General features: G+C 33.4%; 5 protein-coding genes across 5 annotated transcripts; 2 read left to right on the top strand and 3 right to left on the bottom strand.

Annotated features, from left to right (window-relative positions):
• The first annotated feature begins 15,852 nt into the window (after positions 1–15,852).
• Positions 15,853–16,393, top strand: LOC114378764 (senescence-specific cysteine protease SAG39-like). Its single transcript, XM_028337391.1, has 2 exons — positions 15,853–16,147; positions 16,215–16,393. The coding sequence occupies exons 1-2, from the start codon at positions 15,853–15,855 to the stop codon at positions 16,391–16,393; spliced, it is 474 nt and encodes a 157-aa protein (XP_028193192.1).
• An 821-nt stretch (positions 16,394–17,214) lies between these two features.
• On the bottom strand, positions 17,215–17,754 carry LOC114378763 (uncharacterized mitochondrial protein AtMg00810-like). The gene has a single exon (XM_028337390.1). The coding sequence runs from the start codon at positions 17,752–17,754 to the stop codon at positions 17,215–17,217; it is 540 nt and encodes a 179-aa protein (XP_028193191.1).
• A 3,894-nt stretch (positions 17,755–21,648) lies between these two features.
• LOC114379261 (ketol-acid reductoisomerase, chloroplastic-like) lies at positions 21,649–25,673 on the bottom strand. Its single transcript, XM_028337890.1, has 10 exons — positions 25,359–25,673; positions 24,964–25,056; positions 24,250–24,315; positions 24,007–24,147; positions 23,585–23,812; positions 23,349–23,466; positions 23,128–23,267; positions 22,848–23,015; positions 22,618–22,773; positions 21,649–22,206 (listed from the first exon to the last, which is right to left on the bottom strand). Exons 1-10 carry the CDS (start codon positions 25,608–25,610, stop codon positions 21,838–21,840), a joined length of 1,731 nt encoding a protein of 576 aa, XP_028193691.1. The 5' UTR covers positions 25,611–25,673; the 3' UTR covers positions 21,649–21,837.
• Positions 25,674–44,238: 18,565 nt separating this feature from the next.
• Positions 44,239–45,038, bottom strand: LOC114378478. The gene is made up of 2 exons (XM_028337074.1): positions 44,488–45,038; positions 44,239–44,430 (listed from the first exon to the last, which is right to left on the bottom strand). The coding sequence occupies exons 1-2, from the start codon at positions 44,968–44,970 to the stop codon at positions 44,272–44,274; spliced, it is 642 nt and encodes a 213-aa protein (XP_028192875.1). The 5' UTR covers positions 44,971–45,038; the 3' UTR covers positions 44,239–44,271.
• Positions 45,039–61,683: 16,645 nt separating this feature from the next.
• On the top strand, positions 61,684–63,618 carry LOC114379548 (transcription factor bHLH30-like). The gene is made up of 2 exons (XM_028338225.1): positions 61,684–62,293; positions 62,885–63,618. Exons 1-2 carry the CDS (start codon positions 61,991–61,993, stop codon positions 63,356–63,358), a joined length of 777 nt encoding a protein of 258 aa, XP_028194026.1. The 5' UTR covers positions 61,684–61,990; the 3' UTR covers positions 63,359–63,618.
• The last annotated feature ends 8,471 nt before the right edge of the window (positions 63,619–72,089 follow it).

Here is a 72,089-nt window from a genome sequence, read left to right as displayed (position 1 = left end):
GTTTCTGCAATTTTTATTTTGTCCTTATAATTATAACTATGAATTATATATGAATTATATATGTTTGATGAACCATTTGATGTCCCAATGAGAAATTGTTGTGAAATTAATGTATTCTTGTGTTAAGTGTGAACCCTTAAAAAAAATTGAGCTATTTTTATTAACGTGAATTATATTCTAAATAGTATTATTTTTAATGATTTATTTTATATGAATTATTATCTTTTTCTATATTTTTCCACGATGATGATCAACATGTGTGTATATATTTATTGTAATACTAAAATAATAAATTAAATAAAGTTGTAAGGTTAATACCTAGTGATAATTTCTTTTGATGTAACATTAAATTAATTATTATGAAAACTTTTTATTAAAAATAATATAGTTTGATTTACTATATATATATATGTGTGTGTGTTTTGTGTCATGCAAATATGATTATTGTGTGATGTGCATATGAGTTATGAGATGTTAAATTGTGGGAATAATATTTGGTTGCAAATAAGTGTGTGTGTTTAACACTTATGTGACAATGATTACGTTGTGAGCTATGAATTGTATAATAACCCGACCAGTGTTGATATTGAAAAAAGTGTTGATGCGCAGTGTTAAGGAGAAATTGTAGGTTTCCTATTTAGGAACCAGTGTTAAATTGTAGCGCAATGTGTTAAATGTGTTTGAAAACACGAGTGTGAGGTTGTGGGTATTGTATAATTCATGAGCAGTGTCTATGAATGAAATATGTGATTAATTGTGGAATAGCATGTTGCTTTGATATTATAGTATTGTAATTGAGATTATACCATTGTGATTGAGATCAAGTGTATGTGATAAACTGAGTATGCACGTGATTGAGATATTGTGTGCATTGAGTTATGAACTATGAATTATACAATCGCACGACTATAAGTCTCTTTAAGGGCGACGAGTTAATGCTAAGTTCCTTTTAGGACGACGAGTTAATGTTAAGTCCCTTTTAGGGCGACGAGTTAAAACTATTTTGAGAACAATTAAGGAGTCGTGTGTTTTGTACAGTTCATAGATAGAGTTTGTGTGCTAAAATGATTTTATGGGGTTGGACCTGAATCAGGAGGAAGAGGCCCTGACGGACTCTTCGGAGTGTAGGCCTTGGGGGTCACCGGGTTTGAATGCTCCTTTAAGTCGCTGATCCCATATGGTTAGAGCATTCTCGCAAAACATCGTGACCCTGATTGGTCTTCCTATGATCTTACTTGGTGAGAGAGACCTGACAAACCCATTGTGTGATGTGTCTTGTTATGTACTCCTAAGCACCCCGGGGTGGTTTTTCACTGACATGGTACCACATTGCATATAGGATTGAGTCTTAGCATAACTATTACATACGCTTGCTAATTGTTTATTATGAAATTGATGTGTTATTATGTCTTGATCAGAGTGTGTGATTCTTGTGTAATGTGATTGATGATTGAAGATTGAAAGGTGAATTTTGAATGACAAAGTGGTGGAATTATGTGAGTTATATTTAAGCAAGTTTTATTTTGTTTATATGATATGTGTATCTAGTTGTTTTGCTTCTCTATTAGTTAGGAATGTGATAACTCACTCCTTGTGTTATTTGTATTTGGATCCTGTGATGATCTTGAACTTTGTGTTCGGGGGAGCAGATGACTAGGTGAATCGCTTTAAGGAACCTTATGCTGAAGGACGTTGGGATACAATGCTCCGATAGGATGTGACAGTGGGACATAAGTTTTTATATTAATTGCATGATGACAGTGGGACATAAGTTAAAACTATTTTGAGAACAATTAAGGAGTCGTGTGTTTTGTACAGTTCATAGATAGAGTTTGTGTGCTAAAATGATTTTATGGGGTTGGACCTGAATCAGGAGGAAGAGGCCCTGACGGACTCTTCGGAGTGTAGGCCTTGGGGGTCACCGGGTTTGAATGCTCCTTTAAGTCGTTGATCCCATATGGTTAGAGCATTCTCGCAAAACATCGTGACCCTGATTGGTCTTCCTATGATCTTACTTGGTGAGAGAGACCTGACAAACCCATTGTGTGATGTGTCTTGTTATGTACTCCTAAGCACCCCGGGGTGGTTTTTCACTAACATGGTACCACATTGCATATAGGATTGAGTCTTAGCATAACTATTACATACGCTTGCTAATTGTTTATTATGAAATTGATGTGTTATTATGTCTTGATCAGAGTGTGTGATTCTTGTGTAATGTGATTGATGATTGAAGATTGAAAGGTGAATTTTGAATGACAAAGTGGTGGAATTATGTGAGTTATATTTAAGCAAGTTTTATTTTGTTTATATGATATGTGTATCTAGTTGTTTTGCTTCTCTATTAGTTAGGAATGTGATAACTCACTCCTTGTGTTATTTGTATTTGGATCCTGTGATGATCTTGAACTTTGTGTTCGGGGGAGCAGATGACTAGGTGAATCGCTTTAAGGAACCTTATGCTGAAGGACGTTGGGATACAATGCTCCGATAGGATGTGACAGTGGGACATAAGTTTTTATATTAATTGCATGATGACAGTGGGACATAAGTTAAAACTATTTTGAGAACAATTAAGGAGTCGTGTGTTTTGTACAGTTCATAGATAGAGTTTGTGTGCTAAAATGATTTTATGGGGTTGGACCTGAATCAGGAGGAAGAGGCCCTGACGGACTCTTCGGAGTGTAGGCCTTGGGGGTCACCGGGTTTGAATGCTCCTTTAAGTCGTTGATCCCATATGGTTAGAGCATTCTCGCAAAACATCGTGACCCTGATTGGTCTTCCTATGATCTTACTTGGTGAGAGAGACCTGACAAACCCATTGTGTGATGTGTCTTGTTATGTACTCCTAAGCACCCCGGGGTGGTTTTTCACTGACATGGTACCACATTGCATATAGGATTGAGTCTTAGCATAACTATTACATACGCTTGCTAATTGTTTATTATGAAATTGATGTGTTATTATGTCTTGATCAGAGTGTGTGATTCTTGTGTAATGTGATTGATGATTGAAGATTGAAAGGTGAATTTTGAATGACAAAGTGGTGGAATTATGTGAGTTATATTTAAGCAAGTTTTATTTTGTTTATATGATATGTGTATCTAGTTGTTTTGCTTCTCTATTAGTTAGGAATGTGATAACTCACTCCTTGTGTTATTTGTATTTGGATCCTGTGATGATCTTGAACTTTGTGTTCGGGGGAGCAGATGACTAGGTGAATCGCTTTAAGGAACCTTATGCTGAAGGACGTTGGGATACAATGCTCCGATAGGATGTGACAGTGGGACATAAGTTTTTATATTAATTGCATGATGACAGTGGGACATAAGTTAAAACTATTTTGAGAACAATTAAGGAGTCGTGTGTTTTGTACAGTTCATAGATAGAGTTTGTGTGCTAAAATGATTTTATGGGGTTGGACCTGAATCAGGAGGAAGAGGCCCTGACGGACTCTTCGGAGTGTAGGCCTTGGGGGTCACCGGGTTTGAATGCTCCTTTAAGTCGTTGATCCCATATGGTTAGAGCATTCTCGCAAAACATCGTGACCCTGATTGGTCTTCCTATGATCTTACTTGGTGAGAGAGACCTGACAAACCCATTGTGTGATGTGTCTTGTTATGTACTCCTAAGCACCCCGGGGTGGTTTTTCACTGACATGGTACCACATTGCATATAGGATTGAGTCTTAGCATAACTATTACATACGCTTGCTAATTGTTTATTATGAAATTGATGTGTTATTATGTCTTGATCAGAGTGTGTGATTCTTGTGTAATGTGATTGATGATTGAAGATTGAAAGGTGAATTTTGAATGACAAAGTGGTGGAATTATGTGAGTTATATTTAAGCAAGTTTTATTTTGTTTATATGATATGTGTATCTAGTTGTTTTGCTTCTCTATTAGTTAGGAATGTGATAACTCACTCCTTGTGTTATTTGTATTTGGATCCTGTGATGATCTTGAACTTTGTGTTCGGGGGAGCAGATGACTAGGTGAATCGCTTTAAGGAACCTTATGCTGAAGGACGTTGGGATACAATGCTCCGATAGGATGTGACAGTGGGACATAAGTTTTTATATTAATTGCATGATGACAGTGGGACATAAGTTAAAACTATTTTGAGAACAATTAAGGAGTCGTGTGTTTTGTACAGTTCATAGATAGAGTTTGTGTGCTAAAATGATTTTATGGGGTTGGACCTGAATCAGGAGGAAGAGGCCCTGACGGACTCTTCGGAGTGTAGGCCTTGGGGGTCACCGGGTTTGAATGCTCCTTTAAGTCGCTGATCCCATATGGTTAGAGCATTCTCGCAAAACATCGTGACCCTGATTGGTCTTCCTATGATCTTACTTGGTGAGAGAGACCTGACAAACCCATTGTGTGATGTGTCTTGTTATGTACTCCTAAGCACCCCGGGGTGGTTTTTCACTGACATGGTACCACATTGCATATAGGATTGAGTCTTAGCATAACTATTACATACGCTTGCTAATTGTTTATTATGAAATTGATGTGTTATTATGTCTTGATCAGAGTGTGTGATTCTTGTGTAATGTGATTGATGATTGAAGATTGAAAGGTGAATTTTGAATGACAAAGTGGTGGAATTATGTGAGTTATATTTAAGCAAGTTTTATTTTGTTTATATGATATGTGTATCTAGTTGTTTTGCTTCTCTATTAGTTAGGAATGTGATAACTCACTCCTTGTGTTATTTGTATTTGGATCCTGTGATGATCTTGAACTTTGTGTTCGGGGGAGCAGATGACTAGGTGAATCGCTTTAAGGAACCTTATGCTGAAGGACGTTGGGATACAATGCTCCGATAGGATGTGACAGTGGGACATAAGTTTTTATATTAATTGCATGATGTTAGTCTATTTTATTTTATCTCACTGATTTAACAAAATATTTTTATAAATTTTGACGGCCTTATTTTGAGCCGAATATGTTTTAATAAGTTTTAATTGATAATAGTGAAATAAACGTGAACCTTTTATCCGTGTAAATTTGGTTACCGATATTTTTATATATTTTATTTATTTATATATATGTTGAGGTAGAGAGCGTCACATTATACATGTCGGAAAACAATTTGACTAAAGACCTTCCATCAATTCTTCATAATTTGTCTAGTGGTTGTGTTAGACACTCATTACAAGAATTGGATTTGACATATAATCAAATCACTGGCTCTTTACCTGACCTTTTAGTATTCTCATCTCTAAAATCATTGGTTCTTGATAGTAATCAATTAAGTGGAAAGATACCTGAAGGCAGTAGATTGTCGTTCAAGTTGGAATTTTTGTCCATTAGATCAAACTCTTATGAAGGTGTTGTTCCAAAATCATTTGGGAGTACATGTACTTTGGAGTCATTGGATCTTTCTCATAACAAGTTGAGTGAAGAACTGAGGGTGATATTCAATAACTTGTCTGGGTGTTCTAGATACTCATTGCGAGAACTAAATCTAGGTTGGAATAAAATCCCTGGCATTCTGCCTGACTTCTCAATGTTTTTGAAGTTGGAAATATTATATCTATCAGGGAATTAATTAAAGGGTGGAGTTCCAAAATCACTTCAAAATGCAAGTATTTTGCGCTCACTGTACCTATCCAATAACAGTTTGAGTGGAAATCTTCCACCGATAATCCATTACCCATTGGAAAAATTAGATCTGGGCATGAATCAAATCAGTGACACTCTGCCCAACACCCTCTCAATGTTCCCATCTTTAAGAATAATATTCCTTTATCATATCTTAACAAGCTCAATGGAGCAATTTCTGAAGATATTCGGTTTCCAACTCACCTAAAACAACTAGATTTGAGTTCAAACTCATCGAAGAAAGGTGTCATCACTGACTCGCATTTTGCTAATATGTCTACATTATGGTAATTGGATTTATCTGATAACTCATTGGTTCTGGAATTTAGCCAAAAATGGGTCCCATCTTTTCAATTGAGGTACATAGGATTGAGATCTTGCAAGCTAGGTCCGACATTTCCCAAATGGTTGCAAACACAAAATGACTTTGGCTATATTGACATTTCAAACACTGGAATATCAGATTTTGTTCGAAAGTGGTTATGGGCTAAATTAGTTGTGCACAAGGGGATGGAAATAGATCTTTCATACAATTATCTATAGGGTATGATTCCAAATTTTCCACTAAAGTATAGTCAACGTTCCCTAATTCTTGAATCAAACCAATTTGAGGGTCCTATTCCACCATTTTTACGAGGTTTCGTATTTCTTGATTTATCCAATAATAAATTCTCAGATTCTCATTCGTTTTTATGCGCCGGCCAATGGTACCATTGAAACTTTATACCGATTAGACCTTTCAAGTAATCAATTATCCGCACAAATTCTGGATTGTTGGAGCCATTTCAAGTCATTGACTTGTTTAAATTTGAGTTACAACAACTTTTCGGGAAAGATTCCGACATCATTGGGATCACTTCTTGAACTTCAAACATTTCTATTGAGAAGCAATGACTTAACAGACGAAATCTCTTTCTCCTTGAGGAATTGCAAAAAGTTAGTGATGTTAGATATTGCAGAAAACATATTATCAGGACTTAAACCTACTTGGATTGGGAGCGAATTACAAGAGTTACAGTTTTTAAGTTTGGGAAGAAATAATTTCCATGGAAGTTTACCATTACAGATTTGTCATCTAAAAATCATTCATCCGTTGGATTTGTCCCTAAACAATTTATCTGGGCAAATTCTTAAATGCATAAAAAATTTCACTTCAATGGCTCAAAAGACTTGTTCAAGAGATTATCAAGGTCATTGGTATTTTGTTAACACCACTGGTTTTAAAGGCAATTGGTCATACGATTTGAATGCATTGTTGATGTGGAAAGGTTCAGAACAAATGTTCGGGGATAATGGATTATCACTTTTAAAAAGCATTGATCTCTCAAGCAATCACTTTTCAGAAGAAATTCCCATGGAAATAGAGAATTTATTTGGATTGGTTTCCTTGAATTTGTCAAGAAACCATTTGACTAGGAAAATTCCTTCAAATATTGGAAAGTTAACATCACTTGACTTTCTCGATTTGTCAAGAAACCAACTAGTTGATTCAATTCCTTCGAGTCTTACTAAAATTGATCGACTCTCTGTGCTAGATTTATCACATAACAAGGTATCAGGAGAAATTCCAATCGGCACACAATTACAGAGTTTCGATGCCTCAAGTTATGAAGATAATATTGATCTCTGTGGACCGCCACTTCAAAAATTGTGTATTAATGGGGATCCAGAACAAGATCCCATAGTTAAACTTTATGAGGATAAATTGCTTTTCACTAGTGAATTTTACATCAGTATTTCATCAATTGGATTTGTCATGAGCTTTTGGGGCGTGTTTGGCAAAATCCTAATAAAGCATTCTTGGAGACATGCTTATTTCATGTTCTTAAGCAATTTATCAAATGCTATTTATGTCATGACAGCAGTGAAAGTTTTCAAGTATGCCATAGAGGATAGCAGGTAGTAATGTTTTAGCCTTCACAGTTCCAATACTTAGTTGATTTTTCTCCTGTGTTTATGGTCACCACACTGTAAAGATATATCTTTGACTAAACTAGTTTTAACAAAAGATGAACATGCAGGTCTAAAAAAATGAACAAGTATAATTTTATTGCATTTCTGAAATATAGATTAAATTGTTTATAAAATACTAATTTCTAATTAAATATTCAATAACGATAGGATGCTTGGAAAATATATATTGAATGAGTTGTACATATATATTCGAGGAAAGATCTCCAATCTAAATCTTGATATTTTCTTATCTCAAAATGACATCATTAAAACTAAAAATCATTTATGATTCTCTTAATAGTTAGATTATGATTTTTTGATAAATTATTTGTTTAAAAAGTATATAATGCACTGAAAGAGTTTTACTATTATTAACTTTAATTACTGGAATTTTAAAATGACATCATTAATATTAATATATTTAATTTTATATAATTTCGTATTAGTTAAATAAATGTAATAAACGGTGATTGTAATAAAAGTTAAGTGGCTGAGTAGTCTATAAAACTTTTACTTATTTTCTGATAGCAAAACTACATACGAATAATGTTTATTTTTCTTCCTTTTTTATATATCATTTTTCTCCTTGGAAATTATTAAGTGTCAAATTGAGCATAAGTTTGAGGGTAGTTTTTCTATCTCATTTTCAAATTCTTAAGCTTTTTAGCTTTATAATTTTCATGGGATTTCATATTTTTCTTTATTCTCTTATTATTTCTATTTGAGGAACACTTTTGAAGGATATCTTAATTTTTGGCAGAGAAAATCTGGATTATAGTTGCCAGCTTGTTGATGGGGAAAGATGCAAAGAGCCACTTTTGAAGGTGACAAGGCATCTCTCACAGTTGGATTTGGAGAGAGAATAAAGGAAGGCTTCTAGATTTATTTTCTTTAAAAGTAGATGACTAAGGGATCTTATGTGTCTTATATATTTTGAGTTAATAATGGGTTGCTAATTTTCTTTGGGCTAGGGCTTGAGGGAGCCAATTGGGATTGATCTAGTTATTTTTCTTTTTCTAGGCATTTTTGTTTATAGATTGTCCTTTAAATCTTAACTTATTGTTTTGTATGAAGTTGATGAATCTTCATAATATTGGGAAATGAGTTGTTTGCTTATTGCTTCTTGATTTTTGACTATGCTCTTTGATTATGTAGAAATAGGAAACAATTGGTGTTTGAGCTATGAATTTCGTTGTGTTTTTTTACCTTAGTATCATATGATTTCATTTTAAGGAATTAAGTTGTATGATATTAAAAAGGTTTATTGTCAAAGAATTGAACTACTTTAGCCAAAAATGATCTTAGACTTGAGCACAGGTGTTTGAATTAGGCGAAAGTTAGGTCGTTACTTAAACAATCCCAAAAATCAAAACATAATCCTCTTTCATCATTCACGAAAGAATTTAAATCAGTTGACTAAGTTTCTTGGTAATTCATTTTAATTTCTTTTTAATATCTAACTTCATTACAAATTTAAATTCATAGAGTTTCTTTCAATTCCAATAGCATTCAACTAGTTCGATTTAAAGAAAATTAATTTCAGTTGCACAACTGTATAAGCAGTACAGTTTAAAGACAATTCGATTTATAAAATTCTACTACTGTCATATATAATAAAGCATACCAAAGTTTTGGCCTTCTGCATCTATTTGCTTCTTTTCCTAAAATATGATGCAACTTATTCAGCTCATACCAAAGTTTGCATGGATAGAAATGTCAAACTTAAAACAGTAGAAGTTGTTCAATAACTATCATGTCAAACTTAAAACAGAACAAACTTAAATTCATAGAAATGTCAAATCCGGTTCTAATCTAAGCCCAATAAAAAGAGCCGAAAAAAGAAAAAAAAAGTTGAATAGTCATACACCACTTTTTTTACACATCCACCCTGTTCCATTTGGGCTTAACCCATTTGATTAAAGCCTGAAATAAAATAAATACCACTAATTACACCAGCTGACTTTACACATACACCCCTTGCTTTTTGGGCCTAGCCTGAAATAAAATAAATATTGCTAGTTACACCCCTTTCTCCATGTATGCAATTTGACTTTGACCCTAAAATAATAAATGAACAAATATAATAATAATAATAATAATAAATAAATAAATTGGTAGACAACTCTTTATTTTTATTTAATTTTTATGGTTGTCTCTATTATTTATCTTATTGCCAATTTGATTGTGTTTTCATTACCTAATTAGTTAGTTTACGTTATAATGTGTTGCAAATATCCTTATATTTTTTCCCCACATTCCAACCCCAGACCCTTAATTACTTAGTATATCTTCCATTTCTATTCTCATTTGATTTATTTGATTACGTAATGTTATTATTCATTTATCTTTGTAATCTTGTATTGGTATTCTATAGTACGCGCTTATGTTTCGTGCACTCCCTGTTGGGTCTTCGACTTGTTTGGTGGTATTTCAATAACATGTGGATAAATTTTGTGAATGTCATGACTTTATACAAAGTTTACAGCAAACCCAAATTCTTTTCTAAAGAGGTAAAAATACTCAAATAAATAATCACTCATTTTATCTTTTTTATGTTTCATCCGCCTTATCTTAGGTTTTCGACTTACTTGATGATGTTTTAATAACGTCTAAGTAAATTTTGCAAATGTCATGCTAGGTCTCCAACTTTCTTAACTTCATAAAGTTTATCACAAAACCTAAATATTTACTAAAAAAAGCAATAAAAATACTCAAATAAATGAACACTCAATTCATTTTTTTTTCTCAATGAATATTACACATTACTTGAGATCGTTTCAAAGTCTAATGCCTTAAGCGATTATCTCTATTATTTTTTTAAAATTTAATATCGTTTCAAGGTCAAACACATGACTCTTATTCACGCAATTAAATATAAATCATTCAAAAAAAAGATAAAATCAAGCAACACACTAGTTATTTTTTACCCAAAGAATTACATAAGTCTGATTTTCTCCTTATACTTGGGGATACGTATGAGTGAGGGAAAATTCTTTGTCGACCTAAAAATCTAGAAAAAAAAAACATAAAATTTCATCTTCTCTAAAAATAAAAATTTGCTTTCTTTTTTAAATTAAATAAAATATAACAATCATAATACATGTTCTCAAGGGAAGATACATAATTAAGAAGTCACTTTATTTTTCTCACACTAGATTAAAGGTTGTCATCTTCATGACAAATATCTAGAATGTTAATACCTTCTTTATACGTAAATAACTTCTGAATTTTCTTCTTCTCAAATTGTAGATCATTCTTTTTTGACGTTTTTCTTAAATAAATATTGACGAGGACTTTCCAATTTTCCTTTGGAAAACTCACTCAAACTGCCATTGTGACAATCTCAATATTATTCACAAAAGAAATTATAATAATAATATGCAGTGGAAAACACAAATCATATTTCTTTTTTTAAAAAAAAATAAATTCATATTTTTTGTTTTCAGTGTTACTTACAAAAATTGTTACTTTTGAGTCCTATTCTCAAAATTTTAAATAAGAGGGAAAACAATGTTGTAAACAAATATACCAAAAAAAGTTATAATTTTTTATTCAAAAAAGATAAGATGTTACTTCCATGTTTGGTTTGATTTAAAATAAAAATTATGAAACTTAAAACTGATTATCAATATCAAGAAATAACAATTGGTTTGGGCAGTGGGCTCATGCATCAGTAATAAAGAAAAAACCAACAACTACCAAATTCTAATTCAGAATGTAAACAAAACTCAACTGGGATTGGATTAGAATCAAAATACCCAAACTAAAGTAAAATCCTCGGTTCAAGTATACAGTATACACATATAGAAAAACAACACCAAAGTTTCAAGATACAACCAATAAGTTAGTTCCGGTTCAAGTTGTCATTTCAGCAAATACTTATAATTTTCAAAAGCAAAAACAATTCTCCCTTATTACCACCAAGTTTGGTTGGCACAATCCATATAAGTTTGAAGAGCTTAAGACTTAGGATTTTCGCAAGATATGAAGATCAATAAATATTGTATCAATTATGAATTATATACTATCGCAAATTTAATAATAAAATAGTCTTATCATTCTTATAATTAAATAAAAAAATAGGTTATTTTTTATTTTTTTTATATAAGACCGTAGGTAGTATTATTATACATTTATAATTTGCATTAAAATCATACAATACTTAAACCTTTATTGTTTTATATCTTACGAATTTTCTAAGTCTTTTTGTTTTGTTCCTGCGTATAAAGTCTATTTATGGGCCATGTCACTTCACAGTATATATATATTGTCTTCTTCCTTAACAACATGATCACTTTAATAAAAAAATATTATTTATGGGTCTATTGGGATCTAAGACAAATAGATTAATTAACTTTAAATTTAAATGTCCTTTTCATAGTATATGTTTTTAAACCCAATTTCCTCTTCTTCATTAAGAACATGGTCACTTTTTTCAACTAAATCCAATTTGAATGCCACTTCAAGCACGGTATGATTTTAATGTCAATTACATATAATTTGAAGTCCTCTACTAGGATCATTTGGAAGGAAATAAATTGGGAAGAAGTGAAAGAAAATGAAATGGGAACTTTTGGTTTAGATGGGATGAAAATAAAATGAATTAAAACAAATTTAGTGGGGTCCAAAAAAAAATGGGAACTTTTGGTTTAGATGGGATGGAAATGAAAATGAAGTAAAATAAATTTAGTGGGGTAAAAAAAAAAATTGATTCCTCGGATGAAATGGGAGGATTTTGTGTGAAGCAATATTGATTATATGGGAGGATTCCTAAAAAAACACTCATTTTTTATTATTTCTATATATCCAAACAATATAAATTCTCCACCTGGTTTCTCTTTTATTTCTATCTTTTTTCTCTTTCATTTTTCTCTATTTCATCACTTTAAAAATTACGGATGAGTAATCTTTTTTTAAAAAAAAATCATAATGCAGTTTTTTTTCATAAATGGCAAATTTTGTACTTATTATTTTAAATATGAATGTCATTACCTTATAATATATGATCAACTTTTTTATAACTTGTTGACGGGAGACTTTTCCAAGTCTCTCCTAAAATGTCACTAGTCTCCCCTTGATATATATGGTTTAGAATGCTACATTATTTTTATTTAATTGGTTAGATATTAAATTGGAAAACAAAAGAAAAATGGAAACCTAAGTAGCAATTGTGTCATTGTTGTGTAGTTATCGTCACTTTTACTCATAAGAATATATATATATATATATATATATATATATATATATATATATATATATATATATTCTATATTAAGTACATTTTAGCATCTTTAAAGTACCGAGTCAAAATGTATAATAAAATATAGGTCAAGTAATTAGTGCACAAAATCTTGCTTATAGTGTTTGTCATCATAAATTTAGGTTGTGGTTCGGACGATTACTTAAAATATATATTATTAATTGATAGTTAAAATTATAGATGAAATTAAAAAATTTGAAAATTGAAAAGTTAAAAACTGAAAAATGAAAATACATAAGCCAATGAATTCAATTATATTTAAAGTATTTCATAAGATTTGAAGCAAACAGAACCACAGAAGTCATAATTATTAATTATTTAGACGTGTTGTAGTACCAATACGAGGTCTGATTGGAAGTTAGTTGTATGCCGAACCCATCTCATATCGGCCATGTTTATAGGCTTCAAATCTTCTCAGCAAATTAAATACCAAGCTAAGTTTTTCTTTTATCCAATTCTCCCCTTCTTCTCCTTTATTTTTATTTTATTTATTGAAATCAAAGATAATATAAAAAATTTATATTAATTCACACATCTTGTCCAGTTAATTAAGTTAAACCCTTAGACTATCCAAATTGCTTTAACTTTTAAATAACAAAATAAAAGTTATACACACATTTATATTCCAACATTTTTACCAATATTCATAGTTTTAGTTACTTGTTTAAATTTTAAAAACGTCACAATAATTACTTCTTTTGCTTTTATATTTATAACATAAATGTATACAATATAACATGTTTAATATAAATAATAAAAAGGAGCTGATAAAAAATTAAAAAAAGCGGGAAAGAAATAATTATAAAATCAACACAACTAATCAAATTATTTGGGTCAAAAGAAATTATTTGAATATATTTTACATACTTGCATAAAATTTATATTAGTAAATTTAGAGGAAATACAAAATTATTTTAACTAATTTCCATAAATTTTATTGAAGAGTTTTTTTTTATATTTTATCCGTGTATTACAAAAATTTTAAAATTAAATATCCTAAAAGGATTTTTTATTAAAAGTATGAATATCTAAAACTTTTTTTACTTTTATTTATTAAAAGTAAAAAATAAATATGTTTTTATGTAACTAGTTTAAATATAAAAATGAATGAATAAAAAATAATACAAAATAATAAAACAAATAAATATAAATGCAATTAACACAAAGAAATTTGATCAAAAGTAAATTAATATAAATATAAATTTTAAATGATGAATAATCAGTAGAAATGATAAAAAAAAAAAAGTTAGATATAGAAAAGATAAATTGATTTAGGGTCATGAAAAAAACTTGCTAGCTTCTACTTTAGAAATGGTAAAATATTTCATATGAAAAGCTATGAAAATGATTAAAAAAATAACTAATTTTGTGCTTATTATTTTTCTAATTATTTTAAATATAAATGTCATTGCCTTACGATATATGATCAAGTTTTTTTAAATTGTTGACTGGAGACTTTTCCAGTCTCCCCACTGATGAGGTAGCGTAGAAGACCCTTTGGATACTTGCAACAAATTATGAGTGGCCCAACTGTTGACAAATCTCTCTTCCATTAACCATTTCATGTAGAATATGGTGGCTTTTTCCAATTTTTAAATGTCATTACCATTTAAGTATGATTTTCTATTAACTATATTTGTCAATCATATATTATTTCCATGATAGATTGACTATATATTTTTCCAAGTCATCCCTTGAGGTGTCATTGTATTAATTTTTTATTATTTGTTAATATATATGACAAATATAAAATTGATATTAAACATTTATTATATTATTATTGAATTAATTAATAATTTATAAAATTAATTTTTATATTATTTTGAGTTTTTAATATATTATTAATTATTTAGTTTAAATTTTAATCGATATATGTTAGTAGATATGTCAATAAATATTTAAATAATTTTATATACACACATGTTCCAAGACTGATATTACTAAAGGTGTTATTTTAGGTAGGATTCCCTTTAGTAAGGTGATATCTTTCATGCTTCTTTTTTACTTTCTTTTATAAAAAGTAGATTTAGTTCATTTTTTTTATTTGTTTATTATTGGTACGAAATATATAGTGATTTTATCAATAATTAATTTTCATAAAAAAATAGCATATGTCCATGTACCAAAACCTTCTTTTATAATAGATTTTAAATTTAATTAATTAATTAAATATGTTGATTTTGTTTCAATTTCTCCATTTAATTAGTTGGTTGCTCCCACCCGAGTTGTTAAGATGGCAAAGGAGAACTAGAGTGAGGAACAACACCCTTTGTCACGCCACTAAAATTGAAAAAAGAAGGTAACATTAGAAATGTTTTATATAACGTTATGCAAAAATAAAGGAAAATGAACAAAGAAAAAGAGGGGAAAAAACCAAATATCGAACAAAGGGAGGAGAGGAAGCATATAAAAAGGAAGGAGGCCTAAATTTGAAATAGGAAATAAAACTCATTAAAAAGAGTTTTCAAAATTATCATAATTTTCAAATATTTTTATTATTACATATTATGTTTCCCAATTCAAATTTTTTGAGTCATAATAAAAATTTATACGAGCATTAAAAAATTGCTACTCGTTCGTTACACATTAGGTTCCTCAGTGCATTCCGAAATTTATCTTATTTAAATACGTCAAAAAATAGTTTCATTTTTTATTATGTTTCTGAAAATAAATGCTGTAATAAATTATTTCCATCAGTAATTATTTTCATTTAAATTTAACATATGTCCAAAAAATTGTTGAAAACTAAGACTAATTTAGAATTGAACGTTAACATGACTATATAAAGGCCACAAATAATCCTGAATACCACGACACAACACATCGTTCACACATTTAACTAACAAGCCTGAAGTAGTTGTTCCAGTTATTGTCACACTACACTGTATACCATGGTTGCAAAAAACCAATTCTGTCACATTTCATTGGCATTGTTTTTCTGTTTGGAATTCTGGGCTTTTCAAGTCACATGCCGCACTCTCCAAGATGCCTCCATGTATGAGAGGCACGAACAATGGATGGCTCGCTATGGCAGAGGGTATAAGTATCCCCCAGGAAAGGGAAAAGCGTTTCAGGATATTCAAGGAAAATGTGAATTACATTGAAGCCTTCAACAATGCTGCCAATAAACCTTACAAGCTAGGCATTAATCAATTTGCAGACCTCACCAAGGAGGAGTTCATAGCACCAAGAAATAGATTCAAGGGGCACATGTGTTCCTCCATATTTAGGACAACCACTTTCAAGTATGAAAATGTGAGGGCAGTACCATCCATAGTGGATTGGAGGCAAAAGGGTGCAGTGACACCCATCAAGGACCAAGGCTAGTGGCTCTGACTTTCAATTTTACAAGAGTGGTGTTTTCACTGGTTCATGTGGAACTGAGTTAGATCATGGTGTCACTGCTGTGGGATATGGTGTTAGTGATGATGGGACTAAGTATTGGTTGGTTAAGAACTCTTGGGGAACTGAGTGGGGTGAAGAAGGGTATATTAGGATGCAAAGGGGTGTGGATGCTAAGGAAGGACTTTGTAGCATAGCTATGCAAGCATCTTACCGTATAGCTTGAATGCCAAACTTGATATACTACTGCTCAGTAAACTATGTACGCTAGGTGAATCTGCAAACAAGTATTAGCTACATGCATTGTAGTTTCTATGGCCAGTTGTGCATATTCTCTACCTAAGCCGACACTAATTATCAATACAACAAAGACACTTAAGAGTAAAACTAATACTTCATTCTTGTTGGTTTTTAGAGAATAAATGCAGTAGAAAAACAGAGAAATAAACTACTGAAGAACATATAATTTGAAGGGAAACGAATTGGAGGAATATTTTTATTCAGCTGCAAACGTATACATTTATAAATGCTGCAGAAAACAGAAAAGAAACTAACTTAGATAAATGAGAATTGCTTTCTCCTAAAATTTAGGAACAACTCTCTAACAAATTGCAATAACTACTTTGATTAGGAGGACTTATTCAAAAACAGAAAAAACTGAAAAATAATGATCATGTTGCCGTCCAAAGCAGTTTCTTAACACTCCTCCTTGCTTTAAGATCTACAAAGTCCTAACTTCTGTCTGAGAAACTCGAACTTGCTAACTGGCTTGGTAAACAAATCTGCAACCTGGTTCTCTGTTTTGCAGTAGACAAGACTAACAGCTCCACTTTTATGTACTTCTCTTACAAAGAACAACTTGATATTGAAATGCTTGGTTTTTCCATGAAAGATAGGATTCTGGGAAATAGCTATGGCAGTTTTGTTGTAAAAAAAAATCAATGTGCTCTCATTTTGCTCCATGTTAAGATCAATCAAAAAAATTTTCAGCCACAAAGCTTGATTGACAGCAGCTACAGCAGCAACAAATTCAGCTTCTGATGTAGATTAAGCAACATTCTCTTGTTTTTTCGAGCTCCATGAGAAGACACCTGATCCAAAGCTGAAACTGTACCCTGAAGTACTTCTCATATCATCAATTGAACCACCCCAGTCACTGTCAGAGAAGCCTATAAGCTTGAACTTTTCAGTTTTCTTGTACTTGATGCCAAAATTGCAAGTTCCTTTAACATATCTAATCACTCTTTTTGCAACCTTGAGATGCATTTCACTTGCACAATGCATAAATCGAGACAAAATGCTTACACCATTTAGGATGTCAGGCTGAGTTGCTGAAAGGTACAACAAACATCCAATCATGCTTTTGAAGTGTGCTTGATCTATCTTCTCGGTTCCATCTTCCTTGCAAAGCCTTTCCTTTTGATTCATCGGAGTGTTCATTTCTTTGCATTCTTCAAGTTTAAACTTCTTTAAAATCTCCTTGGCATACTTCTTTTGGCAGACAAAGACTTCATGTTCTCCTTGTTTAATTTCCATTCCAAGAAAGAACGTCATTAACCCAAGATCTGTCATCTCAAACACCACCATCATCTCATCATCTCTTTCTTGAACTTCTCTACAAGACTTGAATTGCTACCTATCACAAAAAGATCATCCACATATAGTGAAATGATAAGAATATCAGCTCCATCTATTTTGACATATAATGTTGACTCTGACAGACTTTTAGAAAACCCCAAGTTCAGCAAATGCTCATCTATTCTGTTGTTCCATGCTCTTGGAGCTTGTTTAAGCCCATAAAGAGCTTTCTTGAGAAGATAAACTTTATTTTCTTCTCCATCCTTTATAAAACCTTGAGGTTGCTCAACATAAATTTCTTCTTGTAGGAAGCCATTTAAAAATGCATACTTAATGTCAAGTTGATAAATTCTCCAATTCTTCTGAGTAGCCACAGCAAGCAACAACCTGATGGTGTCTAACCAAGCAACTGGAGCAAATGTTTCTGAGTAATCTACTCCAAACACTTGAGTGTAGCCCTTCATAAGAAGTCTTGCCTTATGTTTATTGATAGAACCATCAACATTAAGCTTTGTTCTGTATACCCATTTGACTCCAATCACATTCTTGTCTTGAGGTCTTTCTACAAGATGCCAAGTTTGGTTTTTCTCTATCATTGATAGCTCCCACTTCATTGTAGCAACCCAAACTTGATTTTTCTTGGCTTCTTCATAATTTTTAGGCTCACATACAGCAATGTTACATTTGTCATAGATATCAAAGAGCAGTCTAGTACCTCTAACAGGAACATCATCAACTAACTCATTCTACCAGCCTTCAATTTCGGAACTTGGTGCAGGAAATTTCAAGTTTAGATTTTCAGAGGCATGATTTATCATCTTTGGATCATCCCAACTCCACTCTTCATCTTCTGCAAAGCGCACATCCCTGCTAACAACAATTTTTCTAGTTTGTGGTTGGAAGATTTTATAGGCTTTGCTTGTTGTATTGTAGCCTATAAAGATGCCTGGTGATGCTCTTTTATTCAGCTTATCTCTCTTGCTGGATGGAACATGAGTAAAACACAAACAACCAAATATTTTAAGAAATTTCAATGATGGTTTGTAACCATACTAGGCCTCAAATGGTGTTTGATTCATCAATGCCTTTGTTGGAAGTCTATTTTGAAGAAAAACAGATGTGCTTGCTGCCTCCGCCCAGAACTTCTTTGGCAAATTCTTCTTATACAGCATGTATCTTGTCATCTCTAGTATATATCGATTTCTTCTCTCACTAACTCCATTTTGTTGTGGAGTATAGGGAGTGGTGAGTTGATGTTCAATGCCTGAATCTTCACAAAATAGGTTGAATTTTTCAGACATGTACTCTTTTCCATTGTCTAACCTCAGAATTTGAATTTTTAGACCACTTTCATTCTCAACCTTCACTTTGAACTTCCAAAAAATTTCAGCCACCTCTGATTTGTACTTGAAGAAAAAAATCCAACACATTTCGGTGAAGTCATCAACAAATATAATGTAGTAAAGATTACCTTTTAATGAAGGAGTTCTTTGTAGCCTTGCAACATCTGTGTGGATCAATTGCAACTTTCTTGACGCTCTCCATGTAGCCTTTGGAAAAGGTTTTCTGTTTTGCTTTCCAAATTGACAAGCCTTGTAGATTGAAATTCGATCATTAAGCTTAGGAACATCAAGTGCCAACCCTTTTTCAGTTAGCTGTTGCAATCCTTGTTGATGATGATGCTCGAGCCTCTTGTGCCAGATTTTTGTGAGATCTTCCTTGAGCGAGAAAACAGCTTGCTCCTCCTCCAATGGATTTAGAGTAAAGCTTTTCCCTTTCATTTTCACCTTGAAAATATCTTGACCAGCTGCATCTTTTATCAAGCAATATTTGTCTTCAAAAATAACTTTAAATCCTCTATCAATCAATTGACCAACACTTAGCAAACTTTGGTCAATTTCAGGAACGAAGAGGACGTCAGGAATAAGCTTTGTGCCAGCATAGCTTGTGATTGCAACTGTCCCCTTTCCTCTAACTGAGATAGAATCACTATTTCCAATTCTGACTTTGGTGATATTGGTTGGCCTCAAATCTCTAAAAACTGCTTTGTCAAAAGTCATATGGTTGGTACAACCACTATCAATCAACCAACTTTCACTTGATTCACTACTCAAGTAACAAGTGGCCACAAACAATTGATCTTCCTCTTCCTGATTAGTAGTCTGAGCTCCTTCGCCTTGATGATTTTTATTATGGCAAATCACAGCTTCATGCCCCATTTGGTTGCACTTACTGTATTTTGCATCTGGTCTCTTCCAACATCTGAATGGAGGGTGACCCTTTTTGCCGCAATGCTGACAAGGAGGGTAACTTTTCTTTTTACCATTTCCTTTGTTGTGATTATTTGCACTGCTATCATTGCTGGTTGGATGATTCTTCTTGTAGTTTTTCCTTTTCCAAGTTCTAGCTTGTTGGCTCTTAGCTGGTAGAGCACCTTCAACAACATGTTCTTGCCTTATCAATCTTCGTTGTTCCTGGGCTTGCAAGGCATGTATCACTTCTACCAAAGTGATCTTGGAGAGATCCTTTGTGTTCTCCAATAAAGCAATAGATGCTTCGTACTTTTCCGACACCGTTACCAGAATTTTCTCGACAATTCTGGAATCAGAAAAATCACTTCCCAACAACTTTATCTTGTTGGCAATACTCAACAAATTGTTTGAGTATTCTTTGATTGTCTCAGATTCTTTCATCCTTTGCTGTTCAAATTCCCTCCTTAAATTAAGTACCTGCATACCTCGTATTTTGTCGTCCCCTGCATATTCTTCGTTCAAAAATTCCCAAATTTCTTTGGATGATTTAAGAGTCATGATTCTGGTCTGGATCATTTTTGAAACACCAGCAAACAAGCATGACTTTGCCTTTGCCTTCCTTGTTTTTCCTTCTTTGTGATTTTTTATTTGGGTCATGGTGGGATTTTCGAGCAGCGATTGAACAACGTAATTCTCTTCCACAGCATCCCATAAATCTAGTCCCTCTAGATAAGATTGCATTCTCACTGACCATAGGTCATAACCTTCGCCATCAAAGAGTGGAAGAGCAACTTGAGAGAAATTTCCTTCACCTTCCATTTACTGGTCTCGTAAGAAGATAGCTTTAGATACCAGTTGTTAGTTTTTAGAGAATAAATGCAGTAGAAAAACAGAGAAATAAACCACTAAAGAATATATAATTTGAAGGGAAACGAATTGGAGGAATATTTTTATTCAGCTGCAAACGTATACATTTATAAATGCTGCAGAAAACAGAAAAGAAACTAAGATAAATCAGAATTGCTTTCTCCTAAAGTTTAGGAACAACTCTAACAAATTGCAATAACTACTTTGATTAAGAGGAATTATTCAAAAGCAGAAAAACTAAAAAATAATGATCACGTTGCAGTCCAACCAAAGCAGTTTCTTAACAATTCTGGCCTCTGTACCTTTTTTTTTTTTTTCTATTTTCAAAATCCACACAAATCTTCTTTGGAACGTTCAACATGCTCCCTACAATCCTGCATTTTTCTCCCTTGGTCGTCATTTCACAAAATACAACTCATTCAAATGACATTGGTGTTGGTCTTGAAAATTAAGAGAAAAACAAATTTGTAAGAGGCAATGTAAAACTTACTCAAACTAACTCAAACCATTCTAGCTTTAGAGCAGAGTGACTATTAAACATGATTCCAATCTAAGCAGTAAAAGTTGTAGTAAAATTAATTTTAAACGGTCAAACACTATTAAAATTGTTCAAATTAATCTCAATCTTAGATATCTTTTCAACTCTTTTGAAGATCGTTTGTTGCTCAGTTATTCCTAAGATCCTTAAGATTTAGATAGCACATACATTACTCTTGCTGAGTGGGTAGATATTTAAGTTACTAAATACTGAAACACTCAATGGAAACCTAGTAATGAACTTCACTTGTCTTATTAACTCATTTCTAATTCACATTAAGCAACATTCCCCATTATTAAAATCTCAGTACTACATAGTGATAATACAGACTTCCACAGCACAGCACTCAACCATATGAACAAAATTCAAACCAACAGGACAGCTGCTATTCTAAGCATTCCAAAAAGGAATAGGCTCAAGAATTTGGTTCAAGTTCTAATTGCTAGACTGACGCAACTCGGGACGGACAAAGTCTGCATCTGGTGGCACAGAAATGTCTACTGTAGGTCTCAGTTGAGCACAAACTTCAATGGCTCCATGCACTTGGTCTGACAGGAAGTTGCTGATTAGGTCCTGGTTGATAGGTGCTCCATTGTCCACAGCCACCAAGGCCTGCTGGGTTAGGATGTAATCAAATCGGGGAGCCCATTTCCTTGAACCCAACCTTGCCGTAGTTGAACAGTTATCAACCATGAATGAAACACCACGAGCATGCATGAAAGGATTCAAAGAATCAACAGACTCAATGACACTCTCGTTAATAATTTCAGAGTAAGAATGCCCCTTCTTCCTCAGGATCTCAATCTGGAAATTTCATAATCAAAAATTTAAAAAGCAAAACAAAATGTCAACTTATTGTTCTAATGCTAAAAAAATAAAGATAAACAAGAAAAGAACACAAATATCAGAATTCATAGGGAAAAAATTCCATCATTTGTCATTACTAGTCAGTCCCAATGCCCAAATGTGAAGATAAAGCTCATCTAAAGTCTGCAAGCAACCATGTATTTATCCTTGAATTGATTAAAGGGCATTATGATTTTAAAACACTAAAATATAAGAGTGAATATACCATTGCTCGCTTTGGAGATAAATACATCTTGCTCTAAAAGATCTTTTTTCCAAACTTATCAATAAAATAAGGACTGCCTGCCACAAGGGATATACATATATAAACTAGCAAGAAAAATCTCTAACAGAATTAAGTGCACATACCTGGGCCATCATCAATGCCACGTAGACCCCAGCAGTAAATGGGTATAATGGACCTAGATCACCAGCTGGCCTTGTAGAACGGACACGCTCACCAACCTTCCACATCCGGGTCTGATCAATTTTACCCATGGGAAATGCAGGCAGACCCTCTTTCTCCTGTAAAATACAGGTATAGTTCAGAGTATGTTGCATAATGGCCAACTCTACATGGAAAATGAATATGCACTTACATAAAAGCGCCGCCCAGCCAAGACAACACTGCGAATCTCACTTCCAGCAGCAATATCCTCATAGCACTCATACAAAATGTCCATGCATGGATAATATGAAGCACTATATGCTTTCTCAAATTCCCTCTTTTCATCTTCAGATAAAGCATTGTATACAGCCAACATACCCTATCAGACAAAAATAAATAAAATAAGTTTATTCACAAGCACACATTCACATGCTCAGGGAAAAAATCCAAGAGACATAAATTCAGAACTAAAATGAGTATGAGATCACAACCTTAGTCGAGATTATTTTAGATATAGTTCCTGTAATGGACTCGACAGTGTTGTTATAGGCCAAATCTTCACTCATTCCATGTTCAGTGTACCTCCTAAACAAGGATTCCACAATACCATGAACAGCACCAAGTAAAATGCCTATAAACCATAAAAGCAGAAATTAGACAACAAGACTTCAAAGAAAAAAACATCAAGGAACTAAGAGAGAGATATTCTTGCCTCTCTCCCCAAAGATGTCACTCCTGTATTCCATCTCTAACGAAGTTGCAAATGTAAAAGGCGAACCAAGGGCAACAGACCATGCCAAAGCAACATCAGTAGCTCTGCCATCCACATCCTGCATGCAATGATAGAGCTCAGCCCCAGCAAAATAATACCAAAAAAAATAATGATTGCAGGCAGGGACACCACAATGAGAGAGGGAAAACGAGAAAACAATGGCATAAGGATCTCACCTGGTGGACTGCAAAACTCGAATTAATTCCAGCACCATTTATCTCTTTGCCTTGGACATACAGCCTCCTGACAGAAGGACCCATACCTTTCGGGCAGACAGCAATTACACTGAAGTGCTTGGGAAAATCAAGTCCTATTGACTGTAAATGCCCAAGAAGAAAACCATGGGACAGACCCAGTATGCTATTTGGTTTCATGTGGGAAAATATTTTTTCATAATTATCAGCCTGCATGATTAAAAAAATATTTAGAAAAACATGATATATCATAAAGCAGCAAAATCACTGCAGCATTGTGCAACTTGTCCACTTTTATTGCAAAATCAGCATAATTTGAGACATGAGGATATCATAACATCAACAACTTCAACACTTTATCAAAATGTTTTTAAAACAATGAGCACTGACTTCGATTAACCAACCTGTGCAGCATCAGAAATCAAGAGCAACACAAGATCACTGCCTGAGATAGTTTCCCATATGTCACCCAAAGTTCCATTCTCCTCACTAAAACCAGCTGCGCGAGCCTCATTAAAGGAGCGAGAACCTTTCCTGAGCCCAACCTGCATTGCCAAAACACCAACACATAAATAATCACAATTTCAAGAGAGATCCATCAATAAAAATTTTCTTCAAAAGAAACAAAGATATCAACCCAGAATCACCTTGACCACAATATCAGACTTTGCATCAGCAAGCGAGTCCCGCAAATTCTGTGCCTGAGCAGGTCCCTGGTGAAGGCAGTTCAAAAAATCTCGTTAAAAAGAAGTTACATTCAGTGCTGAAACGAGTATAACAAATCAATTTTTGTTAGTTTTTAGTCCCTACAAATATAATAAATTTTAATTTCAGTCTTCCAAAAAAAATTGTTGGGGCTATAGTCCCCACAACATGACAAACCACAATTGGAATCTGAAAAGTGTCTCACATAACCTTGAACAGAATTGCCTCAAAAAGAAGATACCAGCGTGGGAAAAAGAATATTGATTTTAATTTTCATAGATTTAATTTTTTTAAAAAAATAATTTCGAGCCTCGTTTCATAATGAATGAAGTCACATGCATCTAAAGTCATACTACATGAGATGATATATTTAGGTATGTCACATAAAAATCATTTCCCAAATTAATATATTTTTTAAAATTTATTTGAATTTCCTCTCAAAAAAATATTTGAATTTAATAATATACCTACACTGTCAGAAATCATATTTGTCATCACTTTTAAAAACTAATCATTAAAAAACTCATCAATCCTACTATATATTATCTATTCAATTTAAGAAGTCCAAAACCAAAAGAACAAATTTAGAAAAATTAAAACCAAAACCTTGCCACATGAACGAACAAACTTATTAAACTTTTTCATTTTTTTTTTACCTGCGAACCCCATCCAATGACGCCAATCTGCTTAATCCCCTTGAAAGCACCCTGCAACAGAGGGAACAAATCCCTCCCTCCTTTCACGATGTACTGCAGGGAAACAAATTACCAGCAGGGTCATTTCCGTCTCTTCACCAACTTACCGAAACAAAACATTTAAAACAGTTAATCATTTTTTTCAGTTAAACCCATAGTATTGGCGCAACTATGTATTTAGCGGAAAAATCTGTAATTTCCACCGTTTCCAAAATTCTCATAGACCAGCTACCGCCAATCATTGGGAGCGGTATGAGTTTCTGAACCAATGGAATGAAGACACCCGTGGTGTCTAACCCAGACAAAAAGAAAATCATTTTTCGGTTAGTGCGAAAAATAAGCGAGAAATTCAAAACCTCGTCGTGTCCAGCGAGGTTAATCTTCTCCTTCTTGAAAACGGAGGTTTCGAAGTCGAGCGAGGCCGGCGGAGTGACGGTGGGTGCGGCGGCCACCATGCGAGCGCCGAGCGTAGCCATAGCGACGGGTTTGAAACGGAGCTTGGGAAACGCGATTTTGGGAACCGCGACGAAGCAGCTTCTTCTCGCGACGGGCTTCGATGATGAGAAAGTTGTTCTGGAAGTGGCGCAGAGTGAAGCAGTGGCGGACATTTTATAGGCGAGAAAAAGTATGAAGCAGCACTGCAGCAGAGTGGCAAAAAAAATCAGTACAGCGAAACGGTGTGTTTTATATGTAGGGATTCGTGCAACTCGGCTAACGTGCGCCGCGTCGGCACCATGCAACGCAAGGCGTGCTCTGTTGCTGTTGTTTGTTGTTGTTTCTTATCTGCCAGCTGGATTTTTTTGTTTGTTTCTGTGGTTGGTATGCAGCGTTATTATTAGTGTTGTACTAGCACTCAATTCACAGCCACACGTGTTAAATTAAATCTTTCAGTAACGTTCCGCTTCAATTTCAATGGTATCTTAAGATTGAGGTTAGCATTCCACCTTGGGAGAGTATTACATGATTTTAAAAAGGAAAAATTACCCATTTGCTTTTGTTGAGGCTAAAACTATTTGTTAGTGAGGTTAGTTGTTTATTATCGATTAATGAGTGATTCAATTGGTTAATTCAGTTGATTGTCGTTCACTAATATGACTCAATTTGAGTAGATTTTATGTTGGTCCAGTGTTAAAAGTGACTTAAAACTAGAATAGTTGTTTCTTATGGCAAACATAACTTGGCCCAATACAGATGACTACTTCTGACGACTAATTAAAGGTAACTGCGTGCGGCATCTAGTATTTTTGTTCGAGTAATTTTTTAAAATGGTGAACCGTTGAATAAAAAATCAGTGTCAAGGATTATTCTAAAAAAATATAGGATTTGAAATTTCATTTTGTCTGACTTTCATTTTAATATTATTTCATTATTAGTTAATCTATGAATAGAATATAAATAATATACAATCTAAGTAATTTATCGTTAAGATAGATGTAAATTAGCTCATTATATATATATATATATATATATATATATATATATATATATATATATATATATTATACGACTTATAATGTTAATTATGAAACGTATATTTTTAGTTATAAATAATAGGTTATGTTTTTCATTTTTGTATCATTTTTTTTAAATCGCACTCTTAATATAACTTGTTTTCATTAGCCTTTTTTTTTAATATTTTATCTTTGATGGTGTACATACATTGTTCACGAGTATATGATGAGTTTGGTGGTTTTTCAATTGTCAATCTGTATGATTTTTTTTTTAAATTCTAAATAAATATTTGTGAATTGTTTTTTAAATTATTTTGTAGTATAATTTTGTTTTGTAATAATTAGTGTAATTTTATAATAAAAAAATTGATTTATTTGTTAAGTATTAATTTTTTTTATAAAAACAAAAAACATATTTTAGTTACTACTAAGATTAGATTAGAATGCTAAGATTAAGATTAGATTAGATTCCTAAAACTAAGATTAGAATGGCCAAAAAATTAATTTAAAATATTGTAATAGTAACATTAGATTGTTAAAACAATTTTTTTGTATACATTTGAAATATTTACTAAAGTTGGTAATTAAATAATTTTGATATTTAAATGAATGTTATATTTAGATGTTTATTACAGTAATTAATAGTTAAACAAATTTGGTATTTAATTGAATGATGTATTTAGATGCTTATTACAATGATTGAAAATTAAACAAATATGATATTTAATTGAATGATGTATTTAGATGTTTATTACAGCAATTGATAATTAAACAAATTTGATATTTTATTGAATGGTGTATTTGTTAGAATTTATCTTATATTTATTATAGTTGAATATTTTAATGAAGATATGTAGTGAAAATGTAGTATGTGGCTATATGATGTACAATACATTTTTTTAAATTTTGTAGAGCTATATTTGTGTTGATAACAAATGAGGTGATTGTATAATTTTTTTGTTATTTTTTGTTTATCATTGAATTTGTTAAATGTTTTATTAAGATGGATGAAGAACAATGGATGTGTGATAGTATCATGTCTGAAGAAGTTGATATGAATGTTGAAAATGAGGAAGATATTGGCATGAAAGTAGAACACGTTGATTGCTTTGATGTCTCTAATTTGTTGTTGGTACCGTAATTATATTACATAAATGTTCATTGATCTCAAACCTTCTTTGAATTGTGTTATAGTTGTTTGTTACCCGTGATGAACTTTTACATTAGGCTCGATCGGTGGCTCATGAAATTAGATTTGTTGTCGTGATAATGAAGTCAAACACAAATACTAGTGTTAGAGGAAGGGCCTTATTTCTGTTAATAGCTTGTGAAATGAGTGGTGAGTATAGGTCTAAGAAGAATGATTTGGTTAGAACATGCACTAGCAATAAAAATGGTGGATGCCCATTTAAGTTGCGTGCGAAGCCAGTTTTGGGAGGAAAATGATGCATAGTGAAGTTAATTTGTGGGACTCAGTCATAAAATGGCAAAGTCATTTGTTGGTCATCCATATGCGGGTTGACTGACTAAAGATGAGAAGATTGTTGTTACTGATATGACGAAGTCCATGGTGAAGCCAAGAAATATTCTTTTGACGTTTAAGAGCGCAATGCCAATAGTTATACAACAATTAAACAAATTTAAAATGCCAGAAATGCTTATCGTTCTTCCATAAGAGACAGTAACACCGAAATGCAACAACTCATGATGTTGCTTAACCAAGATTAATATATTCACTGGCATAGGATGAAGGATGAAAATGTTGTACCTGACTTGTTCTGGAGTCATCCTGATGCAGTCAAATTAACCAATTCTTGTAATTTGGTTTTTTTATTGACAATACCTACAAAACAAATAGGCACAAACTGTTGTTGGTTGATATTATTGGTGTTACACAAACAGGAATAACATTCTCCGCTGCTTTTGCTTACTTGGAAAGACGTCTTAATAATGTTGTTTGGGCTCTACATCAATTTCGGGATCTTTTCATGAAAGTTAATGCACTCTCTGGGGTTACTGTTACCGATAGAGATTTATCTTTGATGAATGTAGTGAAAATTGTATTCCCGGATGCTACGAACTTGTTGTGTCAGTTTCACATTGACAAGAATGTGAATGCAAAGTGCAAAATCCTGATTCTCAAAAGAATGCATGGGATTATGTGATGGAGGCTTGGAGGAGTTTGGTTGACTGTCCATGTGAGAGTTATTATGATAAGTACCTTAAAAACTTTGAAATGGTTTGCTCTCTGTGGCCTATGTTTGTGGACTATGTGTGCCAAACATGGGTGATTCGGCACAAAGAAAAATTTGTGAAAGAATGGACTAACAAAATGATGCATCTAGGAAACACAACTACTAACAAGCATGAATATTGTTTTTTGTTTGTGTTGATTTATTTAAGTGTTGACTTAAATGAAAATATTGTGATTTTTTATACGTTGTTGTATATTTTATTTGTAGGGTTGAGAGTGCTCATTGGTTATTAAAGAGACTTCTACGAAACAGCCTTGGTGACATATGTAGTGTTTGGGAAGCAATGAACAACATGATGACACTTCAACACACCCAAATAAAAGCAACTTTTGAGACAAGTACACACATGGTTGGGCATGTGTTTAAAGTTACCTTGTACAAAAATCTACTTGGCATGGTATCAAGGTACACTTTAAATGAAATTACTGCTGAGTATAAGCGTGTACCTTATGCAGGCAAAAACCTTTCACATTATGGATGTGTCATAAGGACTACCCTCAGTCTTCCATGTGCATGTGAGTTTTCTAAATATGTTGTTGGCTCCATACCACTAGAGACAATCCATATTTTTGGGCGTACACTTAGTTTTTCAGATCAAGGGTTATGTGAGGTTGAGGAGACCATAACTGAGGAGATGGAAACCATATCAAAATGATTTGAGCAGCTCGATGTTTGTGGCAAAGTACATTTGAAGACAAAGCTTTGAGAAATTGCTTATCCTGATCTGAACTCTATGTGTCCTCCTCTAGAAAAGGTGAAGACCAAAGGTGCTCCAAAAAAATCGCTAACCAAACAACAAAAGTCAACAAAATGCAATCCGTCTTATTGGGAGTATGTTGATGCGTTACATCTGTTCAAAATAGTAATTCTTTAGTGAAACGTAGTGCATCATCATCTGAGCAACCAATACAGAGATGAAATATTTCAATGTTGGATCAATTTCATCCGTCCATCCAGGATTCTATTGAAAACATTATCGATGTCAAAGCGAATGGTAATTGTGGTTATCATGCAATAGCTACCTTATTGGGTGTGGGTGAAGAATCATGGTCATTGGTGCACAACCATCTGCATAAAGAACTCACAAGTTGGTCGGAGGAGTATATCAACTTGCTTGGTGGCATAAAGAAATTTGAGGAATTAAAGTGTTTCCTACTTGTTGATGGATTATCTATGGCGCATAAGTTTATTGTTATGTCACTTTTTCTTAAAATAACATTTAAGTAACCACTATTTGTTGTCTGTTTCATGTAGGTTACCATAAACAAGTGGATGAATATTACGAATATGGGATATGTCATTGTTTCACGATACAACGTGAGCATTGTTTTTCTTTCACGACAACAAAGCATGACATTTTTTTCCTCTTAGAAATCAACCACCAGCAGATTGTTTTGTGCATCGTGTAATATGCATTGGTCATGTGTATAAGAATCATTTTGTTCAGGTATTTGCATAATTATTATGTTAGTATAAATGCTGACAATGTTATTGGTTATCCTACATTGAATCTACTAGTCGTTATGTAACAGGTTTTTTTTATGAGATCATTGTCTTTTACCACCATTGGTGTTGTTGTGGAATACACATTGTCAATATCAAGCAAAGCAGTGACCCACCCTATACATAGGTAGAATGCAACGTTACATAAATTAGTCTAGGCTAAAAACTGAATTTGTTGATTTAGGTGAAGAATGAACATAAAATATGTTATTTCCACCAATGTTTCTGTAAATAATTATTTTGTTAACATTTTGTTACACTATGCATGTTATTTCCACTAATTATTTTAAAAAGTAAGGACATAAATAAGTACTTTGAAAATAATAAACATACAGTTTCATTAGCTAATGAACATCAATTTAAACATTACATTAACTTACAACATAGTTAAAACAAACAAAAAATGCATCAAAAACTACAATTAACTAATATTAATTTTGCATTGAATCATGTTGCAATCGAGACATGTCGTCTTCCATTTTGATTATCGGCTTACTAAAAACAGCTAAAATTTCCATTGGGCCAAATCGTTTCTAGTAGTTAGACTGTACTAAGACCTTCAACAAGTCATCGTTAGTTTTCAGCTCAATTATTTTAAATTTGATAACTTTTTTGAATACTTAGAATGATCTGACTATCGAAAAAACAATTGTCTTACCATTTGTGATTCATGAATACCATAAGGGTATATCCCTTGAGGTGCAACTTGCTTGATCACATCCTTAAGTTCGTTGATGCTACATCCTGAAGGAATTTCAAATCTTTTTGGATTTTTTTTCTGTGAACGAGTAACCCACAAAGTCGTCTTGGCGTGGCATGTTCCACCTCACGTTGTAATATAGCATGGCATAATAAGTATGAGTATAAGTCATAGTGGCTTGAAATAAGTTTAATATATCATCTGGTGTTTTACCAATGGTACATAATAACTCAATTGGTCCAACACACGAGTATTGATCATTACACCTTAAAATTGTGTTAACATTATCATCATTTTTCAATTGCATAGATTGAAAGGCAAATTGGTTATCTGCATCTGCGAATGACTCGGTAGTTAATTTCATCTAAATATTGATTGTTGGCTAGTTGAAGGGTATTATGCATTCTGCTTTTTAGTGTTTTAAAACCACAATCATTAGGTACTCGAATGGTATCGGAGTGGGACTTTGGAAATAAACACCAGATTTGTTGTGAATAATTGATCCATTTGGAAAAATAAAAATTAATATGGTGTTGACAATGGTATGACTATTTGTTTCTAGTTACTTGTAGAATTTGATTTCTAAAGGTAGATTGGGTGAGAATGTGTGATTGTTGAGAGTGTTTTTGTGGTATATATAGATGTTATTCAATGAGATTGCTTGTGTTTTTTCTTTTAAAATAGATGTGTGTCACTTCCTATGTGTTGTCAAGTACAACAATGTTGTGTCATGCTTTAATGTTGCATCACACATGCATTGTTACTATCATAACTAAAATAACTAAGTAGTCAATTTTTTTGAACAGACGCGTGCAATTCACAGTGTGTTGTCAACTTTGAAAATGATTTATGATGCTTAAATGTTGCAAAAAAACATACATTCATAATTTGTTATGGAAGAATTTATTTATTCCTCAAATCAACATTAACGACTACTTAACGATAAATGGATGACAAAAATTTGTATAAAATAATTAAAAATGTGTTCATAAATAACACACCAAAATTATAAATTAACCAAATGTCAGTGTCAATACTTAAATGTACCAAATAAAAAAATTATCCAAAAAATTAAAATTGACATATATAAGGAAAAAAAAAAACTTCAGTGACCGTCCGTACGTCGCCTACGCCTTGATCTGTGACCTACAGTTAGTTGACCAATGTAGCTTCTTGCGATGCTCAAATATTCTTCAGCAACAGTATAGACTTCTGTTCCTTCGGTCAGGATCCTGAGGTTCAGTAGTCTTTCCAACTTATCAGCAATTACTACATAACCATCCTAGTAAGTGAAAAAAAAAACAAACATAACAATTGTTAGTAATAAAATAAAAAACAAAACAACAAACACAAAATACCAAAAAAAATAAAATATAACCACTGCATGTCCAGGACGATGCACATCAACGTCTGCTTCATCAGGTGTTGTTGTCGCCACTGGTTGCTAATGCACATATGGTTCAACAAATGTATCATATTGCTGAACCGGTGGAACTCTAGGAGGATCCCCTGGCGGTGCTAGAGTCATAAATGGATGCAAAATCATGTACAACCACTCCATGTAATCTAACGAACATTGGTCAGGCACTACACAAATTTGTCCTATAGGTGCAATGTAGTCACCAAACTACATCCATCTAGCATCCATTTCTTCAACATAAGCCAAAGGTGTAGTAGGATGTGGCAGAATAGTTTGGATATACCCAAACTGTTGTACAACCCTCTCCGATCGATGAATGACCATCAAGGGACCCCATTTGAGATGGCCGGAAAATAAGGAGATGATCTCAAATTCTCTAAATGAATGGTGCTCACCATATGGAATCCAGCACACAACATCAGGGGTTAGTCTATCCAGACGTCAACGATACATCGACACGGGTAGTGCCTTGCCAGAGGTCCATCGGCATGCATGCAGTCTCCTCTTGTTATCATCCTTGGCAGCTAGGGTGGAACTAACAAACAAGAAATGCTTGTAGATCCAACACTGAAGATATTTTGTAAACATATTCATTAAAATAAGAGACAACCTGAAATAACCAATGCCAATGAAAAAATGCTTTATTAACATGTGAACTAACCTGTAACATAGTGATATATCCTGCAAGCTGCCTTGCCATGCTCTTTGACACCTCATTTAAATTATCATACACGTGCACAAGTGCAGCAGCACCCCAAGCGTAAGTCCCACTCTGCGTCAAGTCACACAGTGCATCCAAGAATACCACGTGCACGTGTGTGGCACTCTTGTTAGCAAAGAGTGTGCATTCAAACAGATGCAAAAAATACACTCGTGTTGCTACATTCTAGTGACATGCCTCGATCTTCGTCTAATACACGTCTCGCAACCACTATAGTTGAACATAAGAGCCATGACATTGGATTGTCTTAGCTCTTGCCTCTGCAGCGCTAACATCGAGTAATTCCACCAATATATCAATAATGTCGTCGACATGAAGTTGCTCGAAGCTAAGGAACGCCCCTACGATAGGCAAATGTAGCAATGACACCACATCATTCAAGGTGATAGTCACCTCTCCGACGGGCAAATGGAAACTACTAGTTTCCTTATTCCAGTGTTCCAAAAAAGCAAACATTAGTCCTCAATCTCCCATATCTAGGGAACATGTGATCAAAGGACTTAGTCCGCTGGCAGCCACAAGACCTTCAATCTTTGGAGTAGGCCTCTCGAACTTAACCATCTTCCTTCCATGGGAAGATAGCTTCAGCTCAAGATGTTTCTACAAACAACAATATTGATCATGTAACAAAAAAATAATAAGTTGTAAACTACGTGCTTTATGTTTTTTAAGATTTACATATCTCTTCATTCCAAACTCTTATATGATTTTCAAAATATCTCAAAACTGATTTGTCATGGGGTCCGCCTGGAAAACCCTCAACATCAGTAACTCCTTCTTCAACAAGTGATTGTTGTTGCTCTTCGTTCAATTCCTCCGCAAACAGATGCAGTAGGCCTATTGTCGCTGCCTACGGGCAGATACGGTAGGCCTTTGTCGTTGGGGATATCATAATCATCGTCACTAGCCTTTCTCCTCCCAAGGGTTTTTCCTATTGCTCGGCCTAAAACCCGACCGAGACCTCTAGTTCTAACAATTATTTGCACAATATTTTTTTAAATATTTTAAATTTTTGTTTCAATCATTTTTTCAAACTAACTAACAATGTTAAAAGATTTTAAATTTTTGTTTCAATCGTTTTTTAAAACTAACTAACAATGTTAAAAGATTTCAAATTTTTGTTTCAATCATTTTTTAAAACTAAAAAAAAATTAACATATTTTAAATTTTTGTTTCAATCATTTTTTAAAACTAAAAAACAAATTTAACATATTTTAAATTTTGGTTTCAATCATTCTTTTAAAACTAACTAACAATCTTAACATTTTTTAAATTTTGGTTTCAATCATTTTTTAAAACTGAAAAAAAAATTAATGTATTTTAAATTTCAATTTAAAACATTTTTTAAAACTAACTAACAATTTTAAAATATGGTTTCTATCATTTTTTTTAAACTAACTATCAATTTTAATATATTTTAAATTTGGTTGCATCAATTTTTTTAAACTAACTAACAATTTTAAAATGTTTTAAATTTTGGTTTCAATAATTTTTTCTAACTAAAAAATTTATTATACAATTAAAGTATTTGTTTCAATATTTTTTATAACAAATTTAAATTATTTAAAATTTGTTTTAATATTTTAATAACTAAAAAATTTAAATTATTTTAAATTATGGTTTCAATATTTGTCATAAGTAGCATATTTAATATCTTTTAAATATTTGTTTCAATTTTTTTTTAAAGTTAAACAAATATAATATTACAATATTTTAAATTAATTTTTTTGGCCATTTTAATCTTAGTTTTAGCAATCTAATCTTAGTCTTAGCAATCTAATCTAATCTTAGTAATAACTAAAATATTTTTTTATTTTATAAAAAAATCAATACTTAATAAATAAATTAGAGAAAATTATAAAATTACACTACAAAACAAAATTACACTACAATAAAATTTAAAAAATAATTCCCAAATATATGTTTAGAATTCAAAGAAAAAATTCAACAAAAAAATTTAAATTTTTTTAAAAAGAACTCATAGGAATCAACAATCTATATAATCCATATGGCTTTTTTTCAAAAAAAAGGCCAACCATTGAACGCGAATGCCAATCATTGAACACGAATGTCATGTTCCAAACAAAACAATCACAAACAATGATAAAGACAATACTTACCTCGAAGGAGAGCGCAAATGAAGAACACGAATAAAGAAGAAGCAACAAGGAAGGAGCACGACCCACAAAGGAAGAACAAGAAGCAAGAACAGAGGAAGAAGAAGCAGGAACACGAAGAGGAAGAAGAAGCAGAAAAATGGCACAGAAAAGTGACTCGTACGAACGAATTACTGTTATTTTATAAGCAAAAGGTGGGCATTTTAGCCCTTTCACCTTCGTTGCAGGGTGTCCCAGCAAAAACGTTGAATGCCCAAAGCAACGACCCTAATTAGACTGAGAAGTGGTCCAAAATCAAACCAACAGCTAGGGAAGGCCAAGCTAGAAGAAAGATTCAAACATGAAAGATAGTTTGAACTAAAGTAACTGTTAGTCATAATGGAAACATGCACTCACAGTTGTGAAATGTGAGTAATTATCATGAACACTTACGTACTCAAGAAATAATTGATGTTTGTAGCTGTTAAAAAATATATATATATATATAAATAGCACAAAACACAACATAATCACGTCCTTGACCAAATCAATCAAATTTAGTTTTTTCAATCACTTATCATTTTATTTACAACTTTTTTTTTTATCAATTTTCTTTATCACTTTATCTTTTCTTTACCATAATTTCATAAGAGTATCGTAACATAGAAACTTTAATTCAATAATAGAAAGTCCTTTGTAATGGGTTAAGAATCCAATTTAGGAATAGAATTCTTTTCTCAAATTAGTCACTCAAAAGAAATCACTTGGTGGTAATTAACTGACACAATGATTAATCAGTCACAATTTTCACACCATTTTTTATAATAGTTAAACAAACTTTATTTTTTAGTTCTTACACTTAAAATCATATTTTTTATTTCTTATACAAATACATGTACTTTTATAAAATGACAAAGACTAAAAAAGAAAGTTTATATAACAACAAATATTAAAAGAGATATGAAAGAGTTTGTACAAGAATTATAAGAGATTATTTTTAAGTGTAGGAACTACCACTCTATTTGATATAAACAATGGAAATAAGTTAGAGGAGACAAAATTATGTATTGGTTGTTTGGTATGAGTGATTTAGAAGAGAGTTTGAAATTCATGGGTCCATCTAGGTAATTTCTCTCATCTATGGTCTTGCTGGTGATTTAGATGAGAGTTAAGTTTGAAATTTATGGACCGTTTGTGTGCCTAGCCATGATCACCATAGCTATTCCCCATCGATGCCGTTTCAACTATGGTCTTGCTCATTTTTTTAACTGCTTGAGGTTTGGTTGTTATCCGGGTTGAACATTCCAGAACTTATTTTTTGTGTCCGACCTAAATAAATTGTTTTGAATGCAAATAATATTCCGATAATTTATTCTGAAACACATCTGTAACATTCCAGAATAGGTATTTTGAATATATTTTGGGATTTTAGTTGCATTTTAGAACAGCTGTTTTAGAATGGTTACATAAGCAACATGCATGTTTTCTTTTCTCCCACAATAGGGGTTTTCTTCCTTACACCCAACATTTTTTCAAATATACCCAGTAATAAAAGGGGAAAATAAAAAATATTCATACATATAACACATATGGATTGACAATCTGTATTTATAAGTCTCTTACAGGTATAAAAATTTATATATATATATATATATATATATATATATATATACACACACACACACACAAAAATACATTATTTGATCAAAATTAATTGTTACAAAATTTATTATATAAATTTTATGTGTATTAAATATATATTAGAAATTCTAGTGGTATATATATCAACATTAATTATTTTTTAACATAATTGATCTATTAGCTCTGTTGGTTAGAATGTCGTATTAATAACACAAAAATCATATATTCAAGTAATTCATAAGTCTCATACGGATTACAAATCCATAAAGGATAAAGTTGAAACTTTTAAAAATATGTTGAATGTAGAAGAAATTTATTGGGTGTAAAAAGAATAAACGTTTCTATTTTACTTTTGTTAGGCCGCCTTAGTCCCACCGCACACAATAGTTTTTTTGTTTCTTTAGCAAATTATACTAACTTCTCCTAGGACTTAGGGAGTTGCTACGTGCATCCAGCATTATTGCTGGGGCACCCAGCAAACAGTGAAGTGGCGAAACTGCCCTTCAGCAATTCTTCTTCCGGAAGAAGATTTTTTCTGGAAACATTCCGGAAATTTTCTGGAAGAACCTTCTTCCGGAAGAATAATTTGTGATATCCGGAAGTACTCAAAACTACGTCCGGAAGAACGTCATCCGGAATGTTTCCGGAAGAAGCTTCTTCCAGAAGATATCCATTTACTTCCGGAAGAAGGTTCTTCCGGAAGTTAGTTTTTTTTAAAAAAAATATTTTATTTTGTAATAGTTTACTTTTAATGGATAAACTAAATTATAAAATAATTAATATTATTATACATAAATAATTAAATAATTAGTGAACGTAATTATGACTAATATTTATAATTTGTTTTTTACGCGCATGTAAAATATTAATTTGTGTGACAATTTAGTATAATTTAAACCATAAAAATTAATTAATTCGTAAATTTTATTAAAAATATAAATTATTTATTATGATAACATTTAATTTCTATTACAAAAGTTAATATATAATAAAAAAATGATTATTATTTTATAACAAAGTGAAGAAAAAAGAATATTCATTTTATAATAATAAGTAAAAATAAAATAATATTTAATGCATATGTAATGACGATTTTGCCCTTGTCTAATTTTCTTTAAATTAACGCGTTCACGCTTCTTTTTACTGCGCTTTCTTCTCTGCTTTGTTTCTTTCGTTTTTGTTGGTTGTTGTTGTTTCGGTGGTGGTCCCTTTTGCACTTTCCATTGGTGGTCCCGTGAAGTATTTGAAGATTTGGTGGTCCCGTGTTCCGTATTTGAAGTTTTGTTAGTGGTTGTTCTTCCTATTTCGTCGGAGGTACACATTTATGAGTATTTTTTTTTGTTTTCCGGCTAGTTTTTAGAGAAGAAAAACAGTAAAAACTGTATCCGGAAGAAATTTTAGGCACAGCAGGAGGAAGGTCCGGAATGAGTACTTCCGGAAGTTACTAAGACCCATTCCGGAAGAAGGTCTTCCGGAAGTGTTTTCCGGAAGCACTTCTTCCGGAATAGGCCTTAGTAACTTCCGGAAGACCTTTTTCCGGAATGTTAAATTATTAGCAATTTTTTTTTATTTATGTTTTATAATTTATATATATATATATATATATATATATATATATATATATATATATATATGTTGTAGATTATTGGTTTAATTAGGTATAATGGTATAATATTAAATGATTTAGGTAACTTAATTGTATAATGGTACAAAAATGTTTTATTAGTTGTTTATTATAGTGATAAGTTTAGTTTAAGTAAATAATGTAGTTATAAATTTAGAATATATTTGTATTAGTTGTTAGTTAATAAGTAGTCAATTTATGGATGTGGTTATATGATAATTTGAATATAATTGTGTATGATGCATATGTGCTGTTAATATGTTTGTTATTTAAGGTGTAGTAAATTTTTGGATGTGGTTATATGATAATTTGAATGTACTTGTGTATGATGCATATGTCCTTAAGATGGACGAAGATCAATGGAGGTATGACTTTGCGATGTCACAAGAAGTTCATATGGATTATGATTATGATAATCAAGAAGAATGTGGGGTGAATGAATCACATGTGGATTGTTCAAATGCTTTTAATACGTCTCAGGTAATCATAGATAATTTGAGTCATTTGGTTGAATTGATGGTTTGTATGAAAATTAATATGTTAGGGTTGTGTTGTAGGTATTCGCTACTCGAAATGATGTTTTGCCATGGCCCCGAATAGTTGCCCATGAAAATGGATTTGTTGCAGTGATTATGAGGTCTGACACAAAGACCGGTAGCAGATGAAGAAGTTCATTTGTCTTAATTGGGTGTGAAAGGAGTGGTATGTACAAGTGTAGAAATAAAGAATTCGTTAGAAAAGACACCGGGAGTAGGAAATGTGGTTGTCCCTTCAGGCTTCGTGGGAAACCAGTGCATGGAGGGGAAGGTTGGATGGTGAAGTTGATCTGTGGGATTCACGATCATGAATTGGCGAAGTTCTTAGTTGGACATCCATACGCTGGGCGATTGACTAAGGAAGAAAAGAAAATTATTGATGATATGACAAAGTCGATGGTGAAACCGAAAAACATCTTGCTAACGTTGAAGGAACACAATGCCGACAGTTGCACCACGATAAAGCAAATTTACAATGCAAGAAGTGCATATCGTTCTTCAATAAGTTGTGGTGCGTGATCTATTTTGGTGTCACCCAGATGCAGTAAAGTTATACAATGCATGTCATCTGGTGTTTTTTATAGACAGTACCTACAAAACAAACAGGTACAGACTCCCACTACTTGACTTTGTTGGAGTGACACCAACGACGATGACATTCTCTGTTGGGTTTGCATATCTGGAGGCTGAGCGTGTTAATAATATTGTATGGGCTTTGAAACGATTTCGAGGCCTATTTTTAAGACACGATCGCCTCCCTCTTGTTATTGTCACTGACAAAGACCTAGCACTGATGAATGTAGTGAAAACTGTGTTTCCCGAGTCTACTAATTTGTTGTGCAGGTTTCATATCGATAAGAATGTGAAGGCGAAGTGCAAATCTTTAATCGGGGAAAAAAATGTGTGGGACTATGTAATGGATAACTGGGGTACTTTGGTTGATTGTCCGTCCGAACACGAGTTCCATGAGTCACATCAGAAGTTTCAAGTTGCTTGTTCGCCTTGGCCGATGTTCATTGACTATGTTAATGACACATGGATTATCCCCCACAAGGAAAAATTTATTACAGCATGGACGAATAAGGTCATGCACCTAGGCAACACAACAACAAACAGGTATTAAGAACTGATTTTATTTGTTAGTAACGATTAGTATTAAATGGTATTTAATTGTTGTATATTTTCATGTTTGTTGTGTATTTTAAATGTAGGGTTGAATCAGCTCATTGGGCTCTCAAAAGAGTACTACAAAATAGCGTTGGAGACCTATGTAGTGTTTGGGATGCCATGAACAACATGATCACACTGCAACACGTCGAAATTAAAGCATCCTTTGAAATCAGTACGCATGTGGTTGGCCATGTATATAAAAAAACCTTATACAAGAGGCTTCTTGGGATGGTTTCAAGGGATGCTTTAAATCAGATTGCTTTTGAGGTTGACCGTCTACGTTATCTCGGCAACAATCTCTCTTCTTGTGGTTGTGTGATGAGAAGCACGCACGGTCTTCCTTGTGCATGTGAGCTTTCTAGGTATACTGCTGGCAACATCCCATTGGAGTCAATCCATCTTTTTTGGAGGAGACTTTACTTTTCAGACCAAGGGTTATGTGAGACGGAAGTCACTATCAAGGAAGAGATAGAGATCATATCTAAAAGGTTTGATGAACTTGATGTGGCTGGCAAAGTAACTCTGAAGAGTAAAATTCGAGAAATTGCATACCCTGATCATAACTCTATGTGCCCTCCTCCGTCAAAGGTCAACACTAAAGGTGCACCGAAGAAACCGATGAAAAGAAGTCAAAGATCCACAAAGTGTGATCCATCTTACTGGGAGTATGTTGATGCTGTTCATTCTGTTCAAAGCAGCAACTCTCCAGTGAAACGAAGTGCATCATGTTCTCAATCGCCTTAGCCAACAAGGATCATCCCGATGTTTGATCAATTTGCGTCATTCTTTCAAGGTTTCATTCGTGACGTTGTGGATGTGAAAGCGGACGGTAACTGCGGATATCGGTCCATTGCCGCTTTATTAGGTATGGGGGAAGATTCGTGGCCGTTAGTGCATAATGAATTGATTAAAGAACTTGGCAGGTGGTCGCATGAGTACATGAACCTCTTTGGTGGCACAGAGAGATTTGAACAATTAAAGTTGTCCCTACTTGTTGATGGCTTTTCAAAGGTATGTTTTTAGGTTAATTTTTTTTAATAACAATGTTTAAATTACTTACATGTGTATGTTTGGTTCATTCAGGTTAGTGTGGACAAGTGGATGGATATAACGGACATGGGATATGTGATTGCTTCATGATATAACGTAATCCTTGTATCATTGTCCCAACAACAAAGCATGACATTTTTCCCTCTTAGAAGTCAACCACCACCTGACTCTTCTGGCCACCGCATCATATGTGTCAGTCACGTGTTTGGAAATCATTTTGTTCAGGTACATTGAATATAGTTAGTATAACAATTATGCAATGACTTCGCTGGTTCGTTTGGCACGGTCAGCGCATGATATAATGTTTGTTCATGTACAACAGGTTTATTTGAAAGACCATTGTCCCTTGCCGCCTCCAGCGCTGTTGTGGTCAAGCAATTGTTATTCTCAGGCAAAGCAGTGGGCAATTCCATATATTAGTAGAATGCAGCAATACACAAGCTTGATGTCATTCAAAACACACTATGTAGACCTAAATGAAGACTAAACATGCATTGTTTATGTAATTGTATTCATTATGCGATATAATTTGTTGTAACCCGTTACTAACCAATTAATATTATCAAGTACTCGTTTGGTTAAGCAAGGAAATTGTTGGTCCAACAAAAATCATTTACGCGTGCAGCATACATCATTGTCATAATTGACAACACATAATGACATGCATGCGTATTACAGTTTGAGCGCGACAACACATTGGCTGACTTGACTACACATTTACGCGTGTCTATTTTTTTTTAAACAAAGTTAAACAATGACTCAGTCACAACCATCTATATATATATGGCAGACTAGGCTACTAAATCACACATTATCTTGCTTTCAAATAGTCTCCCAACTGATACACAAACTATGGCATTTTTAGGAGAAACTAGCAGTCAGACGATTGTCAACTCAAGGTTGGCTTTCATTTATCCAAATGGATCGATTATTCACAATGATACTGGGGTTTACTTCCAAACTTCAACTCCGGTGCCCATTCGAGTACCAAATAGGTGTGATTTTGCAAGCCTAAAAACCAGAATTCACAATACCCTTCAGCTATCCGACAAACAATTTTTGGATGAAATTCACTACCGGAAGCCATTAACCGATACAGGTAACCAAATTCGCTTTGAGTGTATGAAATTGATAAATGATGACGATGTCAATACAATGTTAATGTGTAATGATCAATTTTCTTGTGTTGGTCCGATTGAGTTATTATGCACCGTTGGAAGAACACCAGATGGAATAATAAACTTACTTGAACGCACTATGCCTCGTACTCATGACGCGATCCTGTATTACAACGGGAAATGGAACATGCCACCGCAGAACAAATTTGTTGAATGCGCGTTCACAGGAAAAAATCCTAAGAAATTTCAAATTCCTTCAACATGTACCATCGATGAACTGAAGAATTTAATCAAGCAAGTTGCACCTAAAGGGATTCCCCCTCTTGGAATTCACGAATCACAAACGGTAAGACGATTGTTTTTCCGCCAACCAGCTCGCTTTGAGTATTTAGATACGGTTATAAAATATGAAATAAATGAGCTGATCACCAATGAAGAACTGCTGAAGGTGTTAGTACAATCTAACTACTGAAAAAAATATGGACCAATAGAAATTTTAGTTGTCTTTACTAAATATGTTGTGAAAATCGAAGACGAGGTCACTGGGACGTTGCCAAACAACTGAATGTGATGTTTAATTTTTTGTTTTTTCGTTGATGTAACCTTTATCTGTTTACGGCGTGTTTAATTCCCATAATAAAGTTGAATTTGTTGTTTCAGTGGTCCAAAAAATTAATTGTTAAAAGGGTCGATTTCCTATTTTTTTAGATTTTCAGGCTTTGTTTTGACGTGTTATTTGACGGAACCGGGGAACAGGACTATTTTTTTTTTGTTCTTTGACGTCCAAACATGAGAAATGGCTGCCCTCAATTGTCTCACGGTAATGGCACACCCACGCAAAAAAATCCCGAACATGGGTACTTGAACATGAAAAAGAGTCGATTTCCTATTTTTTTGGATTTTCAGGCTTTGTTTTTAGGTGTTATTTGATGCAACCGGGAAACGGGACTATTTTTTTTGGGTTCTTTGACGTCCAAACATGAGAAATGGCCGCCCTCCATTGTCTCACGGAAATGGCACACCCACACAAAAAAATCCCGAACATGGGTACTTGAACATGAAAAAAGGTCGATTTCCTATTTTTTTGGATTTTCAGGCTTTGTTTTTAGGTGTTATTTGACGCAACTGGGGAACAGGACTATTTTTTTTGGGTTCTTGGACGTCCAAACATGAGAAATGGCCGCCCTCCATTGTCTCAGGGCAATGGCACACCCACGCAAAAAAATCCCGAGCATGGGTACTTGAACATGAAAAAGGGTCGATTTCCTATTTTTTTGGATTTTCAGGCTTTGTTTTTAGGTGTTATTTGACGCAACCGAGGAACGGGACTATTTTTTTTGGGTTCTTGGACGTCCAAACATGAGAAATGGCTGTCCTCCATTGTCTCACGGCAATGGCACACCCACGCAGAAAAATCCCAAACAGGGGTACTTGAACATGAAAAAGGGTCGATTTCCTATTTTTTTGGATTTTCAGGCTTTGTTTTTAGGTTTTATTTGACGCAACCGGGAAACGGGACTATTTTTTTTGGGTTCTTTGACGTCCAAACATGAGAAATGGCCACCCTCCATTGTCTCACGGCAATGGCACACCCACGCAAAAAAATCCCAAACATGGATACTTGAACATGAATTTTTTTTAAAGTCATCTTTGTAGCATCTTATATGGTGATTTCATTGTCATGTAATTTTTTTAATACATAATTATGAATTATGAATTATGAATGATTTTAAAAACATTTATTTTTTATGTAATTCTTACAAACAAAACTCCTGATTTTAGGTTCACTTTTTTTAAAAATAAATTTAAAACACTCGTAAACTTCGCTTAAGGACCACAATCGGAATAATAAACTATATCATAAAATAATAAACTGTGCAAAACACGCCAACTATATTAAACAAAAAACTGTAATAACTACAAATATTCATGTCAACTACAACACAAAAAATAAATACAATGATCAATGGTCCGTGCGGCGTCTCTAACGAGCCCTGACAGTCCCATCAGCACTGGGTCCCGCTCTCGCGATCGTCAGGCAGTCCTGCATAATGTCATATAACTCTGTGCCTGCAGTGACTATCCTAAGGTTGAGCACACGCTCCAACCTCTGTGCAATCGCCTCATATCCCTCGTAATCATCCTGTCAAAGTCATTAAAAACATTTAACATAAAACATTAAACGCGCAAATAATCTTACCACATATGGAGGGGGGTCAAATGCCACTGGAACCTGGGGGCTGGGCGACTGTATGTAGTCCTCAGGGTCTGCAACTGGTGCATCCCTCTGCTGGTCACCTGCCTGGGTCGATGTCATGAATGGGTGAGATATGCGAAAAAACCACTCCATGTAATCCACAGATACCTGCCCAGGCACTAGACAAAGCTGACCCGCAGGTAGTAAATGATCCGCAAACTGCATCCACCTGTCATCTATCTGATCGTGTGACAATCGTGCACTAACAGGCGGCGGAGGGATGCTCTGGATGTAACCGAACTGGCGTACCACCCTCTTCGGTCGAACTGTGACGACCATAGGACCCCATCTGAGCTGACCCTGGAAATATGAAATCTCCTGAAACGCCCTAACCCCCCGATGCTCCGTGTACGGCAACCAGGACACATCTGTGACGGTCAAACCATTACAACGTGCCCTGTAGGGTGCTCCTGTGATTCCCTTCATGTGCGCCTTCGACGTCAACCACCGGGAAGCATGTGGGGATGTCTCCTGGTATGTATTGTCAGTCACGCATTGGTGCACACTAGGGAAGAGCTCATAGATCCAACACTACACAATAATTGAGATTAACATAACATAAAAACATGTTTAAATCATAATCGAACGTAACATATTAAAAATCACAAAATTTACCTGAAGTAGCGTCAAGTACCCCGCAAGCTGTCGGGTGGGGGTCGTACAAGCCTCATCTAACTGGTCATACATATGAACCAGCGCGGCAACTCCCCAAGCGTAACCACCACTCTTAGCGAGGTCCCGAAAAGCGTCAAGGTGAACCACATGCACGTATGTTGCACTCTTATTAGCAAAAAGAGTGCAACCGACAAGGTGCAGCAGATAAGCGCGAGCTGCGACAATCTATCGTCGGGCCTGACATCTCGTCTCATAAATGTCTCGAACCCATCCTAGTCGTACATATGCCCCACGTGTGAGTGCTGTCTTCACTCTGGCCTCCTCGGCAGACACCTCCAGCAACTCTATCAGCAAAAATCTGGTCTCCTCCGTAGAAAGAGCATGGAAACTGTGCAAGGCGCCAGAGATGGGCAAATGAATGAGTGACAACACATCATCCAATGTGATCGTCAGCTCTCCTACCGGAAGGTGGAAGATGCTAGTCTCACCGTGCCACCTCTCCACGAATGCGGATATCAGTCCAGGATCGCCAGTAGTAACTGAACAATCGATCAGTGGACTTAATCCTGTGGCACCCACCAGGCCTTGCCTCCCAATCAGTGTCACCTTCCTCCCATGTGACACTAACTTCAAATCAAGACGTTCCTGATTTGAAGTACAAATTATACAATTATTAAAAAAAATTAATGACAAACAAATAAATCAACAATGATAAAAAATTAACAAATTAAAATACCTGTCCACTCCAAACAGCATGTGCAACGTGGTCCGCAAATGATGTCAGCACTGACGGGTCGCGTGGCCCACCAGGGAATCCCTCAGCAGCATCATCAGCATCTGACCCCTCAGCACGATCAGCACCCTCTACGTCCGCACGCATCTCAGGTGCCTCCGCAGCCACATCAGGGACATCGTCTGTCATGTCACGTGCATCCGCAGTCATCTGATGAACCCGTTGCCTACGGGCTGAGGCAGTATGCCTATGCCTCTCGGGAACATCAGCTGCATCCTGGTCATCAGGTCTATCTCTGCCTACAAGTCTACCTATGGCACGACCTATACCTCGTGTTCTAGCCATGATCTGCAAATCATGTCGAACACGTATTTTTTTCAGTCAAAATATACACAACTTTCTTTATAAAAATAAAACAAGTTTATTTATAAACAAATAAAACTAATTTAAATCAAATTATTTGAAAACACACACAGCATAATTTAAAAAAAAAAATAAACAACTTCATTTATAAAAAAAACACAACTAATGTAAAAGAAAATTAATTAGTAAACATCCACAACTTAATTTAAAAAAAAAATAAGAAACTTCATTTCTAAAAAAAACACAACTAAATTATTTAGTAAACATCCACAAGTTAATTTTTAAAAAATAAAATAAACAACTTCATTTATAAAAAAAAAAAAACACAACTAATATAAAAATAATTCATTACTAAACATCCACAACTTAATTTAAAAAAAAAATTAAACAACTTCATTTATAAAAAAAAAATACTTCATTTATAATCAAATAAACAACTTTATTTATAATAAAATAAAAAACTTTATTTATAGACAAAAAAAAAAAACAACTACTTTCAAAATATATAATTAGTAAACATACACAACTAAAATTATATATACAAATAAAACAATAATGAGAAAAAAATATTTCCAAACATACAAAACTTTATTTATACAAATAAACTACTTCATTTATAAAATAATACATAAGTAATTTAAAATTAAATAATTAGTAAAATACTCAACTAAAATGATATAAAAAATAAACTAAAACAATTAACAAAAATAATATTTTTGTAAAAAAAAAAAACTTCCGGAAGAAGTACTTCTTCCGGAAACATTCCGGAAGAAGGGATCTTCCGGAAAGTGCTTCCGGAACCACTAAAAGGTAATCCGGAAGAACCCTCTTCCGGAATATTTCGAGGAGTACATATTCCGGAAACATTCCGGAAGAGGTGTTCCGAGAGCTTTCCGGAAGACCTGTTATTCCGAAAATCGTTTCATTACTTCCGGAAGAACCCTTCTTCCGGAAGATCTTCTTCTGGAAGTTCCGGAAGAACCCCTAACGGGTCTTCCGGAAGGCTCACCGTCACCAAGCTTCCGCCATTTTTTCCGGCGTCCTCTACCCTAAGGTTCATCTACCCTAAGGTTCAACTAACCTACCCTAAATGTTACACATACAGTGCATAGCAAAAGCAAAGCTAAGAAGAAGGCCACCTACCTCGAATGCAAATGGAAGAGAGAAGCCTCGCGGAGAAGAAGAAGGCGGAGAAGCCTCACGGAGAAGAAGACCACCAAGGAAGCTTGCTGTCACGGAAGAGAGAAGAGGAAGGAAGCTTTTTCGCGGAAGTTACAAAATGAAGAAGACAAAATGCTTCCGAAAGAGGGAAAAGGCTTTTTTAAGTTTTTAAATGAAGGGCAAAATTGACCTTTCAATAAATTGCTGGGTGCACCAGCAATATTGCTGGGTGCACCTAGCATATCCCTAGGACTTATTATACTTTTACCGTCGTCCCTAAAATACATTTCTTTTTGTACCCTAACCGTTTCCATTAATTGACAGTGTTTATTTTTGTGTGAAATGTCCAAATAACCCTTGTGTATTGTTTCTGAAATTAGAAAATCCCAATTGTGCTCTGGGGTTTGGAAAACGCAGGGAGGCAAAACAATGAACAAGGCCAACTACTTCACCTCACCATGTGCGTAACCCACCTGTTGCTGCCACCGCTCCGGCGCCACAACCACTTTTCAGCCTCTCCAAACACGCCGCATGCGATAAGGTCTCAACCGTCCCAACAACCTCGCCGTCACCGCTTCAGCCCCCGCCACCGTCAAACACTCCGAACGCACCCACGCTTTCATTGCAAAGTCTACGACGCTCGCGGAGCAGCTCAAGAAGGAGAGCGAGTGGCTTAACAGATCTGAAATTTCATTTTAATTTTTGTTAAATTGGGTTCTCAAATTCTCCTCTTTTTTTATTCCTTTTGATGTTTTTGTTATGGTTCTGAAATTTCAAATTTTTTTTTTTTTTGTCAATATTGGTTCTGGAACTTTTCCTATGTAAAGATGATAACATGCTTTGGACTTACAATAACCCGTGTTGGACTTACAATACTGCGATATTATTTTGGATGACATGGGCTTCCAATAACCTGCAATTAGGACTTACCCAAGGTCATGTTTACAGGAAGGGGGAATTTTTGTGGTTAGCCACTACAGTATTATTTATTATACTGTCATATACTTGGGTATAGTAGCTGGATCACTAATGATGGCTTCGAAATATTTGGTTTTGGTTTTGAAATGTTGATGCTTGACTTTAGTGAATTTCATAGCACATCCAGTGATAGTTTCATAATATTCTTTTTTTATCAAAATAAAAGATCCTAAATGTCATTATGTATTAAGAAAAAAAGAGTGTGTTCAATTTTTGGAATTTCAAAAACACCCTTTGAACGTTAACAGCTGTTGTGGGGAAGCGAGGTTGGTTTTTAAGTTTTAACAGTTGTTGTGAGGAAGATGAGGGCAAAAGTGTCCTATAATTTCATTAAAGAAGCATGTGTATTGCACGTGAGGCATTTCTGTTAACAGAATTAACACCTTGATGGTCCAGGGAAACCTTTGTAATAGAGTTATAAAAGTTAGGAGAGTTTGTGTAAGATAAATTTTGGAAGGGATATAAGTGTAATAAGGCTTAAATTTAGGGGAGATGAATGTATTTTACTCTTAATTTTTTTTATAAGAAAAAGTCCAATTTACTCATATTTTTTTTATCAATTTTAAAATATTTGATTATTTATGGTTTGGACCGTTTGGTTGAGTCCAATTCTCTCAGTTCTTTTAACAGCCCTGCTTAAGGATCATAAAAGAAGCATGTGAAATAAATTTTTTCAATCATTTTATATGATTTACTTTTAGAGTGCCGTTTTATACATGCTAAAGATATGCCAAATTAAATAGAGTAGTCCCATGAACACTAACTTTTTAGATAATGAATATGCTGGACAAATTATTTCAATTCATTTTTTCTTTTTTTATGAGTTAAAATGTTTGTTTAATTATTTGATAAATAATATTTTTAATAATTTTTAGTATTTTTTTAAATGTTATTTAAAAATTATGTTCGTCAATATATTTTAATTAATTTTTAATTTTTTTTACTAGTTGAAAAGTTTGTTTAATTGTTCAGTAAATAAGTCTTTTTTATTAATTTCTATGACTTTTTAAAACGCTACTTGAAGGAAAGTCATCAGCTAACTTTCATGTCTTTAGTTAGCTTTTCAGCTTATTCTGTCAAATATAGTCTACGTTTAGCAAAACTAACTGAAAAGCTAATTAGAGGATGGAACACTAGCTAGTAGTAGAAAACTAGTTGAAGCTTAAAAGTTATCTTATTGAATCAGAAGTGTTTGGTAAAATTATCTATTCAAGAAACTAAAAAATATAAAATTACATAAATAGACATAAAAATTTACCTTAAATAGGAAAGATTAAAAAGAAAATATAATAAATGCTCAAGGACAAAAGGGGAATAAATATAAAAAAAAATTTAGAAAACTAGTGTTTTATAAACCCTACTTTAAGGCAATGTTCGACAATAAATTTAAGCCAACTTATAGCTCTTTTACTAGCTACAAAGTTTGTTTGAATGTTCGGTAAACAATTTTTTTAGTAGCTTATAGTGTTTTCTGAAATGTTACTTGAAGTTGTATTTTTTAAAACATGAGTTTCTAGCTTTTTACATTTTTTTTCATTTTTATCCTCAATATATTTATCCAATTTTTCATTTGCCCTTTTTAAATAAATCATATTTTATGAGTTTTTAGGTTTAAATATATTTTTAATCCTTGCAATTTAATGTTTTTTTTAGTCTTGACAAATTATGCTTGTTTTATTTTTTGTCCTTATAACACTTTAGATATTGCTTTGAATAGTAATTTTTTGTATCTAAAGTGCTATAAGAATAAAAATAAAACAAACATAATTTGCAAGGACGAAATACAAAAAAATGTTAAATTAGAAAGACTAAAAATATATTTAAACCTATTTTTAATATTATCTTTCACTTTTCAGCTACTTCAACAACTAGTTTTATTAACCCTTATAATTTAATATGCTAACTTTTATGCTATCAATTACTTTTTCCGTTAGTTTTATTCAACATAACCTAAATAATGTTTCAAAAAATACTAGAAGTTACTAAAAAAACTCGTTTACCAAATGATCAAACAAATTTTTTAGCTAGTAAAAACTGATAAAAACTAACTGAAATATCTTGTCAAACACACTCTTAATCGTTAAGAAAAAATTATCATAATAGATTCTTACAAAAAAAAATTATTATAATAAATCCTAATCTATTATAAATGTATAAAAGAAGGTTTGATTCTATGATGTAATGTTACGTGACAACGTAATATTCATTCCGTCCAAAAATATTAAATGATATTATTTAATTTAATTATTAATTCAAATCAATATTATTCTCTTATATAAATAGATTCTATTTTATTATTCATTCTATTAGAGTTATATTCAATTATTATTCTATTAAATGCATAAATTCTATTTTTACAATTTTTATTCTTAATCAATTATTTCATTTCTCTTTTAGCATTTTAATAACAATTTTAATATTGCTTAATAATGTACTAAGAAAAATGGTCGATAAATTTTTTCATTCCTTTTTAGTATTTTTTGTTACAATATATCTTTTTTTAGGAAATATGTATTAAGCTATACTAGTTTTGCATAACAAGGAAAAACTTATATTTTGCATCATGTAATTACAAATTATAAGAATTAAATATCAAAAAGAAAATATTAAATTTGTGAAGCATATTTAAACATTAATTGATAAAAATATATTTAAATGTTAAAGAACATTTAAAGTTTCAATAATAATATTCACTCATTTGAAATAAGTTTTTAGTTTAAATCAAGTTTTTACTTATTTACTCAATTTAAGAAAAAAATTATATTTTAAAATTAACTTATTTGATTAATGTTCAAATTTCTTCCATTAATAATATATAAATTTATTAATATAAAAATATATAAAATATATTAAATATAAATTAAAATTCATGGGAATATATTTTTTATGAAGTACGAAATTTTATTAAATACACAAACTTAATGCATGTATATGAAAATATAATATACACACTATAAAATTTTGGTGTGAATTTTATAATATTTAAAATTTTTATTCTATATTAATATTGTTAACTATTGCATATATATATATATATATATATATTAATTAAAATATAATAGATAAATACATTAAAAATTATAATATATAAAAAAATATAAATTATAAAATTAATACTCGCACATGTCATAAGACAATGAGCTAGTATCATGGAATAGTGTGTTCTCTAAATGTGTTTATCCATCAAATCTGTTCTTGTTTAACAATTCATTCTGATGAATTGTACTGTTTAGAAAATTATGTTGAGTCCTGTATATGATAAATATTTGTTTTTATATAATTAAAATTTATATATTTTACTACATATTTTCAGTTACTTAAAAAATTAAGCTTTTTTATGTTTTAATGTAATAAATATTTTCTTATTACTTTCTACTTTTTCCTTTGATGCTAGTTGACATCTATCTCAATAAAATATCAAAATGTCACGTTTTTTTTTTAATGAAAAAGTTAACTTCAGTCAAGTTTAGTTAGTAACATCAAATACATGGTTATATCTACAAACTTTTACAGATTAAGGGTGATTTTTACGCATCTGAAAATTTTATCCCTTTAAAATCATCTTGATTAAAATAACAAAAACCGTTTGTAAATTCAGGCGTCGTAGACATTGAGCCAAACTTGACATTCGCACGTTAGCCCTAGTGAAAATTTGGTTGATGACTGTCAAAAATAAAAAACATAGGTTGATGACCATGTCATCAGAAAAGTAAATAAAATATTTGAGAAAATGAAACTTTCATGGCCATTAAGAGAAAAAGTCTGCAAATCTAATTGGATATGTCCACTTAAAAGAATTATTTTGTGTCTATCACTTATGTAGACCATAGATTATATTATAAGAGAAATCCCAGCACATTCTTTCCTATCCTTTCTAACAATTTTTTCATTATTAGTTAAAATTTAATAAAAATTATTAATTTTGGTAGATTAATTTCATATTTAATAATTTTCTTTCCTAATTTAATAGTATTATTCATGAAAATTAGTGATTTTTAATAAATTTTAATTAATTATATAAAAGTATTCGAAATAAAGTGTAAAAAAAGATATCACTGGTATTTCTGGTATTGTAAATTTAATGTCAGAAGCCAGTGATTAAAAAGGGTTCATCAAATTAAAAAGGGGATTACATGGATCTTTAGCCTACAGGGTATCATCCAAAATTAGCTTTTCCCCACAAAAAGCTGTCAAAATTTGCTTATTTAGAAAGCTCCAACACGTTCTCCAACAATGCATCACCCCAAAAGAAAATTCAAGCACGATGCGACTAATTGCACTTCGCAGATGTGGAAGAGACATAAAAGCAAATTGTAGCAATAAGAAAACCAATTGAGAGATCACTTTAGATCCTCCTTATCACTGCTAATTCGATATCGTTAGCATTATTAATTTAATGTCAAATAATGGATAATATATATACCTGAAAGACTTGGCTCTCATGACTCAACAAGATTCCCTTCAAAATTTGCTAAAATCAGCATTTGTCATTATACAATCTCTTTTTGTAGTCAGGGTTTATTTGCCGTCTCACTGTGCGTGTGGACAAATTAATTGTTCAGTTCCAAAAATACTAATTTGGGTATAATATCAATTCCAACAAACTCATCCGGCAGTGAATCTTCGATTTTTTCCCCATATATACAACAAATTTATTTTTACCGAAACATATAATTTTGCTCATCATTTACACAAATATACATGTTTACTATTCATAATCTAAATTCAAATGAAGGAAATCCGAATTTACAATGTTATTTTGAAAAAAAATTGGTTTTTTACATTGAGAATTTGAGTCCGCCCAACCCGAATGCTCAACATGTTTTTTTTCGTTTTTTTAAATTTTTAAAAAATAATTTTTAGAAATATATATAAATAAAAGAAATTAATAAAATTAGAAAAAATAATGAAGGTAAACAAAATTAGTTAAAAATATTACAATATAAATTAGTTTTAAAGATCTACATTAGTTAAAAATTGTACAATTGAAGAATGTTTTATTAATTTATAAATGATGTGAAATGAAATACATTGATAGTAAAAAAAATTAATTTGCTTGATTTGAACTTCCAAGATGATAGATGCACCTATTTTTTGAATAACCAACTAGCCTGTAAATTGAACACCGTTTTGATTGACTTCTTTATCTCTCATCCATATTAGTTCCTATTCTTGTAAATTTTGGTCGATTTTTTTTGTTTCTTCTCATGACTAGAGTAATATATAATTGTGATTCTTCGTATGATGGCCACTAATCATGATGATGCATGTCTCCTAACGAGACTTTGTAGACTTTTTATTTATATATATTTCTCTAATTTTATTAATTTTCTTTATTTATATTTCTAAAAAATATTTTAAAAAATTATTTTTAATTTTTTTAAAAAAAAATGAAAAAGCATTGAGAATCCGGGTTGGGGGACCCTAATTCTCACATAAAAAACCAATTTTTTTTTTCAAAATCACATAGCAACTAGGATGTCTTTATAGGTATTGAATTTGAAGACTTTTGGCACAACATTTCTGGATTTGCTCGATTTATGCACTAGATTTGAGTGTGATTTGGACACATTCACCTTAATTTTGATTTACTAATAAATGGAGGTGGTGTTTTGAACAAATTAAATTTTAGGGCAAATTACACTCAGTTTCCTTGAGTTTAGGACTTAATACACTTACACCTCATCCGTTAACATACATTACTTTCGCACCCCTAACTTTTCATTAACTGACGTTATTAAATTTGTAGTGAAAGGTAAAAAAAAAACATACCACTAAAACCAGTCCCAAAAGCTCAATGGCACAATGTCTTCCTAGTTCCCAACCCTTGTTGCATCCATCGTCTCTGTGCCACCCTCCACCACCACCACCACCACCACCTCCTGATCGCTCTTTGATGTTCCCCTTTACTACTGCTTCTACCAGCACCAGTGCCAGCATCACCTTTCTTCTAATCTAACCTCCTCGCTCTCGTGCAAGATCTGACATCCTCGCCATCAAATTTGTGTACTATCTCGCTGCCATTGATGCCAACATCTCTTTGTCAACCTCGATGTGGTCGGTGTTGATGGTAGAGAGGTCGGGGACGAAATCCATGCCACGCTTGCACTCCTCCTCTTAGAGCTTGAGGGAGATGTCGCGCACGGGGCCCTTCTGGATTTGCATCGAGAACTTGGCAATCTTGTTTCGCATCCATCAACCATCTCCAGATCCAACCTCCTATGGACTCCTTTAACCACCACCACCATGGACAACAATCACCCTCGTTGCTATTCCCTGCCATATTTGACCTCACACCTTTATACAAACCTCAACTCTCTCGAAAAACTCCATGCCTCCTTCCTCATCCACAACTTCCCTAATAGATGCAAATGGCTAAGCTATTGGTTTCGAGGGTACCAGCTCCTTTAGAATGCTAAGATAAGAAGAGAAATTTGCTATTTTCATTCCTAATTGGTGTTGTTATTACACTATGATATTTATATTGAAATTCTCATACCAGAATTTGTCTTTTTGTGATTACAGAATATCAGCAAAATCGTTATTCTTGTCTCCTGATTGCTAGCACCAAATCTTGGCAGTGCTACCGTATCATCTCCACACGAGCAAAAGGATTCAGACAAAATCCTTGAGGTAAGCGAGCCTTACAATCCTCCTTTTGGTTTTGCTTACTGTTTGCACCCCTATATTTGCTTGGTGTGTAACTGCTAATGGCACCCTTGTTGTTGTTGCTACTGTATCTTGGTCTTTGCTTGTCATGATCTCCCCTGTATCGGTTAAGCTATCATCCGGAAGCCCTTGCAAAATCACCTTGTCCTCAAGGTGATACTCCTGTTGTAGAATGTTCCAATCTTCCCATGATGTCTCATCTGGAGAGAGACCTTCCCACTGCACAAGCACTTCCCAAGAACCTGTCGATGATGCCTTGCGATAACTCAGTATAGCCAGAGGGGATATGAGAGGTTGGTTCTGGATAAATTGGCTTGGTAATTGGACAACTTCACTGAGGTTAGGGGAATCTGGATTACCCTGGAACCTCTTCCGAAGGGAGCAATGGAAAACAGGGTGTATGCGAGCTTTCTCTGGCAATTGCAGGTGATATGCCACGGGTCCAATTCGTTCAACCACTTTGAAGGGTCCAAAGAAACGCTTCGTCAATTTGCCACGTATTTCTAAAGATTCCTTAGCTGAAAATTGTTGGCGAGGCCTGAGCTTAACAAGAACCCAATCTCTAGGTTGATACTCTTCATCACGGCGTTTGGTATCTGCAACTTTCTTCATGGTGGCCTGAGCTTTGAGCAACTTCTTCCTGATGACTCTAAAAGTCTCGTCTCGATTTGTGAGCATATCCTCCACCGCATCCAACTTAGATGACCTCATCAAATAATCGGGAAAGTTAAATGGTTGACGCCTGAAGATGATTTCGTAAGGCGTAGACCCTGTGGCAGCGTTCAACGAAATGTTGTGGGACCATTCCACCCACAAGAGAAGCTTGCCCCATGTCTTAGGTTTACCATGCACAAAAGCCCTGAGGTATTGTTCTATTACCCTGTTCATAACCTCCATCTGTCCATCACTTTGAGAATGGTAGGCGGAGCTCATCCGTAGCTGAGTCCCACTGTATCGGAACAATTCTTGCCAGAATTTACTCACGAATAAAGGGTCTCTGTCGGAGACTAGGCTGCATGGTAATCCATGTATTTTTCTAACAATCTCCATGAATAAAGAAGCCACCGTATGAGCAGTGTGCGATGTGGGTAACATGCCCAAATGAATCCTTTTGGAAAAGCGGTCAACCACGACCAAGATCACTGTATTGCCATGGTAAGGAGGGAGACATGCGATGAAGTCCAGGGAAAGGTCTTCCTATGGGTGATGCGGCACCGGCAACGGACATAGCAAGCCTGCACTCTTCTTGGTTTCATACTTAGTTTGCTGGCAGTTGAGGCATTGAGAAACATGGTGAGCGACGTCCTCACGAATACCTGACCAATAGAAATTCTCTGTGATACGAGCCAGAGTTTTAGCTATACCCATGTGTCCCCCTGTCGGTGTGCAATGATACTCCGTGAGCAGAGTGGGGATCATGGCAAATCCTCGCGACAGCCAAATGCGTTTCTTGTGAAGGACCAAATCGTTAGTAATGGTGAAATGAGGATGGGCTGATGGACAATCCCTGATAGCTTTTCGATGGGCCACATAAGCAGGGTGTGCCTCCAATTGCTAACGAAGCTGCGAAATAAAGGCGAGACAGGGCACTGAGAGTGTCATCAGTGAGGAAGAAGCTACTTCAGGGAGGCGAGACAAAGCATCTGCAACTTGATTGTGGTTGCCGAAATGATAAATGATCTAGTAATCATAGCCCATCAACCTTGCCAAGTAAGTGTGTTGCTCCGGTGTTTGAATTGCCTGTGTGAGCAATTCTTTAAGGCTCCGGTGATCAGTGATGATCAGAAAACGATGCCCAAGCAGATACTGGCGCCTCCGCTTGACTGTTGTGGTGATGGCAAATAGTTCTCAAACATAGGTGGATGCACTGAGAAGCTTGGGGGTGAAAGGTTTGTTAAAAAAGGCAATAGAGTGGCCCTGTTGAGACAGAACAACACCCATTCCTACCCCAGAAGCGTCCGTCTCTATCGTAAAAGGCAAGGTGGTCAAAAGCTGCCTGGGGCGCCATTGACCACTGGAATTTGGGCATAGTGGTAATCTTCACCAATGGAGCTGCAATGGAGGCGTACCCTTTAATGAACCTCCTGTAGAACCCAGCAAGGCCCAAGAAACTTCGCACCGCCCTGATGGTCTGAGGCACTGGCCATTGTTAGATAGCTTCAACTTTGGAAGCTACAAGTTGGACTCCCTCATAAGAAACCAAATGACCAAGGTATTCAACCTGAGACTGTGCAAAGAAACACTTAGATAGTTTAAGCACGAATTGGTGGTCAAGCAATACCTGAAACACAACCTCCAAATGAGTGAGGTGTTCTTCAATTGAGGCACTGTAGATGAGGATATCGTCAAAGAAGACGATGATGAAGCGACAAAGGTAAGGCCGAAAAAGGGAATTCATGGTGGCTTGGAAGGAGGAGGGGGTGTTGCACAGGCCAAACGACATAACTCGAAACTCGTAATGGTCGTGATGTGTCCGAAATGCAGTCTTAGGGATGTCACTGACGTGCATGCAAATCTGGTGGTATCCTTGAAGAAGGTCCAATTTGGAGAAGCAACGAGCACCACCTAGCTCATCCAGAAGTTCATCAATGGTGGGTATCGAAAAACGGTCCTTAATTGTTAAAGCATTTAAGGCACGATAATCCACACAGAACCTCCACGAGCCATCTTGCTTCCTCACCAACAAAACCAGAGATGAGAAAGGGCTTGTGCTGGGTTGTATGAGACCCTTTTGAAGCATGATCTCAACCTGGGCTTCAATCTCCTGCTTTTGGAAATGAGGATACCGGTAGGGCCGCACGTCCATTGACGAAGCTTGAGGAATGAGGTGAATGCGATGATCAATAGCTCTTACAGCCAGAAGGTGGTCAGGGGCCTGAAACAGAGAGTAAAATTTGTCGATGAGAGCTTGAAGGGCGGGGACGCTGGTGGTAGCTACCTCTGAAGAAGCTTCATCCTTGGAAGTACAAACCATTGGGTTGGGGATGAAGGAGTCTGTGGAATTGAGATGAGGACAAGGAACTCAAGGTCATCTCAGTATCACCTTTGAGCTCGACAAATTGGCCTGCATGGAAGAACTTCATGCACAAGGAGTTGTAATCAATGAGTACGGGACCTAGTGATTTTAACCACTAAACACTAAGAACGATGTTGGCACCAACAATGGGGAGAACGTGTAGGTCCACGACGAACTGAGTGGCTTGAATGGTGATCACGAGGCCTTCGCACAAGCAATTGCACTCCAATTACTGCCCATTGCCCACCATGACCCGCAATGGAGTGATGCTTCGAGTGGACAGGCCCAATTGAGACATAATTTGGTGCTGGATAAAATTATGCGTACTGTCGTCGTCCACCAGCAGCACGACAGGGTGGTCGTTGATGGTGCCCATGAACCGGAGAGTTTCTGGTGCGACATTCCCCGCCAATGAGTTGAAGCTTATTTGGGTCGGGTATGGGTCAAGTGAGTCGAGTTGGTTTAGTGTTTGGGGCTCGAGTTGTGGGTCAGGTTGATTTATAAGAGGGGAATTAGGGTCCCCTTCTTCAAAGATAAAGAGGAAAGCCCTGGAGGTGCATCTATGGCCTCGATGATATCGTTCATCATAATTAAAGCAGAGCCCACGCTTTCTACGAGAGGCGATTTCCTCTTGGGTCAGGCGCCTCACGACAGGAGGCGGGGGATGAGTGGGTGAGGGAAGGAGAAGGGAAAATGGTGGGGTTATGGTTCTGAGGGGAAGGGGTTGGACAAGGGAAGGGGATGGCAGAGGTGGTGGAGGCCGAAGGAGTGGTATTGGGCGAGCATCAAGAATTTTCTCTTCCTATAAACGGGCCAGGCTGGCCGCCTGAACGAGGGTCAAGGGCTGGTGAGCCTGAACCTCACAACGGATATCAGAGTTGCGACCCGAAATGAAACAACTCAACAAAAATGGTGTAGGGAGACCGATTGTTCGATTTGCTAGGTCTTCAAAGGTGGCGAGATACTCCGCCACCGTGCCGCGTTGAGTCAGCTTGAATAAAGTCCCAGTGGGATCTTCGTACTGAGACAGTGCGAAACGTGTCTGGAGGGCTTGAAGGAAAGCTGGCCAAGAGGTGAACTGGCCATTGCCGACCATCCACTGAAACCAGGCTAGGGCACGACCGTCCATGTAAAACGGCATGATGGTAAGCCTCTTGTTCTCTAGAGTCCCGTGGTATTCAAAAAATTGGGTGATCTTGAAGATCCGCCCCAAAGGATCAGTACCATCGAAGCGAGGTACATTTAATTTGATTTTGTGGGTTGTGGCTTGAACAGGGGTAGGGCCAGAGGATGGGGATGGGGAGGAGGTGTGAGGGTCAGGAAGGACGGAGGGAAGGCGATGGAGGAGGTCGTCAAGCTTAAGGGTCATAGCTTGAAGAGTCTCCCCAAGGGAAAGCTGGTGGGCTGTCAATTTGCGGATAGCATCTTCGAGGGTGAGAGAAGGATCGGCCATGGAAGGATCAACAAGAGCACCAAAAATGATAGATGCAAATGGCTAAGCTACTAGTTTCGAGCGTACCAGCTCCTCTAGAATGCTAAGATAAGAAGAGAAATTTGCTATTTTCATTCCTGATTGGTGCTGTTATTACACTATGATATTTATACTGAAATTCTCATAACAGAATTTGTCTTTTTGTGATTACAGAATATCAGCAAAATCGTTATTCTTGTCTCCTGATTGCTAGCACCAAATCTTGGCAGCGCTACCGTATCATCTCCACACGAGCAAAAGGATTCAAACGAAATCCTTGAGGTAAGCGGGCCTTACAATCCTCCTTTTGGTTTTGCTTACTGTTTGCACCCCTGTATTTTCTTGTTGTGTAACTGCTAATGGCACCCCTGTTGTTGTTGCTATTGTATCTTGGTCTTTGCTTGTCATGATCTCCCCTGTATTTGTTAAGCTATCACTCCCCCTACATAATCCTCTTCTCCGTCGTTTTCAAATCCTGCACCAAATTGCCCTAAAGGAAGCAACTGACGACGAGAGACATGCGTTGGATCCATATTACATATATTAATAATCATAATAAATTAATACAAATTAACGAGCCACGTGCGCGAGTCTAGATATTAAAACCCGTGACCGAATCTAAAACTCAATGAGTTTGATTGGTTCGATTTAGGTCAGACCCAAATACAAAAATTATCCAATCCAACCCAAATTATTTGAGTTGATCTGTGTCAATTCGGGTTTGTAAGTGACTCATACTCATGAACACCCTACTTAGAAGTTATTATCTTAAAACTAATAAAATCCTCGTATAAAAAAATCTTTTTTACATTTAAGTAACTTCAAGAAAAATTAATTAATTTTAATATTTCATCAATTGAAATAGATGTAATTTTAGATTCAAATGTACAAATTTAATAAATGATTTTACATTTAAAAAAGATAAAAAAATAAATAATCTTTGAAAAATTAAATTATGTATTTTTATTATATTATCAAAATATCCTGACAATATTTTTATTAAGGGTCTCACATATTAAATATTCTTGAGTTGATGTTGAATTTTAATTAAGTTATCTCATTAAAAAAAACTAATTAAAATGTTTAAGGGATTAAAATAATCACGTGATGAATTCATATAATATTCTCTCATGGACGGATCGAGAAATCTATTAAGAGGGAATTAATTTTTTTCTTATTTCGTAATTGTTTAAATGTTTAACTTCAAATAAATATTTTATAAAAAATGTTTATTATTTTTACACGTAAATTTAAAATTAATTTTTATTTTAAATGATAATAATATTACTTGTTATCATAATAACAACAAATACAATTAATTTTTATATAATTTTACCACCAAGTGAATTGATAAATTGGCACCAGATTATTCTAATTTAATCAAAGAATTTAAATTTAAATCTTAGATATATAATTACATTAAATACTTTAAAAAAATTATTACTGATAATAATTTTATTTTCTCGAACATGATTATGTCTCGGAAAGGTAGAACTTTTCTATATAAAAAAAGTTAGGGCCCGTGCCCGTCCCCTCTGCATTTGTCTTGTAATTTTTATATAAATTTAAAATAACTATACGAGAACAATTTAAGTATCATAATTCTGAGTTTGACTTTTTTAAAAAAAATCTGAGTGTGGCTCCTTCTTTAACTCAGAAAAAAAAAATTGAACACTTCATTAATTCCCCTTTTAATGAATAGATTTCAAAGAAAAAAAAATCTCTAAAATAGCCATCTTCTATGCTGTTGAGAAGTTGGGTAGGTCTTGACAATTTTTATTGCATAAAATGCTCTCACTATAAATGTTTTTTTTTTGACAGAGAGCTTATAAATGTTACGAAAACAAGAAGTGGTAAGAAGAAAAGAGTTATTCATGACACACCTTAAATGTGGACTGCTGCAAAATCAATTTTGATAGTTTCTAATTTTAAAATCACCTTATCGGAGGCTTTGAATGAACAAGTACAGGTCTTAATTATTGTTTTTCCTTAAAAAAAGAACAAATTAATTAATTCTACATGATTCTGGTACGGGTTAAGATATTGAAAATCTAACAAAATATAGTATCTGAATATAAAATAGTGCAAAATCTAACAAAATATGGTTTCAGAATATAAAATAGTGCAGCAACCGCATCCCAATATCTTGTTGGGGACAAAGAACTACTCCAATATAAAATGTGTGTTCTTCCTTCCTTAACAACACAGGTCAAGTGTTCTGCAATCTTACTTAGTACCTTTCAGATCTTTTCCCATCTTCATATGCTGTCACTGACACAGTTTCAGTCACTCACCAATCTTTTAGTTCCAAACACACACTCCAAACCCACAGTGAAAAAGAACAAAACATCCCCCACTTCCCATTTCACTTGCTATTTGTGAAACTACCTACCCTTTTGAATAGTAACTTAATTATTGTTATTTGTATTGTTATTGAGGCATGGAAATGGAAGATTTTTTATGGGGTGGTGGCATTGCTGGAGATGCCCCTAAGAGGAAAAGTGATGGTTTTGAAGGAAGCAATGGTGTGATTGGAAGTGGGTGTGGTTCATCTTTCTCTCTGGTTTTGGATAGGGAGAGAGGGGAGCTTGTGGAGGCACCTGTGAGATTGGAAAGGAAGGGGGTGTCCACTGAGAGAAGCATTGAAGCTTTGAAGAGCCATAGTGAGGCAGAGAGGAAAAGGAGGGCAAGGATTAATGCACATCTTGATACGCTTCGCAGTGTGATTCCGGGTGCTATGAAGGTTTGTTCATCATAATGCTTTTTTTAGGCTTCATTTTTTGTTGTTCCCCTTTTTCAAATGACTGAGAAAGTGTTTAAATAATTTGAGTAAATTGTGAATAGTGTTGAATTGGGTCATGCATGAATTGTAGATCAAACTTCAAAGGGTGTATAATAATGATTTATTTTACTTTTATCACTTTTACTGGCAATTGCATTGTGAGCATAGTTTGACAAGTCACAGTTTGATGGATTTGGTACATATCGTGTTTGCATTCATCTTCATCAGAGCTTTGACTTATTGGAGTATTTTTTGAGCAATTAAACTCATTAGCACTCTCTTCTGCTTCCATTACCATCTCAACTTGTGTACGAATGAATTGTTGGAAACTTGAAATTTTGGTATGTAACTATGCTAGTTGGTAGTTGAATTGTTGCTTTTGATTGTCAAGGACTCAATTTGAGTTTTCTTTCCTAAAAGGGGGCGAGAGGAACTTGAAATTGTGCTTATAGTTTGATTTATGCTCAGATGTCAGTGGAAATAAACATTTTAAAGAATGCATTCACTGTTTGAAGTTTTGAACATCTCTTTTCTTTACTTTTGAACATATAGATGGACAAAGCGTCATTACTCGGTGAGGTTATTAGACATTTGAAAGAGCTGAAGAAGAATGCAGCACAAGCTTGTGAAGGTTTGATGATACCAAAGGACAATGATGAAATAAGTGTTGAAGAACAGGAGGGTGGGTTGAATGGTTTTCCTTATTCGATTAGAGCATCACTATGTTGTGAATATAAACCCGGGCTATTATCTGATATAAAACAAGCACTAGATGCCCTTCATCTTATGATAACAAGGGCAGATATTGCAACATTGGAAGGCAGGATGAAGAATGTCTTTGTGATAATTAGTAGTAAAGAACAAAACTTTGAAGATGCTGCATACCGTCAGTTTCTCGCTGGTTCTGTTCACCAAGCTCTCAAGGCAGTGCTCAATAGATTTTCTGTTTCAGAGGACATTTTAGGAACCAGGAAAAGAAGGAGGATTTCTATATTCAGTTCTTCACCTTTAGAAGATTTTTTGTAAGATACCTTGTTAAGTAATTTAAATCTCCATATCCATAGTTCCATACCAAGTTTGAGTGTCATGAGGAGGTGAGTTATAGTAGTGATTTCATGTACCATGTATACATACTGAAAGGTTGTTCTTCCATGCTTTATATTTTGCAAATTTACTTCTTAGAAGATAAATCATGTGAAAAGATAATGAACATCTTGTTTGGGATGTACAAATATTTAGGAGCTTTGACAGTTTGGTTGATGGATAACTGATCACATCACTTTTAATCCTACTTTGGACGTGGCTTAGAGGCTTTGAGAAAGATTTCACAGTACACTTTAATCAGTGGTCAAGTAACATTAGATATGGTTTTCTTTATCAGCAGAGGATAGAACAAATACAATAGCAGTAGGAGTAGATTCTAAATTGTAGCCATTGTCTGGTTCCTATTCAGACTATGTTCAGTCTGTCTTGAGGCACCATTCGTATGGTCTTTCCTAAGTCTGTAATTCAGTACTTTTGGTACTCCATTATAAATATATATTATTTTTGCTGATAAAAAAAAATCCTTTGATAAAGATAAAATATGGAGTCTTCTGTGATATTGTACCTTGTGTGCAGAAGGATATCTTTTGTTATGAATTATCTAAAATTAAGCATAGAATAGAAATCAAACTATTGTAATCTGTTATTTTGAAAAAAAGTTGGTAATTTGAAGTTTAGCAATGCTTTCTACTAAATCTTATACTATTTCTTACTCCAAAACTCTCAAAAAATATTAGGAAGCCTAAATTTTGATTTCTGGAAAAGAATGAGATGATGGATTGGAGTCATGGAAGGGTGTCAATTATTCAATGATCAATGTGCATAAAGTTTTGAGTTCCCTCCCTTTTTGTAAGTGTATGTCTTGTTATTGTTGTACAATTAGGCAATGAAACTCTAACTCAGATTGTTGCCTGCTTAAAGAGCCATAAAAGAGGTTAAAATAATGACTTTTAAGAATTGGTTAATCAAAGCCAAATCCATGTATTGAGATGCTTAAAATTATTTTTACAATTGATTCATTATGCATGGCTGTTCCTTTTATCTCCTTATCAGTGTACTGGTTTAATGTAAAATCTCTTCTGTCTGTTTCCCTTAACAGTAGCAAGAGCAGCTCACAAGCTCTGCCTTCAATTTGATCTCAAGGGTGTATCTTTCATAATAACTTCATACATTTTAAGCAAATTTATTTCTCATGAATCGATGTTACCTAAAATTTAAAAATAACGAACATACCACATCTTTTCTGGGCCAGTATTTTTAGCATTATCAGATGTGTGTCGAATTGATTGTCATTGGGCATATAATGTCCAAATACCATTTCCGAATTATAGTGAACAAAAGATGTTTCCCCGATTTAAACTTACAGAGAACATTTTATTTTTTTAAAAAAGCAAATATCCTCTACTATGAGAAAGATTTTACTTAACCACCGTCCCCAACTAATGGATTTATTAGAGAAGGTTCCAGAAAAGAAAATCGATGATTAACAAAATAGATTTAATGTCAGACCCTGAAACAATTATACATTACTACTTCCTCCTCCTCCTGTCTCAAATATTAAAAAAAAAGTCACCCTAACTAAAAAAGTTAATTAACTAGATTTAATTGCATCAATTTTAATTTAAAATTATTTTTTTAATTTACTCTTTATTGAAATTTGATATCAAGAATAAGAAATAATTATTGAAATTAATATCTTAACTAAATGAAGGATATTTTAAAAATAGTAATATTAAATAAGGTAAAGTTAATCGAATTTTTTTTATATTTGATGAAAAAAATGTGTTTTTTTTCTTCTTATAATTAACATCAAGAGGTGGTAAATCAAAACAATTTTGCAATTTATTCTTTTAATAATGACTTTTTTTACTCAAGATTAAAAGTTGTCATTTTGGAGACTAAATTGTATATGTAAAAATATTTAGAAATTAAATCATCACAGTTATCATTTTCAGAGACAAAATTATATGTTTATTAAAAAAAATATTGTGAGAAGAGAAGAAAAGGAACCCAAGTCATTTAGGAAAAGATTTTTAAATCCCATGTGGTGTTCAGAAACAGAGACCATTACTGGCATCCTTAGTTTTCAATTCACTTAATAAGTCTCTTATTATTTTATATAAAGATAATCAATAAAAAATAAATATATTTAATATTTAAAAAACATAAGAAACTAAATATATTTTCATTTAATAATAATTAAAATTTTTTTAGATCCAAAAAGAAAATTTAGAATCTTTCAAAGGATATAACTTAAATTCATTCTCTCCTCTTATCAAACACTTCTTCATCAGAAACCAAAGGTTACATTTGTTCTTTCTCCCCTCTCATGAAATATTTCATCATCAGAAATCAAAGGTTATATTCGTTCTTCCTCTAAATTCAATGTTCATAATTTTTTCTTGATCCATAATTTGGAGACTCTTTTCTAACAGAATGTCTTTGCAGCAATTCTCTTCATTCTTTTAAAAATAATTCCTCTACTATTCTCTTCTCCCTTTCATTTTCATCTAATCGTTATAGGATCCATTTGATTATATCCAAATTAGTTGGAGATAAAGCAAAGAAGTTGGATATATTTATGAGAACGACATATGTAATAACATCTTTAATTTATTGAATTAGTTGTTATATGTCTCCTACATTAAAATATAGTAATGACAGAAACAGTTTTGAAATTAGAATTCTAATTTCAAAAGCATTTTACAAGATATTTCGGGATTGTTTTCAAAATATTTGGAATTAGAATTTCTCCCAATCTAATTACAAATTAAATAGACCGTGTAAAAAACATAATAATATCACAAGATAAAATAAAAATAAAACAAATTAATAAAGAAAAATTAAAACAAACATTTTTATTGCTTCCAATTGTGAATGCTATTTTATTATTATTTTATTTCAAGATGTTATATTATTAAATTATATAATTTAAGTATATCGGTAGACGATATAAGCTGTAAATAAAAAGTATACAGGTAGATTATACCTGGTTTTTTAAAATTACATTTTAATAGTGTAGTTTTAATTTATTTCAATTTATTAATGAATTTAAATTAATTTAAAAAATATGTCTAGGATATTACCATATAAAGAGGATGTTATTGAAATTATTGTAACCTAATGACATTTAGTTATATTTTTCATTTGAAATCCAATCCGTTTTAACGTTACAAATTTTGTTAAAAGCATTTGAATGTCTTTTCTGGTTGAAGTATGTTGTCATTTCTTCCATAATCAAGTGGCTCTAATTTCAATTCATTCCATCAGTTTTGTCTCAAAATATTTTTCAAGGGTGTAAACCACGGAAATTTTCTCGTACTACACATGTTCTCTCTCTAAAATCCTTAAATTACACCTCTTTGAAATCTAATTCCCAAAATACACCAGGCTCACTTCTCAACGGTCATTTTTTTTATTATTATTATAGTATTTTTAAAAATAAATTTTAAATTTTTTAGTTAATATTTTAATTATTTTAAAATATTATTATTTTTTAATATTATTTTTGCATTAATAAAAAAATTAAATATTTTAATAGTATTATTTTATTAAATATAAATTTTTTAAAATAATATTTAATTTTAAAGAAAATGATTTTGTTTTTAAATATAATTTTTTTGCTTATATTATTTAATTTTTAAATGTTGATAGTATGTTTGGATTGGTAATAATTAATTAATAGACTTTCGATCTTTTGATTATTTTTTTTAAATATGTATTATAAAGAACACAATGAATATATAATTATCACATGTTAGTTATATTGTAGAAAGAAATTAAAATTCTCAACTAATGAAAAATACTATCAATAATAATTGAAAATAGTAAAATGAAATTGAAACATAATAAAAGGAGCATAATAAAAGGAGCTTCACTTGATTCAATACACCTTAAAACACAAGGGTTTTTTTTTTATATATTTATACTTCATACACACTTATCATCACAAAATGATGATTTGTATGATGTCCAATAAATCTCCTTTGACCAACAAAACCATTTTCCACCACAATATTTTATGTCACCCTCTCCACAACAATCACAAACACAAACATCAACTTGAAATGAACGTCTCATCACTAACAGAGATCTAATTATACGATTCTATGAAGAAAACATGAATGATTTTAGTGAGCATGAGGATCAACACTTCTTTCATCACAATAATGACCAAAGCGATGATGAGGGTGTTGGCGGACCAATGTCACCTCCGTTACAATATCATCAACTTAGGTGTCCAGTGGAGTTGAACTTTAACCACCCACCATTTTGTTCAGTAACCATCAACCAGTGCACCCGAGGTTGGCATGACTTTCGATGAAAAAATACAATGTAGTTGAGTAGTCAAATAACACAACATGAGAAATCATTTTGATTGCAAAGCAATATATTTTGATCAGAAGGCTAAACTTTGTGTGTAAATCACATGAAAATGGTACATGGAGCTTAGGCACATGTAATTCAAAGAGGCATAAGAAATGGATTATCATTAAAAGTATAAGATGTCATCACACTTGTCTCATGCCAATGCTTAGACAAGATAATAGGCTACTTGACAAACACATCATAGATCATCCAACCCATTATCAAAATAAACCCTACAGTCTCCATCAACCATCAAAACATTGATTGCAGAGATAAAAAAATTAATGAATTATGTTCTATCCTACAAGAAGACATTTAGCAAAGCAAAAATCGTTGTTGGAGATGATTGGAAAGAATCATATGTCAAGCTGCCAAAACTTTTGGGAGCTTTGCAATTTTGTGTGTTCTCGAGAATGTGGTTGCTACTCAAACCGAATCTGTGGCACATTATTGATAGCATAAGACGTGCTAACCATTATAAGTGCTTATAATAACACAACTAACTTATGGGTTCAGGACACATCCCATTTCTTCTGTCTACATTGCATAAATTTTCCTTTGCGGTAACTCAAACGGAAAACATTTAAAGAAACCACTTAGGTTGGCCGGTGAAAATCTATTTGAAGAATCTATTTTATTTCTTCGTTAAACTTTACTTTGAATCAAATTTCATAACGTAATAGAATGATTGAATATTGAAAGGGTACGCATACACGAAGAATATGCAGGGCGACATCTTGGCGATATATATCCATCCATGTGAATAAGTCAAGTACAACTGAATGACTTGATCAATTACCCAAAAAATATTGGGTACAATATTGGGTACATTTGCAGGTGTCATCGTTGGGAGGTACTTCAATGACGCAAAACTCTTTGTTATTAGAAGGCCGAAAAACCCAAGCAATGATGAACTCGGGCTCGTAGTATTATAAACTCGGGCTCGCAGTACAAAGACACATTTATTGTAATAGAGACTCAAGCCCCACTTTAAACCTCCAAACCATCCTGAAGGTTTAGGGTCATGTTGCAATGATTGTGGTGAATATGAATATAAGGGCTAAACATAAACAATTGTCTCATCATACCTTCATCATCTTTAGTTTTAGACAAATATTACTTTACTTATTTATTGATGATGTAATGTTCTTCTATAAATAAATTGTTAAACAAAAATATTATCATTTTTTTTAAAATTAAATGTCTATTAAAAAATTATATTTAATAAAATAATGCTATTAAAATATTTATTTTTTTATTAATGCAAAAATAATATTAAAAAAAATTAAAATGTTAACTAAAAAAATTTAAAATTTAATTTTAAAAATACTATAATTAAAAAAAGATGAGGGTAGTTGGGTTACCAGCTCCCAACTTCTCAAAGCCTTAACAACTTGGTGTATGTTGGGAATTAGATTCCAAAGAGGTTGTGTAATTTAAAGTTTGTTTGGATGGGGTAATTTAACTAGGTAATGTAATTTTTTATAGGGAATTAATTTTTTTTTTATTAAAAGTAATTGTTTGGATATTTTAGTAAAATGAATTCAAAATTTTAGAATTTTAAAAGGGATTTTAGTTAGTTGAAAGAATAGAATTTCAAATTCTATTTTCAAGAGAGTGAATTTGAAAATTTCTGGACAGAGGCACACCTCACTCATGAACTTCACTCTCTGGTTCGATCTTCTCTCTTCTCTCTTGAACTTCCAAATCCCTGAGTCGAGAGTTCTTACCTGCTCACCGTCGTCCAATACGCCATGCATCGCCCCTCCATCATCTCCTTCTTCTTCCTCGACTCCAAATCCTTTGGCGAAACCTCCCTCACCACGGAACCATCCAGCGCCTCCCCTTTCTTCTTGACATTCTCCGAAACACTCTGCATGGAGAAACAACTGCAGTTCTCCAAAATCGCGTCTAGTTCCTTCAGTAATCCCTCCTGCCCCTTCGACGCAATCGTTAAGCCGAAGCTGAGCATATCTTCTTCCTCCTCGTCAGGATCGGAACCCTTGGGGACGCGGAAGGAGAAGAAGTAGCGCGAATCTTCGACTTTCATGGTGGTGGCGTCCTTCGCAAGTGACCATTGGATCTCGTCGGCGACGCGCGCGTACACAGTGACGGCGTTGTCGCCCTACCGGAGGCGAATCACGGAGAAGTCGCCACACGCGAGCTCGACGCTGTAGTCCTTGTCGATGAGGTTGAGGATCACGTCGGGGATCTGGAGAAGGGCCTACTCGGTGGCCTCTAGTGGCGCGGAGGAGGGTATCCTCGTCGTTTTCTCGGCATCATTTTGTAGAAGAAATTTAATTTTTTTATCCAAACACAAAATTTTAAAAATGTAGGGATTTAAATTGAAGCATTTGAAATTCTCATAATTTAAAATTGTTTAGAATTTTAAATTGCCTCATCCAAACACACTTTTAAGGATTTTAGAGAGAGAACATTTGTAGTACGGGACAATGTGAAACAAGACACAACAAAATTGCTCCTCTTTCCGATACTTCTCTTTTTCCTTCTATAATTTTTCTTTCTATCTTAATATTATTTTATTCAAAATAAATTTCAAAAAATTATATTCTTAAGTCTCTATGACCAATTTTCCTTTAAAATATTGGTTTAATTACTTCTTTGATTTATAAAATTTTACCTTTAGTCTCCATACTTTAAAAAAAAAATCCCATTTGAGTATATATAAATATCATTTTAATCTCTAATATATAATTTTTAGTACCCATGGCAAGGACTAAACTGGTATGTGCAGGACTATAATGGGATGTTTCTAAGTAAATATGAATCAGAAGGTAAATCTTCTGTAATTTTAAGAATAAGTAATTAAATATTTAATATTTTATATTCTTATTTTCTATTCAATTTAATTAACCATAACAATACTATTTTCGATGAGTGTTAAATCAAATCAACTTTAAGTTCAAAAATTTACATCAACCAACACCATTTAAAATTTGCAATGTTCAAAATATATAGGATATAAAATTAATTTTATTCTACTTCTTTTGTGACGTCCAATCACATCAATACAAAACCTAATATTAAAGTGTTTTATTTTAATTCCTTTAAAATATTTAGTAATTTAATTTTTTATTTCCTCTTAAGTATGGTTCTCACAATGTTATCGTCCAAAAAAATTTACTTGATTTCTCATAAATAAATTAATAAATCTTTTTAAGGAATTAAAATCAAGCGGTTTAATATTTCCTCTTACAAGTGTGATTCTGACACCATTATGTTTTTCATTCATTTTATAATACACATTTTTTATACCTTATATAAACTAAAAAACTCAAGTTAATCTATTCTAAATCTTTATTTTTCATTTTACAAAAGTATTATACCCATTCTTCTAAACAACATACTTTGCAAAAATAAAATGGACAACAATAAATAAAAGAACTACTATGTTCAAATTCTGCCATTGACGATCTTGATTAGAGAATGTTAAAAAAATAAAGATCTTTGTATGATCTAATGTCTATAAAATTAGTATTAGATTCATAAGTGTGTTTTTACATGTTCTTGGCTTTCTATTCACACTATTCAACAATAGATTATAATTTTTTATTTATAACATTTATAAAATATTAGGAGATTAATACAATTGTAAAAAATGTAACTAGCCATCTAAGTACACAATAAAAAGGTTGAAAAATAATAAGTTTATTATTTATTTTTTGTAGCAAAATTAATTACATATCTATATTGTTTTGAACATTTTCAAGTTCAACGAATAATTTAAAGTCTCATATGACATTGGTGTACGAACAATCACAATATTTAATCTAAATGTCTAACAAATTCTAAACACAGTAACTTTTGAACTCGTTAACCTCTAAAAAGGAAACAAAGCTGACGTCACTCCCAAATTACATAACATTTTGCAATCACACTTTTATTTGAGTTTTGTAGTTATGCATTTTCAATGTAATTTTTTTATTATGTCAATCATTCAAAAATCGTAACGATATGATTTTTAAGATTTTAATAATAAAAGTTAATAAATTTATCATACATAATAATTTATAATTAAATTACAACATAAAATTATTTTATTTTACACGGTATTAATGCATAATTTATTTTATCCTTTTATTTTTAAAATCAAAGCTCATAACTCACAATTCACAAGTTTGATTCTAAATGCATCTTTACAAATTTTTCTATGCATAATGTTCACCTTTATATATAATGTTAACGTCTACTTTTATACTCATGTTCATTAGTTATATTAATTGTGCCTACAACCGTCCACAATATCCTAACAATCTTCATCTCCAAAATTTAAAAAATTAAATATATGTTTTCTGTTTATAAATCTTTTGTTATTTTTTATTTA

The sequence above is a fragment of the Glycine soja genome, chromosome 12 (assembly GCF_004193775.1).
Source record: "Glycine soja cultivar W05 chromosome 12, ASM419377v2, whole genome shotgun sequence".
Taxonomy (NCBI): domain Eukaryota; kingdom Viridiplantae; phylum Streptophyta; class Magnoliopsida; order Fabales; family Fabaceae; genus Glycine; species Glycine soja.
This window is presented reverse-complemented; position numbering and strand designations above follow the sequence as displayed.

Coding starts and splice junctions, on each gene's coding strand:
- LOC114378764 (XM_028337391.1), top strand. CDS start 15,853: ATGGCAGAGGGTATAAGTATCCCCCAGGAAAGGGAAAAGCGTTTCAGG. Junction 16,148..16,214: donor GACACCCATCAAGGACCAAG/GCTAGTGGCTCT, acceptor GAACTGAGTTAG/ATCATGGTGTCACTGCTGTG.
- LOC114378763 (XM_028337390.1), bottom strand. CDS start 17,754: ATGGTGGTGTTTGAGATGACAGATCTTGGGTTAATGACGTTCTTTCTT.
- LOC114379261 (XM_028337890.1), bottom strand. CDS start 25,610: ATGTCCGCCACTGCTTCACTCTGCGCCACTTCCAGAACAACTTTCTCA. Junction 24,148..24,249: donor AGTCTGATATTGTGGTCAAG/GTGATTCTGGGT, acceptor TTGGCAATGCAG/GTTGGGCTCAGGAAAGGTTC. Junction 22,774..22,847: donor TGGCTGGGCGGCGCTTTTAT/GTAAGTGCATAT, acceptor TGTATTTTACAG/GAGAAAGAGGGTCTGCCTGC.
- LOC114378478 (XM_028337074.1), bottom strand. CDS start 44,970: ATGAAGGGAATCACAGGAGCACCCTACAGGGCACGTTGTAATGGTTTG. Junction 44,431..44,487: donor TTGACCCCCCTCCATATGTG/GTAAGATTATTT, acceptor TGACTTTGACAG/GATGATTACGAGGGATATGA.
- LOC114379548 (XM_028338225.1), top strand. CDS start 61,991: ATGGAAATGGAAGATTTTTTATGGGGTGGTGGCATTGCTGGAGATGCC. Junction 62,294..62,884: donor TGATTCCGGGTGCTATGAAG/GTTTGTTCATCA, acceptor TTGAACATATAG/ATGGACAAAGCGTCATTACT.